Source organism: Phyllobates terribilis, unplaced genomic scaffold, assembly GCF_046119375.1.
Source record: "Phyllobates terribilis strain yellow unplaced genomic scaffold, ASM4611937v1 Scaffold_126__1_contigs__length_5098115, whole genome shotgun sequence".
NCBI classification, from domain to species: Eukaryota; Metazoa; Chordata; class Amphibia; order Anura; family Dendrobatidae; genus Phyllobates; species Phyllobates terribilis.
The window spans coordinates 584,470-650,601 of NW_027362886.1; positions in this window are offsets into that span (position 1 = coordinate 584,470).

A 66,132-nucleotide genomic window follows, 5' to 3' on the forward strand; every position below is an offset into this window, starting at 1 on the left:
TGTGTGTGAGTGTGTGCGAGTGAGTGTGTGCGAGTGTGTATGAGTGAGTGTGTGTGAGTGTGTGGTAGTGTGCGTGAGTGTGTGCGAGTGTGTGTGAGTTTGTGCGAGTGTGTGCGTGCGAGTGCGTGCGAATGAGTGCGAGTGCGTGCAAATGTGTGCGAGAGTGTGCGAGTGTGGGCGTGCGAGTGTGTGCGAGTGTGCGCAAGTGTGTGTGAGTCTGTGCGAGTGTGCACGAGTGTGTGCGTGTGAGTCAGTGTGTGTGTGAGTGTGAGTGTGTGCTTGCGAGTGTGTGCTAGTGTGCATGAGTGTGTGAGTGTGTGCGAGTGTGTGTGAGTGTGTGCGTGTTAGTGAGTGAATGTGTGTGAGTGTGTGCGAGTGTGTGTGTGAATGTGTGCGATTGTGCGTAGGGCTGTGTGTTTGAGTGTGTGCGAGTGTGTATGAGGGTGTGTGCGAGTGTGTGCAAGTGTGTGCAAGTGTGTGTGTGCGAGTGTGTGCAAGTGTGTGCGAGTGAGTGTGTGCGAGAGTGTGCGAGTGTGTGTGAGTTTGTGCGAGAGTGTGTGAGTGTGGTCGTGCCAGTGTGTGCTAGTGTGCTCAAGTGTGTGAGTGTGTGCAAGTGTGCGCGAGTGTGTGCGTGTGAGTGTGAGCGAGTGAGTGCGAGTGTGTGCAAATGTGTGCGAGAGTGTGCGAGTGTGTGCGTGTGTGCGCAAGTGTGTGTGAGTGTGTGCGAGTGTGCGCGATTGTGTGCGTGTTACTGAGTGTGTGTGCGTGTGAGTTTGTGCTTGTGAGTGTGTGCTAGTGTGCATGAGTGTGTGAGTGTGTGTGAGTGTGCAAGAGTGTGTGCGTGTTAGTGAGTGAGTGTGTGTGAGTGTGTGTGAGTGTGTGCGAGTGTTTGCGAGTGTGTGTGTGAGTGTGTAGGACTGTGTGTGCGAGTGTGTGTGCGAGTGTCTGCGAATGTGTATGAGTGTATGTGCGGGTGTGTGTGCGGGTGTCTGTGCGAGTGTGTGTACGAGTGTGTGCAGGAGTGTGTGCGAGTGTGTGCGATTGTGTGTGTGAGTGTGTAGGACTGTATGTGCAAGTGTGTGACAGTATGTTCGAGTGTGTGTGTGAGTGTGTACGACTGTGTGTGCGAGTGTGTATGAGTGAGTGTGTGTAAGTGTGTGCGAGTTTGTGTGCAAGTGTGTGAGAGTGAGTGTGTGCGAATGAGTGTGTGCGAGTGTTTGCGAGAGTGTGCGAGTGTGTGTGAGTGTGTGCGATTGTGTATGAGTGTGTGTGAGTTTGTACGAGTGTGTGCGTGTGTGCGTGCGAGTGCGTGCGAGTGAGTTAGTGTGTGCGAGTGTATGCGAATGTGTATGAGTGTATGTGCGGGTGTGTGTGCGAGTGTGTACGAGTGTGTGTAGGAGTGTGTGCGAGTGTGTGAGTGTGTGAGTGTGTGCAAGTGTGTGTGTGCGAGTGTGTGTGTGCGAGTGTGTGTGAGTGTGTGCAAGTGTGTTCGAGTGTGTATGAGTGAGTGTGTTTGAGTGTGTGCATGTGTGCGAGTTTGTGTGCAAGTGAGTGTGTGCAAATGTGTGCGAGTGTGTGTGTGCGAGTGTGTGTGAGTGTGTGCGTGCGAGTGTGTGCGAGTGTGTGTGTGCAAGTGTTTGTGAGTGTGTGCATGAGTGAGTGTGTGCGAGTGTCTGCGAGTGTGTGTGTGATTGTGTGCAAGTGTGTGCGAGTGAGTGTGTGCGAGTGTGTGAGTGTGTGCGAGTGTGTGTGTGTGAGTGTGTGCGAGTGTGTGCGTGTGAGTGTGTGTGACTGTGTGCGAGTCTGTGTGTGTGAGTGTGTGCAAGTGTGTGCGAGCGAGTGAGTGCGAGTGTGCGCGAGTGTGTGCGTACGAGTGTGTGCGAGTGTGCTCAAGTGACTGGGTGTGAGTGTGTGCGAGTGTGTGTGAGTGTGTGCGAGTGAGTGTGTGCGAGTGTGTATGATTGAGTGTGTGTGCATGTGTGCGAGTTTGTGTGCGAGTCAGTGTGTGCAAATGTGTGCGAGTGTGTGTGTGCGAGTGTATGCGTGCGCGTGTGTGCGTGCGAGTGTGTGCGAGTGTGTGTGTGCGAGTGTGTATGAGTGTATGTGCGAGTGTGTGCAAGTGTGTGCGAGTGAGTGTGAGTGAGTGAGTGCAAGTGTGTGCTAGTGTGTGCGAATGTGTGCGAGTGTGTGTGTGCGAGTGTGTGTGTGAGTGTGTGCGAGTGTGTGCGAGTGTGTGCATGCGAGTGCGTGCGAGTGAGTGTGAGTGTGTGCAAATGTGTGCGGAAGTGTGCAAGTGTGGGCGTGTGAGTGTATGCGAGTGTGTGCGAGTGTGTGCGAGTATGCGTGAGGGTGTGTGTGTGAGTGTGAGTGTGTGTGAGTGTGTGCGTGTGAGTGAGTGAGTGTGTGTGTGAGTGTGTGTGAGTGTTTGCGAGTGTGTGTGTAGGACTGTGTGTGCGAGTGTGTGTGCGAATGTGTATGAGTGTATGTGCGAGTGTGTGTGCGAGTGTGTGCGAGTGTGTGCGAGTGTGTGTGAGTGTGTGCGAGTGTGTGTAGGAGTGTGTGCGAGTGTGTGCGATTGTGTGTGTGAGTGCATAGGACTGTATGTGCGAGTGTGTGCGAGTCTGTTCGAGTGTGTGTGTGTGAGTGTGTGTGAGTGTGTGCAAGTGTGTGTGCGAGTGTGTGTGTGCGAGTGTGTGTGTGATTGTGTATGAGTGCGAGTGTGTGTGAGTGTGTGCAAGTGTGTTCGAGTGTGTGTGTGCGAGTGTGTGTGTGTGCATGAGTGAGTGTGTGCGAGTGTGTGTGTGTGTGTGCGAGTGTGTGTGAGTGTGTGCGTGCGAGTGTGTGCGTGCGTGTGCAAGTGTGTGTGCGTGTGTGTGCAAGTGTGTACGAGTGTGTGTGTGTGTGTGTGCAAGTGTGTGCGAGTGTGTGCGGGTGTGTGTGCGATTGTGTGTGCGAGTGTGTGCGAGTGTGTGTGTGCGAGTGTGTGCGAGTGTATGCGTGCGAGTGTGTGCGTGCGAGTGTGTGCGAGTGTGTGTGTGCGTGTGTGCGAGTGTGTATGAGTGTATGTGCGAGTATGTGCAAGTGTGTGCCAGTGAGTGTGAGTGAGTGAGTGCAAGTGTGTGCGAGTGTGTGCGAATGTGTGCGAGTGTGTGTGTGCGAGTGTGTGTGTGAGTGTGTGCGACTGTGTGCGAGTGTGTGCGTGCGAGTGCATGCGAGTGAGTGTGAGTGTGTGCAAATGTGTGCGAAAGTGTGGAAATGTGGGCGTGTGAGTGTATGCGAGTGTGTGTGAGTGTGTGTGAGTGTGTGCAAGTGTGTGTGCGAGTGTGTGTGTGCGAGTGTGTGTGTGATTGTGTATGAGTGCGAGTGTGTGTGAGTGTGTGCAAGTGTGTTCGAGTGTGTGTGTGCGAGTGTGTGTGTGTGTGCATGAGTGAGTGTGTGCGAGTGTGTGCGAGTGTGTGTGTGTGTGTGCGAGTGTGTGTGAGTGTGTGCGTGCGAGTGTGTGCGTGCGTGTGCAAGTGTGTGTGCGTGTGTGTGCAAGTGTGTACGAGTGTGTGTGTGTGTGTGCAAGTGTGTGCGAGTGCGTGCGGGTGTGTGTGCGATTGTGTGTGCGAGTGTGTGCGAGTGTGTGTGTGAGCGATTTTGTATGAGTGAGTGTGTGCGAGTGTGTGTCAAAGTGTGTGCGAGTGTGTGCGAGTGTGTGTGTGCGATTGTGTATGAGTGAGTGTGTGCGAGTGTGTGTGAAAGTGTGTGCGAGTGTGTGTGAGTGTGCACAGGTGTGTGCGTGCGAGTGCGTGCGAGTGAGTGCGAGTGTGTGCAAATTTGTGCGAGCATGTGCGAGTGTGTGCGAGTGTGTGTGCGAGTGCGAGTGTGCGCGAGTGTGTGCGTGTGTGTGCGAGTGTGTGTGCGTTTGTGTGCGAGTGTGTGCGAGTGTGTATGAGTGTGTGTGCAAGTGTGTGTGAGTGTGTGCGAGTGTGTGTGTGCGAGTGTATTCGAGTGTGTGCAAGTGTGTGCGAGTGTGTGTGTGTGTGAGTGTGCGTGAGTGTGTGCGAGTGTGTGCGTGTGAGTGTGTGCGAGTGTGTGCGAGTCTGTGTGTGTGAGTGTGTGCAAGTGTGTGCAAGCGAGTGAGTGCGAGTGTGCGCGAGTGTGTGCGTACGAGTGTGTGCGAGTGTGCTCAAGTGACTGGGTGTGAGTGTGTGCGAGTGTGTGTGAGTGTGTGCGAGTGAGTGTGTGCGAGTGTGTATGAGTGAGTGTGTGTGCATGTGTGCGAGTTTGTGTGTGAGTGTGTGCGAGTCAGTGTGTGCAAATGTGTGCGAGTGTTTGTGTGCGAGTGTGTGCGAGTGTATGCGTGCGAGTGTGTGCGTGCGAGTGTGTGCGAGTGTGTATGTGCGTGTGTGCGAGTGTGTATGAGTGTATGTGCGAGTATGTGCAAGTGTGTGCCAGTGAGTGTGAGTGAGTGAGTGCAAGTGTGTGCGAGTGTGTGCGAATGTGTGCGAGTGTGTGTGTGCGAGTGTGTGTGTGAGTGTGTGCGACTGTGTGCGAGTGTGTGCGTGCGAGTGCATGCGAGTGAGTGTGAGTGTGTGCAAATGTGTGCGAAAGTGTGGAAATGTGGGCGTGTGAGTGTATGCGAGTGTGCGCGAGTGTGTGCGAGTATGTGTGAGGGTGTGCGTGTGAGTGTGTGTGTGAGTGTGAGTGTGTGTGAGTGTGTGCATGTGAGTGAGTGAGTGTGTGTGTGAGTGTGTGTGAGTGTTTGCGAGTGTGTGTGTAGGACTGTGTGTGCGAGTGTGTGTGCGAATGTGTATGAGTGTATGTGCGAGTGTGGGTGCGAGTGTGTGTGTGAGTGTGTGCGAGTGTGTGCGAGTGTGTGTGAGTGTGTGCGAGTGTGTGCGAGTGTGTGCGATTGTGTGTGTGAGTGCGTAGGACTGTATGTGCGAGTGTGTGCGAGTCTGTTCGGGTGTGTGCGAGTGTGTGTGAGTGTGTGAGAGTGTGTGCAAGTGTGTGTGCGAGTGTGTGTGTGCGAGTGTGTGTGATTGTGTATGAGTGCGAGTATGTGTGTGAGTGTGTGCAAGTGTGTTCGAGTGTGTGTGCGAGTGTGTGTGTGCGAGTGTGTGTGAGTGTGTGCATGAGTGAGTGTGTGCGAGTGTGTGCGAGTGTGTGTGTGTGTGATTGTGTGCGAGTGTGTGTGAGTGTGTGCGTGCGTGTGCAAGTGTGTGTGCGTGTGTGTGCATGTGTGTACGAGTGTGTATGAGTGTGTGTGCGTGTGTGTGCAAGTGTGTGCGAGTGCATGCCGGTGTGTGTGCGATTGTGTGTGCGAGTGTGTGCGAGTGTGTGTGTGAGCGATTGTGTATGAGTGAGTGTGTGCGACTTTGTGCGAGTGTGTGTCAAAGTGTGTGCGAGTGTGTGCGAGTGTGTGCGAGTGTGTGCATGCAAGTGTGTGCGTGCGACTGTGTTCGAGTGTGTGCGAGTGTGTGCGTGTGCGAGTGTTTGTGCGTGTGGGTGCGAGTGTGTATGAGTGTGTGTGCGATTGTGTGCAAGTGTGTGCGAGTGTGTATGAGTGTGTGTGCGAGTGTGTGCAAGTGTGTGCGAGTGTGTGGGTGCGAGTGTGTGCAAGTTTGTGCGAGCGTGTGCGAGTGTGTGCGAGTGTGTGTGCGAGTGCGAGTGTGCGCGAGTGTGTGCGTGTGTGTGCGAGTGTGTGTGCGTGTGTGTGCGAGTGTGTGCGAGTGTGTATGAGTGTGTGTGCAAGTGTGTGTGAGTGTGTGCGAGTGTGTGTGTGCGAGTGTGTTTGAGTGTGTGCGTGCGAGTGTGTGAATGTGAGTGTTTGTGTGTGAGTGAGTGTGAGTGTGTGCATGAGTGAGTGTGTGCGAGTGTCTGCGAGTGTGTGTTTGATTGCGTGCAAGTGTGTGTGAGTGAGTGTGTGCGAGTGTGTGAGTGTGTGCGAGTGTGTGTGTGTGCGAGTGTGTGCGAGTGTGTGCAAGTCTGTGTGTGTGAGTGTGTGCAAGTGTGTGCGAGTGAGTGAGTGCGAGTGTGTGCCAGTGTGTGCGTACGAGTGTGTGCAAGTGAGTGCGAGTGTGTGCGAGTTTGTGCGTGTGAGTGTGCACGAGTGTGTGCGTGCGAGTGTGTGCAAGTGTGCTCGAGTGACTGGGTGTGAGTGTGTGCTTGTGTGTGTGAGTGTGTGCGAGTGAGTGTGTGCGAGTGTGTATGAGTGAGTGTGTGTGTGTGCGAGTTTGTGTGCGAGTGTGTGTGAGTCAGTGTGTGCAAATGTGTGCGAGTGTGTGCGAGTGTATGCGTGCGAGTGTGTGCATGCGAGTGTGTGCGAGTGTGTGTGTGCGTGTGTGAGAGTGTGTATGAGTGTATGTGCGAGTGTGTGCAAGTGTGAGCGAGTGAGTGTGAGTGAGTGAGTGCAAGTGTGTGCGAATGTGTGCGAATGTGTGCGAGTGTGTGTGTGCGAGTGTGTGTGTGAGCGAATGTGTATGAGTGAGTGTGTGCGAGTTTGTGCGAGTGTGTGTCAAAGTGTGTGCGAGTGTGTGCGAGTATGTGCGAGTGTGTGTGTGCGATTGTGTATGAGTGAGTGTGTGCGAGTGTGTGTGGACATGTGTGCGAGTGTGTGTGAGTGTGCACAGGTGTGTGTGTGCGAGTGCGTGCGAGTGAGTGCGAGTGTGTGCAAATGTGTGTGAGCGTGTGCGAGTGTGTGCGAGTGTGTGTGCGAGTGCGAGTGTGCGTGAGTGTGTGCGTGTGTGTGCGAGTGTGTATGAGTGTGTGTGCAAGTGTGTGTGAGTGTGTGCGAGTGTGTGTGTGTGAGTGTGTTCGAGTGTGTGCAAGTGTGTGCGAGTGTGTGTGTGCGTGAGTTTGTGCGAGTGTGTGTGTGAGTGTGTAGGACTGTATGTGCGAGTGTTTGCGAGTGTGTTCGAGTGTGTGTGAGTGTGTGAGTGTGTGTGAGTGTGTGTGCGAGTGTGTGCGAGAGTGTGCGAGTGTGTGCAAATGTGTGCGAGAGTGTGCGAGTGTGGGCGTGCAAGTGTGCGAGTGTGGGCGTGCGAGTATGTGCGAGTGTGCGCAAGTGTGTGTGAGTGTGAGTGTGTGTGAGTGTGTGTGTGTTAGTGAGTGTGTGTGAGTGTGTGCTTGTGAGTGTGTGCTAGTGTGCATGAGTGTGTGACTGTGTGTGAGTGTGCGCGAGTCTGTGCGTGTTAGTGAGTGAGTGTGTGTGAGTGTGTGCGAGTGTTTGCGAGTGTGTGTGTGAGTGTGTAGGACTGTGTGTGCGAGTGTGTGTGCGAGTGTCTGCGAATGTGTATGAGTGTATGTGCGGGTGTGTGTGCGGGTGTCTGTGCGAGTGTGTGAGTGTGTACGAGTGTGTGTAGGAGTGTGTGTGAGTGTGTGCGATTGTGTGTGTGAGTGTGTAGGACTGTATGTGCAAGTGTGTGCGAGTGTGTTCGAGTGTGTGTGTGTGATTGTGTGCGAGAATGTGTGTGCGAGTGTGTATGAGTGAGTGTGTGTGAGTGTGTGCGAGTTTGTGTGCGAGTGTGTGAGAGTGAGTGTGTGCGAATGTGTGCGAGTGAGTGTGTGCGAGTGTTTGCGAGTGTGTGCGAGTGTGTGCGATTGTGTATGAGTGTGTGCGAGTCTGTGTGAGTTTGTGCGAGTGTGTGCGTGCGAGTGAGTGCGAGTGCGTGCAAATGTGTGTGAGAGTGTGCGAGTGTGGGCTTGCGAGTGTGTGCTAGTGTGCGCGAGTGTGTGAGTGTGTGCGAGTGTGTGCGAGTGTGTGCGTGCGAGTGCGTGCGAGTGAGTGCGAGAGTGTGCGAGTGTGGGTGTGCGAGTGTGCTAGTGTGGGCGTGCGAGTGTGTGCGAGTGTGCGCAAGTGGGTGCGTTTTAATGAGTGTGAGTGTGTGCTTGTGAGTGTGTGCTAGTGTGCATGAGTGTGTAAGTGTGGGCAAGTGTGCGCGAGTGTGTGCGTGTTAGTGAATGAGTGTGTGTGAGTGTTTGCGAGTGTGTGTTTGAGTGTGTAGGACTGTGTGTGCGAGTGTGTGTGCGAGTGTGTGCGAATGTGTATGAGTGTATGTGCGGGTGTGTGTGCGAGTGTGTGCGAGTGTGTACGAGTGTGTGTAGGAGTGTGTGCGAGTGTGTGTGATTGTGTGTGTGAGTGTGTAGGACTGTATGTGCAAGTGTGTGCGAGTGTGTTCGAGTGTGTGTGAGTGTGTGCAAGTGTGTGAGTGTGTGTGAGTGTGTGCAAGTGTGTGTGTGCGAGTGTGTGTGTGCGAGTGTGTGTGAGTTTGTGCAAGTGTGTTCGAGTGTGTATGAGTGAGTGTATTTGAGTGTGTGCGTGTGTGCGAGCTTGTGTGCGAGTGAGTGTGTGCAAATGTGTGCGAGTGTGTGTGTGCGAGTGTGTGCGAGTGTGTGCGTGCGAGTGTGTGCGTGCGAGTGTGTGAATGCGAGTGTTTGTGTGTGAGTGTGTGTGAGTGTGTGTGAGTGTGTGCATGAGTGAGTGTGTGCGAGTGTCTGCGAGTGTGTGTTTGATTGCGTGCAAGTGTGTGTGAGTGAGTGTGTGCGAGTGTGTGAGTGTGTGCGAGTGTGTGTGTGTGCGAGTGTGTGCGAGTGTGTGCGCACGAGTGTGTGCGAGTGTGTGCGAGTCTGTGTGTGTGAGTGTGTGCAAGTGTGTGCGAGTGAGTGAGTGCGAGTGTGTGCGTACGAGTGTGCAAGTGAGTGCGAGTGTGTGCGAGTTTGTGCGTGTGAGTGTGCACGAGTGTGTGCGTGCGAGTGTGTGCGAGTGTGCTCGAGTGAGTGGGTGTTAGTGTGTGCGAGTGTGTGTGAGTGTGTGCGAGTGAGTGTGTGCGAGTGTGTATGAGTGAGTGTGTGTGTGTGTGTGCGAGTTTGTGTGCGAGTGTGTGCGAGTCAGTGTGTGCAAATGTGTGCGAGTGTGTGTGTGCGAGTGTGTGCGAGTGTATGCGTGCGAGTGTGTGCATGCGAGTGTGTGCGAGTGTGTGTGTGCGTGTGTGAGAGTTTGTATGAGTGTATGTGCGAGTGTGTGCAAGTGTGAGCGAGTGAGTGTGAGTGAGTGAGTGCGAGTGTGTGCGAGTGTGTGTGAATGTGTGTGAGTGTGTGTGCGAGTGTGTGCGAGTGTGTGCGTGCGAGTGCGTGCGAGTGAGTGTGAGTGTGTGCAAATGTGTGCGAGAGTGTGCAAGTGTGGGCGTGTGAGTGTATGCGAGTGTGCGCGAGTGTGTGCGAGTATGCACGAGGGTGTGCGTGTGAGTGTGTGTGTGAGTGTGAGTGTGTGTGAGTGTGTGCGTGTGAGTGAGTGAGTGTGTGTGTGAGTGTGTGTGAGTGTTTGCGAGTGTGTGTGTAGGACTTTGTGTGCGAGTGTGTGTGCGAATGTGTATGAGTGTATGTGTGAGTGTGTGTACGAGTGTGTGTGTGTGCTTGTGTATAAGTGTGTGCGAGTGTGTTTGTGAGTGTGTGTGAGTGTGTGTGCGAGTGTGTGTGTGCGAGTGTGCTCGATTGTGTGTGAGTGTGAGTGAGTGTGTACGAGTGTGTGCGAGTGTGTGTGTGAGTGTGTGCGAGTGTGTGCGATTGTGTGTGAGTGTGTGAGAGTGAGTGTGTGCGAATGTGTGCGAGTGAGTGTGTGCGAGTGTTTGCGAGCGTGTGCGAGTGTGTGCGAGTTTGTGCGATTGTGTATGAGTTTGTGCGAGTGTGTGTGAGTGTGTGCGAGTGAGTGTGTGCGAGTGTGTATGAGTGAGTGTGTGTGCGTGTGTGCGAGTTTGTGTGCGAGTGTGTGCGAGTCAGTGTGTGCAAATGTGTGCGAGTGTGTGTGTGCGAGTGTGTGCGAGTGTATGCGTGCGAGTGTGTGCGTGCGAGTGTGTGTGAGTGTGTGTGTGCGTGTGTGCGAGTGTGTATGAGTGTATGTGCGGGTGTGTGTGCGGGTGTCTGTGCGAGTGTGTGAGTGTGTACGAGTGTGTGTAGGAGTGTGTGTGAGTGTGTGCGATTGTGTGTGTGAGTGTGTAGGACTGTATGTGCAAGTGTGTGCGAGTGTGTTCGAGTGTGTGTGTATGATTGTGTGCGAGAATGTGTGTGCGAGTGTGTATGAGTGAGTGTGTGTGAGTGTGTGCGAGTTTGTGTGCGAGTGTGTGAGAGTGAGTGTGTGCGAATGTGTGCGAGTGAGTGTGTGCGAGTGTTTGCGAGTGTGTGCGAGTGTGTGCGATTGTGTATGAGTGTGTGCGAGTCTGTGTGAGTTTGTGCGAGTGTGTGCGTGCGAGTGAGTGCGAGTGCGTGCAAATGTGTGTGAGAGTGTGCGAGTGTGGGCTTGCGAGTGTGTGCTAGTGTGCGCGAGTGTGTGAGTGTGTGCGAGTGTGTGCGAGTGTGTGCGTGCGAGTGCGTGCGAGTGAGTGCGAGAGTGTGCAAATGTGTGCGAGAGTGTGCGAGTGTGGGTGTGCGAGTGTGCTAGTGTGGGCGTGCGAGTGTGTGCGAGTGTGCGCAAGTGGGTGCGTTTTAATGAGTGTGAGTGTGTGCTTGTGAGTGTGTGCTAGTGTGCATGAGTGTGTGAGTGTGGGCAAGTGTGCGCGAGTGTGTGCGTGTTAGTGAATGAGTGTGTGTGAGTGTGTGCGAGTGTTTGCGAGTGTGTGTTTGAGTGTGTAGGACTGTGTGTGCGAGTGTGTGTGCGAGTGTGTGCGAATGTGTATGAGTGTATGTGCGGGTGTGTGTGCGAGTGTGTGCGAGTGTGTACGAGTGTGTGTAGGAGTGTGTGCGAGTGTGTGTGATTGTGTGTGTGAGTGTGTAGGACTGTATGTGCAAGTGTGTGCGAGTGTGTTCGAGTGTGTGTGAGTGTGTGCAAGTGTGTGAGTGTGTGTGAGTGTGTGCAAGTGTGTGTGTGCGAGTGTGTGTGTGCGAGTGTGTGTGAGTTTGTGCAAGTGTGTTCGAGTGTGTATGAGTGAGTGTATTTGAGTGTGTGCGTGTGTGCGAGCTTGTGTGCGAGTGAGTGTGTGCAAATGTGTGCGAGTGTGTGTGTGCGAGTGTGTGCGAGTGTGTGCGTGCGAGTGTGTGCGTGCGAGTGTGTGAATGCGAGTGTTTGTGTGTGAGTGTGTGTGAGTGTGTGTGAGTGTGTGCATGAGTGAGTGTGTGCGAGTGTCTGCGAGTGTGTGTTTGATTGCGTGCAAGTGTGTGTGAGTGAGTGTGTGCGAGTGTGTGAGTGTGTGCGAGTGTGTGTGTGTGCGAGTGTGTGCGAGTGTGTGCGCGCGAGTGTGTGCGAGTGTGTGCGAGTCTGTGTGTGTGAGTGTGTGCAAGTGTGTGCGAGTGAGTGAGTGCGAGTGTGTGCGTACGAGTGTGCAAGTGAGTGCGAGTGTGTGCGAGTTTGTGCGTGTGAGTGTGCACGAGTGTGTGCGTGCGAGTGTGTGCGAGTGTGCTCGAGTGAGTGGGTGTTAGTGTGTGCGAGTGTGTGTGAGTGTGTGCGAGTGAGTGTGTGCGAGTGTGTATGAGTGAGTGTGTGTGTGTGTGTGCGAGTTTGTGTGCGAGTGTGTGCGAGTCAGTGTGTGCAAATGTGTGCGAGTGTGTGTGTGCGAGTGTGTGCGAGTGTATGCGTGCGAGTGTGTGCATGCGAGTGTGTGCGAGTGTGTGTGTGCGTGTGTGAGAGTTTGTATGAGTGTATGTGCGAGTGTGTGCAAGTGTGAGCGAGTGAGTGTGAGTGAGTGAGTGCGAGTGTGTGCGAGTGTGTGCGAATGTGTGTGAGTGTGTGTGCGAGTGTGTGCGAGTGTGTGCGTGCGAGTGCGTGCGAGTGAGTGTGAGTGTGTGCAAATGTGTGCGAGAGTGTGCAAGTGTGGGCGTGTGAGTGTATGCGAGTGTGCGCGAGTGTGTGCGAGTATGCACGAGGGTGTGCGTGTGAGTGTGTGTGTGAGTGTGAGTGTGTGTGAGTGTGTGCGTGTGAGTGAGTGAGTGTGTGTGTGAGTGTGTGTGAGTGTTTGCGAGTGTGTGTGTAGGACTTTGTGTGCGAGTGTGTGTGCGAATGTGTATGAGTGTATGTGTGAGTGTGTGTACGAGTGTGTGTGTGTGATTGTGTATAAGTGTGTGCGAGTGTGTTTGTGAGTGTGTGTGAGTGTGTGTGCGAGTGTGTGTGTGCGAGTGTGCTCGATTGTGTGTGAGTGTGAGTGAGTGTGTACGAGTGTGTGCGAGTGTGTGTGTGAGTGTGTGCGAGTGTGTGCGATTGTGTGTGAGTGTGTGAGAGTGAGTGTGTGCGAATGTGTGCGAGTGAGTGTGTGCGAGTGTTTGCGAGCGTGTGCGAGTGTGTGCGAGTTTGTGCGATTGTGTATGAGTTTGTGCGAGTGTGTGTGAGTGTGTGCGAGTGAGTGTGTGCGAGTGTGTATGAGTGAGTGTGTGTGCGTGTGTGCGAGTTTGTGTGCGAGTGTGTGCGAGTCAGTGTGTGCAAATGTGTGCGAGTGTGTGTGTGCGAGTGTGTGCGAGTGTATGCGTGCGAGTGTGTGCGTGCGAGTGTGTGTGAGTGTGTGTGTGCGTGTGTGCGAGTGTGTATGAGTGTATGTGCGAGTGTGTGCAAGTGTGTGCGAGTGAGTGTGAGTGAGTGAGTGCGAGTGTGTGCGAGTGTGTGCGAATGTGTGCGAGTGTGTGTGTGTGAGTGTGTGTGTGAGTGTGTGCGAGTGTGTGCGAGTGTGTGCGTAAGAGTGCGTGTGAGTGAGTGTGAGTGTGTGCAAATGTGTGCGTGAGTGTGCAAGTGTGGGCGTGTGAGTGTATGCGAGTGTGCGCGAGTGTGTGCGAGTATGCGCGAGGGTGTGCGTGTGAGTGTGTGTGTGAGTGTGAGTGTGTGTGTGTGAGTGAGTGAGTGTGTGTGTGAGTGTGTGTGAGTGTTTGCGAGTGTGTGTGTAGGACTGTGTGTGCGAGTGTGTGTGCGAATGTGTATGAGTGTATGTGCGAGTGTGTGTACGAGTGTGTGTGTGCGATTGTGTATAAGTGTGTGCGAGTTTGTTTGTGAGTGTGTGTGAGTGTGTGTGCGAGTGTGTGTGTGCGAGTGTGCTCGATTGTGAGTGAGTGTGTATGAGTGTGTGCGAGTGTGTGTGTGAGTGTGTGCGAGTGTGTGCGATTGTGTGTAGGGCTGTATGTGCGAGTGTGTGCGAGTGTGTATGAGTGTGTGTGCGAGTGTGTGCAAGTTTGTGCGAGTGTGTGCGAGTGTGTGTGTGTGCGAGTGTGTGCATGCGAGTGTGAGCGACTGTGTGCGACTGTGTGTGAGTGTGTGTGTTTGAGTGTGTGCAAGTGTGTGCCAGTGTGTGTGCGAGTGTGTGCCAGTGTGTGCGTACGAGTGCGAGTGTGTGCGAATGTGTGCGAGTGTGTGCGTGTGAGTGTGCGTGAGTGTGCACGAGTGTGTGTATGTGAGTGTGTGTGAGTGTGCTCGAGTGAATGGGTGCGAGTGTGTGCGAGTATGTGTGAGTGTGTGCGAGTGAGTGTGTGCGAGTGTGTGCGAGTGTGTGCGAGTGTGTGCGAGTGTGCGTGCAATTGTGTATGAGTGTGTGCGAGTGTGTGTGAGTTTGTGCGAGTGTGTGCGTGTGTGCATGCGAGTGCGTGAAAATGTGTGCGAGAGTGTGCGTGCGAGTGTGTGCTAGTGTGCGTGAGTGTGTGCGAGTGTGTGTGAGTTTGAGCAAGTGTGTGCGTGCGAGTGCGTGCGAGTGAGTGCGAGAGCGTGCAAATGTGTGCGAGAGTGTGCGAGTGTGGGCGTGCGAGTGCGTGTGAGTGAGTGCGAGTGTGTGACTGTGTGCGAGTGTGTGCGATTGTGTGCGTTCGAGTGCATATGAGTGAGTGCGAGTGTGTGCAAATGTGTGCGAGTGTGGGCGTGCGAGTGTGTGCGAGTGTGCGCAAGTGTGTGTGAGTGTGTGCGAGTGTGCACGAGTGTGTGCGTGTGAGTCAGTGTGTGTGTGAGTGTGAGCGTGTGCTTGCGAGTGTGTGCTAGTGTGCATGAGTGTGTGAGTGTGTGCGAGTGTGCGTGAGTGTGTGCGTGTTAGTGAGTGAGTGTGTGTGAGTGTGTGCGAGTGTGTATGTGAATGTGTGCGATTGTGTGTAGGGCTGTATGTGCGAGTGTGTGCGAGTGTGTATGAGGGTGTGTGCGAGTGTGTACAAGTGTGTGCGAGTGTGTGTGTGCGAGTGCGTGCAAGTGTGTGCGAGTGAGTGTGTGCGAGAGTGTGCGAGTGTGTGTGCGATTGTGTATGAGTGTGTGCGAGTGTGTGTGAGTTTGAGCGAGTGTGTGCGTGTGTGCGTGCGAGTGCGTGCGAGTGAGTGCGAGTGCATGCAAATGTGTGTGAGATTGTGCGAGTGTGGTCGTGCGAGTGTGTGCTAGTGTGCTCAAGTGTGTGAGTGTGTGCAAGTGTGTGCGAGTGTGTGCGTGCGAGTGCGTGCGAGTGTGTGTGCAATCGTGTATGAGTGTGTGCGAGTGTGTGAAAGTGTGTGCGAGTGTGTGCGAGTGAGTGTGTGCGAGTGTGTGTGATTGTGTGTGAGTGTGTGCGAGTGTGTGTGAGTGGGTGCGAGTGTGTGTGCATGTGTGTGTGCGAGTGTGTGCGAGTGTGTGTGCGAGTGTGTGAAAGTGTGTGTGAGTGTGTGTGAGTGTGTGTGTGCAAGTGTGTGCGAGTGTGTGTACGAGTGTGTGTGCGAGTGTGTTCAATTGTGTGCGAGTGTGTGTGTGAGTGTGAGTGAGTGTGTACGAGTGTGTGCGAGTGTGTGCGAGTGTGTGTGCGAGTGTGTGTGAGTGTGTGCGAGTGTGTGTGTGAGTGTGTGCGAGTGTGTGCGATTGTGTGTGTGAGTGTGTAGGACTGAATGTGCGAGTGTGTATGAGTGTGTGTGTGAGTGTGTGCGAGTGTGTGCAAGTGTGTGCGAGTGAGTGTGTGCGAGTGTGTGTGCGAGTTTGTGCGTACGAGTGTGTTTGGGTTTTTGCGTGTGAGTGAGTGCGAGTGTGTGCAAATGTGTGTGAGCGTGTGCGAGTGTGTGCGAGTGTGTGTGAGTGTGTGCGAGTGTGTGCGTGTGAGTGAGTGTGTGTGAGTCTGTGCGAGTGTGTGCTTGCGAGTGTTTGCTAGTGTGCGCGAGTGTGTGAGTGTGTGCGAGTGTGTGCGTGTGAGTAAGTGAGTGTGTGTGTGAGTGTGTGCGAGTGTTTGCGAGTGTGTGTGTGAGTGTGTGCGACTGTGTGTGCGAATGTGTGCGCGTGTGTGCGAGTGTGTATGAGTGTATTTGCGAGTGTGTGTGCGAGTGTGTGCGAGTGTGTGTGTTCGAGTGTGTGCAAGTGTGTGCAAGTGTGTGTGCAAGTGCATACAAGTGTGTGCGAGTGTGCATGAGTGTGTGCGTGTGAGTGTGTGCGAGTGTGTGCGTGCGAGTGTGTGCGAGTGTGCTCGAGTGAGTGTGTGTGAGTGTTTGCGAGTGTGTATGAGCGAGTGTGTGCATGTGTGCGAGTTTGTGTGCGAGTGAGTGTGTGCGAATGTGTGTGAGTGTGTGCGAGTGTGTGTGAGTTTGTGTGCGAGTGCGTGCGAGTGTGTGCGTTCGAGTGTGTGCAAGTGTGAGTGAGTGTGTGCGAGTTTGTGTGCGAGAGTGTGCAAGTGTGTGCGAGTGTGTGCAAATGTGCCTGAGTGTGCGGGAGTGTGCACGAGTGAGTGTGTGCGAGTGTGTGCGAGTGTGCATGAGCGAGTTTGTGTGAGTGTGTGCGTGTGTGCGAGTTTGTGTGCGAGTGAGTGTGTGCGAATGTGTGCGAGTGTGTGCGAGTGTGTCTGTGCGAGTGTGTGTGCGAGTGTGTGCATGCGAGTGTGTGCGTGCGATTGTGTGCGAGTGTGTGTGAGTGTTTGCGAGTGTGTGTGCGAGTGTGTGTGCGAGAGTGTGCGAGTGTGTGCGAGTGTGTGCAAATGTGCCCGACTGTGCGTGAGTGTGCACGAGTGAGTGGGTGCGAGTGTGTGCGAGTGTGTGTGAGTGTGTGAGAGTGTGTGCGATTGTGTGTGTGAGTGTGTAGGACTGTATGTGCGAGTGTGTATGAGTGTGTGTGTGAGTGTGTGCGAGTGTGTGCAAGTGTGTGCAAGTGTGTGCGAGTGAGTGTGTGCGAGTGTGTGTGCGAGTGTGTGCGTGCGAGTGTGTTTGGGTTTTTGCATGTGAGTGAGTGCGAGTGTGTGCAAATGTGTGTGAGCGTGTGCGAGTGTGTGCGAGTGTGTGTGAGTGTGTGCGAGTGTGTGCGTGTGAGTGAGTGTGTGTGTGAGTCTGTGCGAGTGTGGGCTTGCGAGTGTTTGCTAGTGTGCACGAGTGTGTGAGTGTGTGCGAGTGTGTGCGTGTGAGTAAGTGAGTGTGTGTGTGAGTGTGTGCGAGTGTTTGCGAGTGTGTGTGTGAGTGTGTGCGACTGTGTGTGCGAATGTGTGCGCGTGTGTGCGAGTGTGTATGAGTGTATTTGCGAGTGTGTGTGCAAGTGTGTGCGAGTGTGTGTGTTCGAGTGTGTGCAAGTGTGTGCAAGTGTGTGTGCGAGTGCGTACAAGTGTGTGCTAGTGTGCATGAGTGTGTGCGTGTGAGTGTGTGCGAGTGTGTGCGTGCGAGTGTGTGCGAGTGTGCTCGAGTGAGTGTGTGTGAGTGTTTGCGAGTGTGTATGAGCGAGTGTGTGCATGTGTGCGAGTTTGTGTGCGAGTGAGTGTGTGCGAATGTGTGTGAGTGTGTGCGAGTGTGTGTGAGTTTGTGTGCGAGTGCGTGCGAGTGTGTGCGTTCGAGTGTGTGCAAGTGTGAGTGAGTGTGTGCGAGTTTGTGTGCGAGAATGTGCAAGTGTGTGCGAGTGTGTGCATATGTGCCTGAGTGTGCGGGAGTGTGCACGAGTGAGTGTGTGCGAGTGTGTGCGAGTGTGCATGAGCGAGTTTGTGTGAGTGTGTGCGTGTGTGCGAGTTTGTGTGCGAGTGAGTGTGTGCGAATGTGTGCGAGTGTGTGCGAGTGTGTGCAAATGTGCCCGACTGTGCGTGAGTGTGCACGAGTGAGTGGGTGCGAGTGTGTCCGAGTGTGTGTGAGTGTGTGCATGTGAGTGTGTGCGAACGTGTGCGAGTGTGTGTGAGTGTGTGTGCGATTGTGTGTGCATGTGTGTGTGTGCGAGTGTGTATGAGTGTGTGTGCGAGTGTGTGCAAATGTGTTTGAGTGTGTGCGAGTGTGTGCGTGCGAGTGTGTGTGAGTGTGTGCGACTATGCGAGTGTGTGAGTGCGAGTGTGTCCGAATGTGTGCGAGTGTGTGCGTGCGAGTGTGCGCGAGTGTGCACGAGTGTGTGCATGTAAGTGTGTGCGTGCGAGTGTGTGCGAGTGTGCTCGAGTGAATTGGTGAGAGTGTGTGCGAGTGTGTGTGAGTGTGTGCGAGTAAGTGTGTGTGTATGAGTGAGTGTGTGTGAGTGTGTGTGCGAGTTTGTGTGCGAGTGTGTGCGAGTGAGTGTGTGCGAGTGTGTGCGAGTTTGTGTGCGAGTGTGTGTGCGAGTGTGTGCGTGCGAGTGTGTGTGTTCGAGTGTGTGCGCGTGAGTGTGTGCAAGTGTGTGAGTGCGAATGTGTGTGCGTGTGAGTGTGTGCGAGTGTGTATGAGTGTATGTGCGAGTGTGTGCAAGTGTGTGCGTGTGTTCGTGCGAGTGCGTGCGAGTGAATGCGGGTGTGTGTATGCGAGTGTGTGTGCGATTGTGTATGAGTGTGTGTGAGTTTGTGCAAGTGTGTGCGTGTGCGTGCGAGTGCGTGCGAGCACGCGCAAATGTGTGCGAGAGTGTGCGAGTGTGGGCGTGCGAGTGTGTGCTAGTGTGCGCGAGTGTGTGAGTGTGTGTGAGTGTGCGTGAGTAATTGTGTGTAAGTGCGTGCGAGTGTTTCCGAGTGTGTGTGTGTGTAGGACAGTGTGAGCGAGTGTGTGTGCGAGTGTGTGAGTACGAGTGTGTTCGAGTGTGTGCAATTGTGTGCGAGTGTGTGTGTGAGTGCGTATGAGTGAGTGTGTGCGAGTGTGTGCGAGTGTGTGTTTGCGAGTGTGTGTGCGAGTGTGTGCGAGTGTGTGCGAGTGTATGTGCGAGTGTGTTCATGTGAGTGTGTGTGTGTGTGCGAGTTTGTGTGCGAGTGAGTGTGTGCGAATGTGTGCGAGTGTGTCTGTTCGAGGGTGTGTGCGAGTGTGTGTGCGAGTGTTTGCGTGCGAGTGTGTGTGCGAGAGTGTGCGAGTGTGTGCAAATGTGCCCGAGTGTGCGCGAGTGTGCACGAGTGAGTGGGTGCGAGTGTGTGTGAGTGTGTGCATGTGAGTGGGTGCGAGTGTGTGCGAGTGTGTGTGAGTGTGTGCGAGTCTGTGTGCATGTGTGTGTGCGAGTGTGTGCGAGTGTGTATGAGTGTGTGTGCGAGTGTGTGAAAGTGTGTGTGAGTGTGTGCGAGTGTGTGTGTGCGAGTGTGTGCGAGTGTGAGCGAATGTGTATGAGTGTATGTGCGAGTGTGTGTGCGAGTGTGTGTGAGTGTGTGCGAGTGTGTGTAGGAGTGTGTGTGAGTGTGTGCGATTGTGTGTGTGAGTGTGTAGGACTGTATGTGCGAGTGTGTGCGAGTGTGTTCGAGTGTGAGTGCGAGTTTGTGTGCGAGTGTGTGCGTGCGACTGTGTGTGCGAGTGTGTGCGCGTGTGTGCGAGTGTGTATGAGTGTATGTGCGAGTGTGTGTGCGAGTGTGTGCGAGTGTGTGTGTTCGAGTGTGTGCAAGTGTGTGCAAGTGTGTGTGCGAGTGCGTACAAGTGTGTGCGAGTGTGCATGAGTGTGTGAGTGTGTGCGAGTGTGTGCGTGCGAGTGTGTGCGAGTGTGCTCGAGTGAGTGTGTGCGAGTGTGTATGAGCGAGTGTGTGTGTGTGTGCGAGTTTGTGTGCGAGTTAGTGTGTGCGAATGTGTGTGAGTGTGTGTGAGTGTGTGTGAGTGTGTGTGCGAGTGCTTGCGAGTGTGTGCGTTCGAGTGTGTGCAAGTGTGAGTGAGTGTGTGCGAGTGTGTGTGCGAGTGTGTGTGTGAGAGTGTGTGAGTGTGTGCGAGTGTGTGCAAATGTGCCTGAGTGTGCGGGAGTGTGCACGAGTGAATGGGTGCGAGTGTGCATAAGCGAGTGTGTGTGAGTGTGTGCGTGTGTGCGATTTTGTGTGCGAGTGAGTGTGTGCGAATGTGTGCGAGTGTGTGCGAGTGTGTCTGTGCGAGTGTGTGTGCGAGTGTGTGCGTGCGAGTGTGTGCATGCGAGTGTGTGCGTGTGATTGTGTGCGAGTGTGTGTGAGTGTGTGCGAGTGTGTGTTCAAGTGTGTGTGCGAGTGTGTGCGAGTGTGTGCAAATGTGCCCGAGTGTGCGTGAGTGTGCACGAGTGAGTGGGTGCGAGTGTGTTCGAGTGTGTGTGAGTGTGTGCATGTGAATGTGTGCGAACGTGTGCGAGTGTGTGTGAGTGTGTGTGCGAGTGTCTGTGCATGTGTGTGTGTGCGAGTGTGTGCGAGTGTGTATGAGTGTGTGTGCGAGTGTGTACAAGTGTGTGTGAGTGTGTGCGAGTGTGTGCGAGTGTGTGCGTGCGAGTGTGTGCGAGTGTGTGCGACTGTGCGAGTGTGTGCGAGTGTGTGAGTGCGAGTGTGTCCGAATGTGTGCGAGTGTGTGCATGCGAGTGTGCGCGAGTGTGCACGAGTGTGTGCATGTAAGTGTGTGCGTGTGAGTGTGTGCGAGTGTGCTCGAGTGAATTGGTGAGAGTGTGTGCGAGTGTGTGTGAGTGTGTGCGAGTAAGTGTGTGTGAGTGTGTATGAGTGAGTGTGTGTGAGTGTGTGTGTGCGAGTTTGTGTGCGAGTGTGTGCGAGTGAGTGTGTGCGAGTGAGTGCGTTCGAGTGTGTGCAAGTGTGAGTGAGTGTGTGCGAGTGTGTGTGCGAGTGTGTGCGAGAGTGTGCGAGTGTGTGCGAGTGTGTGCAAATGTGCCTGAGTGTGCGGGAGTGTGCACGAGTGAGTGGGTGCGAGTGTGTGCGAGTGTGCATGAGCGAGTGTGTGTGAGTGTGTGCGTGTGTGCGAGTTTGTGTGCGAGTGAGTGTGTTCGAATGTTTGCGAGTGTGTGCGAGTGTGTCTGTGCGAGTGTGTGTGCGAGTGTGTGCGTGCGAGTGTGTGCGTGCGATTGTGTGCGAGTGTGTGTGAGTGTGTGCGAGTGTGTGTGCGAGAGTGTGCGAGTGTGTGCGAGTGTGTGCAAATATGCCCAACTGTGCGTGAGTGTGCACGAGTGAGTGGGTGCGAATGTGTGTGAGTGTGTGTGAGTGTGTGCATGTGAGTGTGTGCGAACGTGTGCGAGTGTGTGTGAGAGTGTGTGCGAGTGTGTGCAAGTGTGTTTGAGTGTGTGCGAGTGTGTGCGTGCGAGTGTGTGCGAGTGTGTTCGACTGTGCGAGTGTGTGAGTGCGAGTGTGTCCGAATGTGTGCGAGTGTGTGCGTGCGAGTGTGCGCGAGTGTGCACGAGTGTGTGCATGTAAGTGTGAGCGTGCGAGTGTGTGCCAGTGTGCTCGAGTGAATTGGTGAGAGTGTGTGCGAGTGTGTGTGAGTGTGTGCGAGTAAGTGTGTGTGTATGAGTGGGTGTGTGTGAGTGTGTGTGTGAGTTTGGTTGCGAGTGTGTGCGAGTGAGTGTGTGTGAGTGTGTGCGAGTTTGTGTGCGAGTGTGTGTGCGAGTGTGTGCGTGCGAGTGTGTGTGTTCGAGTGTGTGCGCGCTAGTGTGTGCGAGTGTATGAGTGCGAATGTGTGTGCATGTGAGTGTGTGCGAGTGTGTATGAGTGTATGTGCGAGTGTGTGCCAGTGTGTGCGAGTGTGTGTGTGCGAGTGTGTGCGAGTGTGTGTGCAATCGTGTATGAGTGAGTGCGAGTGTGTGTGAGTTTGTGCAAGTGTGTGCGTGTGTTCGTGCGAGTGCGTGCGAGTGAATGCGGGTGTGTGTATGCGAGTGTGTGTGCGATTGTGTATGAGTGTGTGTGAGTTTGTGCAAGTGTGTGCGTGTGTGTGCGAGTGCGTGCGAGCACGCGCAAATGTGTGCGAGAGTGTGCGAGTGTGGGCGTGCGAGTGTGTGCTAGTGTGCGCGAGTGTGTGAGTGTGTGCGAGTGTGCGTGAGTAGGTGTGCGTAAGTGCGTGCGAGTGTTTCCGAGTGTGTGTGTGAGTGAGTAGGACTGTGTGTGCGAGTGTTTGTGCGAGTGTGTGAGTACGAGTGTGTTCGAGTGTGTGCAATTGTGTGCGAGTGTGTGTGTGAGTGCGTATGAGTGAGTGTGTGCGAGTGTGTGCGAGTGTGTGTTTGCGAGTGTGTGTGCGAATGTGTGCGAGTGTGTGCGAGTGTATGTGCGAGTGTGTGCGTGTGAGTGTGTGCGTGTGTGCGAGTTTGTGTGCGAGTGAGTGTGTGCGAATGTGTGCGAGTGTGTGCGAGTGTGTCTGTTTGAGTGTGTGTGCGAGTGTGTGCGTGCGAGTGTGTGTGCGAGAGTGTGCGAGTGTGTGCGAGTGTGTGCAAATGTGCCCGAGTGTGCGCGAGTGTGCACGAGTGAGTGGGTGCGAGTGTGTGTGAGTGTGTGCATGTGAGTGTGTGTGAGTGTGTGTGAGTGTGTGCGAGTGTGTGTGCATGTGTGTGTGCGAGTGTGTGAAAGTGTGTGTGAGTGTGTGCGAGTGTGTGTGTGCAAGTGTGTGCGAGTGTGTGTGTGCAAGTGTGTGCGAGTGTGTATGAGTGTATGTGCGAGTGTGTGTGCGAGTGTGTGTGAGTGTGTGCGAGTGTGTGTAAAAGTGTGTGTGAGTGTGTGCGATTGTGTGTGTGAGTGTGTAGGACTTTATGTGCGAGTGTGTGCGAGTGTGTTCGAGTGTGTGTGTGTGCGAGTGTGTGCGTGCGAGTGTGTGCGAGTGTGTGTGTGCGTGTGTGTTCGAGTGTGTACGAGTGTGTATGAGTGTGTGTGCGTGTGTGCAAGTGTGTGCGAGTGCTTGTGAGTGTGTGTGTGTGTGTGTGTGGGAGTGTGTGCGAGTGAGTGTGATTGAGTGTGTGCGAGTGTGTGCGAGTGTGTGTGTGCGATTGTGTATGAGTGAGTGTGTGAGTGTGTGCGAGTGTGTGTGAAAGTGCGTGCGAGTGTGTGTGTGAGTGTGTGCGAGTGTGTGTGAGTGTCTGCGGGTGTGTACGTGCGAGTGAGTGCGAGTGTGTGTGACTGTGCACGAGTGAGCAAGTGTGAGTGAATTTGTGTGTGAGTCTGTGCGAGTGTGTGCTTGTGAGTGTTTGCTAGTGTGCGTGAGTGCGTGAGTGTGTGAGTGTGTGCGAGTGTGCGCGAGTGTGCTCGAGTGAATTGGTGAGAGTGTGTGCGAGTGTGTGTGAGTGTGTGCGAGTAATTGTGTGTGAGTGTGTGTGAGTGAGTGTGTGTGAGTGTGTGTGTGCGAGTTTGTGTGCGAGTGTGTGCGAGTGAGTGTGTGCGAGTGTGTGCGAGTTTGTGTGCGAGTGTGTGTGCGAGTGTGTGTGCGAGAGTGTGTGAGTGTGTGCGAGTGTGTGCAAATGTGCCTGAGTGTGCGGGAGTGTGCACGAGTGAGTGGGTGCGAGTGTGTGCGAGTGTGCATGAGCGAGTGTGTGTGAGTGTGTGCGTGTGTGCGAGTTTGTGTGCGAGTGAGTGTGTGCAAATGTGTGCGAGTGTGTGCGCGTGTGTCTGTGCGAGTGTGTGTGCGAGTGTGTGCGTGCGATTGTGTGCGAGTGTGTGTGAGTGTGTGCGAGTGTGTGTGCGAGTGTGTGTGCAAGAGTGTGCGAGTGTGTGCGAGTGTGTGCAAATGTGCCCGACTGTGCGTGAGTGTGCACGAGTGAGTGGGTGCGAGTATGTGCGAGTGTGTGTGAGTGTGTGCATGTGAGTGTGTGCGAACGTGTGTGAGTGTGTGTGAGTGTGTGTGCGAGTGTGTGCATGTGTGTGTGTGCGAGTGTGCGTGAGTGTGCTCGAGTGAATTGGTGAGAGTGTGTGCAAGTGTGTGTGAGTGTGTGCGAGTAAGTGTGTGTGAGTGTGTATGAGTGAGTGTGTGTGAGTGTGTGTGTGCGAGTTTGTGTGCGAGTGTGTGCGAGTGAATGTGTGCGAGTGTGTGCGAGTTTGTGTGCGAGTGTGTGTGCGAGTGTGTGTGCGAGAGTGTGTGAGTGTGTGCGAGTGTGTGCAAATGTGCCTGAGTGTGCGGGAGTGTGCACGAGTGAGTGGGTGCGAGTGTGTGCGAGTGTGCATGAGCGAGTGTGTGTGAGTGTGTGCGTGTGTGCGAGTTTGTGTGCGAGTGAGTGTGTGTGAATGTGTGCGAGTGTGTGCGAGTGTGTCTGTGCGAGTGTGTGTGCGAGTGGGTGCGTGCGAGTGTGTGCGTGCGATTGTGTGCGAGTGTGTGTGAGTGAGTGCGAGTGTGTGTGCGAGAGTGTGCGAGAGTGTGCGAGTGTGTGCAAATGTGCCCGACTGTGCGTGAGTGTGCACGAGTGAGTGGGTGCAAGTGTGTGCGAGTGTGTGTGAATGTGTGCATGTGAGTGTGTGCGAGCGTGTGCGAGTGTGTGTGCGAGTGTGTGTGCATGTGTGTGTGTGCGAGTGTGTGCGAGTTTGTATGAGTGTGTGTGCGAGTGTGTGCAAGTGTGTTTGAGTGTGTGTGAGTGTGTGCGTGCGAGTGTGTGCGAGAGTGTGCGACTGTGCGAGTGTGTGAGTGCGAGTGTGTCCGAATGTGTGCGAGTGTGTGCGTGTGAGTGTGCGCGAGTGTGCACGAATGTGTGCATGTAAGTGTGTGCGTGCGAGTGTGTGCGAGTGTGCTCGAGTGAATTGGTGAGAGTGTGTGCGAGTGTGTGTGAGTGTGTGTGAGTAAGTGTGTGTGTATGAGTGAGTGTGTGTGAGTGTGTGTGCGAGTTTGTGTGCGAGTGTGTGCGAGTGAGTGTGTGCGAGTGTGTGCGAGTTTGTGTGCGAGTGTGTGTGCGAGTGTGTGCGTGCGAGTGTGTGTGTTCGAGTGTGTGCGCGTGAGTGTGTGTGAGTGTGTGAGTGCGAATGTGTGTGCGTGTGAGTGTGTGCGAGTGTGTATGAGTGTATGTGCGAGTGTGTGTGTGCGAGTGTGTGCGAGAGTGTGCGAGTGTGTGCGAGTGTGTGTGTGCGAGTGTGTGTGCAATTGTGTATGTGTGTGCGAGTGTGTGTGAGTTTGTGCAAGTGTGTGCGTGTGTTCGTGCGAGTGCGTGCGAGTGAATGCGGGTGTGTGTATGCGAGTGTGTGTGCGATTGTGTATGAGTGTGTGTGAGTTTGTGCAAGTGTGTGCGTGTGTGTGCGAGTGCGTGCGAGCACGCGCAAATGTGTGCGAGAGTGTGCGAGTGTGGGTGTGCGAGTGTGGGCGTGCGAGTATGTGCTAGTGTGCGCGAGTGTGTGAGTGTGTGCGAGTGTGCATGAGTAGGTGTGTGTGTAAGTGCGTGCGAGTGTTTCCGAGTGTGTGTGTGATTGTGTAGGACTGTGTGTGCGAGTGTGTGTGCGAGTGTGTGAGTATGAGTGTGTTCGAGTGTGTGCAATTGTGTGCGAGTGTGTGTGTGAGTGCGTATGAGTGAGTGTGTGCGAGTGTGTGCGAGTGTGTGTTTGCGAGTGTGTGTGCGAGTGTGTGCGAGTGTGTGCGAGTGTGTGCGAGTGTATGTGCGAGTGTGTGCGTGTGAGTGTGTGCGTGTGTGCGAGTTTGTGTGCGAGTGAGTGTGTGCGAATGTGTGCGTATGAGTGTGTTCGAGTGTGTGCAATTGTGTGCGAGTGTGTGTGTGAGTGCGTATGAGTGAGTGTGTGCGAGTGTGTGCGAGTGTGTGTTTGCGAGTGTGTGTGCGAGTGTGTGTGAGTGTGTGCGAGTGTGTGCGAGTGTATGTGCGAGTGTGTGCGTGTGAGTGTGTGCGTGTGTGCGAGTTTGTGTGCGAGTGAGTGTGTGCGAATGTGTGCGAGTGTGTCTGTTCGAGTGTGTGTGCGAGTGTGTGCGTGCGAGTGTGTGTGCGAGAGTGTGCGAGTGTGTGCGAGTGTGTGCAAATGTGCCCGAGTGTGCGCGAGTGTGCACGAGTGAGTGGGTGCGAGTGTGTGTGAGTGTGTGCATGTGAGTGTGTGCGAGTGTGTGCGAGTGTGTGTGAGTGTGTGCGAGTGTGTGTGCATTTGTGTGTGCGAGTGTGTATGAGTGTGTGTGCGAGTGTGTGAAAGTGTGTGTGAGTGTGTGCGAGTGTGTGTGTGTGCAAGTGTGTGCGAGTGTGTGCGAGTGTGTGCGAATGTGTATGAGTGTATGTGCGAGTGTGTGTGCGAGTGTGTGTGAGTGTGTGCGAGTGTGTGTAGGAGTGTGTGTGAGTGTGTGCAATTGTGTGTGTGAGTGTGTAGGACTGTATGTGCGAGTGTGTGCGAGTGTGTGTGTGCGAGTGTGTGCAAGTGTGTGTGTGCAAGTTTGTGTGTGAGAGTGTGCGACTGTGTGTGCACGTGTGTGTGCGAGTGTGTATGAGTGTATGTGCGAGTGTGTGTGCGAGTGTGTGCGAGTGTGGGTGCGAGTGTCTGTGTTTGAGTGTGTGCAAGTGTGTTCGAGTGGGTGTACGAGTGCGTACGAGTGTGTACGTGTGTGCGAGTGTGTGCTTGCGAGTGTGTGCGAGTGTGCTCGAGTGAGTGGGTGCGAGTGTGTGTGAGTGTGTGCGAGTGAGTGTGTGCTAGTGTGCGCAAGTGTGTGAGTTTGTGCGAGTGTGCGCGAGTGTGTGCGTGTGAGTGAGTGTGTGTGTGAGTGTGTGCAAGTGTGTTTGTGAGTGTGTGCAAGTGTGTGCGTGCGAGTGTGTGCGTGCGAGTGTGTGCGAGTGTGTGTGTGCGAGTGTGTACGAGTGTGTATGAGTGTGTGTGCGTGTGTGCAAGTGTGTGCGAGTGCGTGCGAGTGTGTGTGTGAGTGTGTGGGAGTGTGTGCGAGTGAGTGTGTGCGAGTGTGTGCGAGTGTGTGCGAGTGTGTGTGTGCGATTGTGTATGAGTGAGTGTGTGAGTGTGTGCGAGTGTGTGTGAAAGTGCGTGCGAGTGTGTGTGTGAGTGTGTGCGAGTGTGTGTGAGTGTGTGCGGGTGTGTGCGTGCAAGTGAGTGCGAGTATGTGCAAGCGTGTGCGAGTGTGTGCGAGTGTGTGTGACTGTGCACGAGTGTGCAAGTGTGAGTGAATTTGTGTGTGAGTCTGTGCGAGTGTGTGCTTGCGAGTGTTTGCTAGTGTGCGTGAGTGTGTGAGTGTGTGCGAGTGTGCGCGAGTGTGTGCGTGTGAGTAAGTGAGTGTGTGTGTGAGTGTGTGCGAGTGTTTGCGAGTTTGTGTGTGAATGTGTGCAACTGTGTGCGAGTGTGTGCGCGTGTGTGCGAGTGTGTATGAGTGTATGTGCGAGTGTGTATGAGTGTATGTGCGAGTGTGTGTGCGAGTGTGCATGAGTGTGTGCGTGTGAGTGTGTGCGTGCGAGTGTGTGCGAGTGTGTATGAGTGAGTGTGTGTGAGTGTGTGCGTGTGTGCGAGTTTGTGTGCGAATGAGTGTGTGCGAATTTGTGTGAGTGTGTGTGAGTGTGTGTGTGAGTGTGTGTGTGTGAGTATGTGCGTGCGAGTGTGTGCGTGCGAGTGCGTGCGAGTGTGTGCAAGTGTGAGTGAGTGTTTGCGAGTGTGTGTGCAAGTGTGTGTGCGAGAGTGTGCGAGTGTGTGCAAATGTGCCCGAGTGTGCGCGAGTGTGCACGAGTGAGTGCGTGCGAGTGTGTGCGAGTGTATGTGCGAGTGTGTGCGTGTGAGTGTGTGCGTGTGTGCGAGTTTGTGTGCGAGTGAGTGTGTGCGAATGTGTGTGAGTGTGTGCGAGTGTGTCTGTGCGAGTGTGTGTGCGAGTGTGTGTGCGAGTGTGTGCGTGCGAGTGTGTGTGCGAGAGTGTGCGAGTGTGTGCGAGTGTGTGCAAATGTGCCCGAATGTGCGTGAGTGTGCACGAGTGAGTGGGTGCGAGTGTGTGTGAGTGTGTGCATGTGAGTGTGTGCGAGTGTGTGCGAGTGTGTGTGAGTGTGTGCGAGTGTGTGTGAGTGTGTGCGAGTGTGTGTGCATGTGTGTGTGCGAGTGTGTGCGAGTGTGTGCGAGTGTGTGTGCGAGTGTGTGAAAGTGTGTGCAAGTGTGTGCGAGTGTGTGCGAGTGTGTGCGAGTGTGTGTGAGTGTGTGTGCGAGTGTGTGTGCGAGTGTGTTCAATTGTGTGCGAGTGTGTGTGTGAGTGTGAGTGAGTGTGTACAAGTGTGTGCGAGTGTGTGCGAGTGTGTGTGCGAGTGTGTGTGAGTGTGTGCGAGTGTGTGTGTGAGTGTGTGAGAGTGTGTGTGATTGTGTGTGTGAGTGTGTAGGACTGTATGTGCGAGTGTGTATGAGTGTGTGTGTGAGTGTGTGCGAGTGTGTGCAAGTGTGTGCAAGTGTGTGCGAGTGAGTGTGTGCGAGTGTGTGTGCGAGTGTGTGCGTGCGAGTGTGTTTGGGTTTTTGCGTGTGAGTGAGTGCGAGTGTGTGCAAATGTGTGTGAGCGTGTGCGAGTGTGTGCGAGTGTGTGTGAGTGTGTGCGAGTGTGTGCGTGTGAGTGAGTGTGTGTGTGAGTCTGTGCGAGTGTGTGCTTGCGAGTGTTTGCTAGTGTGCACGAGTGTGTGAGTGTGTGCGAGTGTGTGCGTGTGAGTAAGTGAGTGTGTGTGTGAGTGTGTGCGAGTGTTTGCGAGTGTGTGTGTGAGTGTGTGCGACTGTGTGTGCGAATGTGTGCGCGTGTGTGCGAGTGTGTATGAGTGTATTTGCGAGTGTGTGTGCAAGTGTGTGCGAGTGTGTGTGTTCGAGTGTGTGCAAGTGTGTGCAAGTGTGTGTGCGAGTGCGTACAAGTGTGTGCGAGTGTGCATGAGTGTGTGCGTGTGAGTGTGTGCGAGTGTGTGCGTGCGAGTGTGTGCGAGTGTGCTCGAGTGAGTGTGTGTGAGTGTTTGCGAGTGTGTATGAGCGAGTGTGTGCATGTGTGCGAGTTTGTGTGCGAGTGAGTGTGTGCGAATGTGTGTGAGTGTGTGCGAGTGTGTGTGAGTTTGTGTGCGAGTGCGTGCGAGTGTGTGCGTTCGAGTGTGTGCAAGTGTGAGTGAGTGTGTGCGAGTTTGTGTGCGAGAGTGTGCAAGTGTGTGCGAGTGTGTGCAAATGTGCCTGAGTGTGCGGGAGTGTGCACGAGTGAGTGTGTGCGAGTGTGCATGAGCAAGTTTGTGTGAGTGTGTGCGTGTGTGCGAGTTTGTGTGCGAGTGAGTGTGTGCGAATGTGTGCGAGTGTGTGCGAGTGTGTCTGTGCGAGTGTGTGTGCGAGTGTGTGCATGCGAGTGTGTGCGTGCGATTGTGTGCGAGTGTGTGTGAGTGTGTGCGAGTGTGTGTGCGAGTGTGTGTGCGAGAGTGTGCGAGTGTGTGCGAGTGTGTGCAAATGTGCCCGACTGTGCGTGAGTGTGCACGAGTGAGTGGGTGCGAGTGTGTGCGAGTGTGTGTGAGTGTGTGAGAGTGTGTGCGATTGTGTGTGTGAGTTTGTAGGACTGTATGTGCGAGTGTGTATGAGTGTGTGTGTGAGTGTGTGCGAGTGTGTGCAAGTGTGTGCAAGTGTGTGCGAGTGAGTGTGTGCGAGTGTGTGTTCGAGTGTGTGCAAGTGTGTGCAAGTGTGTGTGCGAGTGCGTACAAGTGTGTGCTAGTGTGCATGAGTGTGTGCGTGTGAGTGTGTGTGAGTGTGTGCGTGCGAGTGTGTGCGAGTGTGCTCGAGTGAGTGTGTGAGTGTTTGCGAGTGTGTATGAGCGAGTGTGTGCATGTGTGCGAGTTTGTGTGCGAGTGAGTGTGTGCGAATGTGTGTGAGTGTGTGCGAGTGTGTGTGCGAATATGTGTGCGAGAGTGTGTGAGTGTGTGCGAGTGTGTGCAAATGTGCCTGAGTGTGCGGGAGTGTGCACGAGTGAGTGTGTGCGAGTGTGTGCGAGTGTGCATGAGCGAGTTTGTGTGAGTGTGTGCGTGTGTGCGAGTTTGTGTGCGAGTGAGTGTGTGCGAATGTGTGCGAGTGTGTGCGAGTGTGTCTGTGCGAGTGTGTGTGCGAGTGTGTGCATGTGAGTGTGTGCGTGCGATTGTGTGCGAGTGTGTGTGAGTGTGTGCGAGTGTGTGTGCGAGTGTGTGTGCGAGAGTGTGCGAGTGTGTGCAAATGTGCCCGACTGTGCGTGATTGTGCACGAGTGAGTGGGTGCGAGTATGTGCGAGCGTGTGTGAGTGTGTGCATGTGAGTGTGTGCGAACGTGTGCGAGTGTGTGTGAGTGTGTGTGCGAGTGTGTGTGCATGTGTGTGTGTGCGAGTGTGTATGAGTGTGTGTGCGAGTGTGTGCAAATGTGTTTGAGTGTGTGCGAGTGTGTGCGTGCGAGTGTGTGCGAGTGTGTGCGACTATGCGAGTGTGTGAGTGCGAGTGTGTCCGAATGTGTGCGAGTGTGTGCGTGCGAGTGTGCGCGAGTGTGCACGAGTGTGTGCATGTAAGTGTGTGCGTGCGAGTGTGTGCGAGTGTGCTCGAGTGAATTGGTGAGAGTGTGTGCGAGTGTGTGTGAGTGTGTGCGAGTAAGTGTGTGTGCGAGTGAGTGTGTGCGAGTGTGTGCGAGTTTGTGTGCGAGTGTGTGTGCGAGTGTGTGCGTGCGAGTGTGTGTGTTCGAGTGTGTGCGCGTGAGTGTGTGCGAGTGTGTGAGTGCGAATGTGTGTGCGTGTGAGTGTGTGCGAGTGTGTATGAGTGTATGTGCGAGTGTGTGTGTGCGAGTGCGTGCGAGTGCGTACGAGCATGCGCAAATGTGTGCGAGAGTGTGCGAGTGTGGGCGTGCGAGTGTGTGCTAGTGTGCGCGAGTGTGTGAGTGTGTGCGAGTGTGCGTGAGTAATTGTGTGTAAGTGCGTGCGAGTGTTTCCGAGTGTGTGTGTGTGTGTAGGACAGTGTGAGCGAGTGTGTGTGCGAGTGTGTGAGTACGAGTGTGTTCGAGTGTGTGCAATTGTGTGCGAGTGTGTGAGTAAGTGCGTATGAGTGAGTGTGTGCGAGTGTGTGCGAGTGTGTGTTTGCGAGTGTGTGTGCGAGTGTGTGCGAGTGTGTGCGAGTGTGTGCGAGTGTATGTGCGAGTGTGTTCATGTGAGTGTGTGCGTGTGTGCGAGTTTGTGTGCGAGTGAGTGTGTGCGAATGTGTGCGAGTGTGTCTGTTCGAGTGTGTGTGCGAGTGTTTGCGTGCGAGTGTGTGTGCGAGAGTGTGCGAGTGTGTGCGAGTGTGTGCAAATGTGCCCGAGTGTGCGCGAGTGTGCACGAGTGAGTGGGTGCGAGTGTGTGTGAGTGTGTGCATGTGAGTGTGTGCGAGTGTGTGCGAGTGTGTGTGAGTGTGTGTGAGTGTGTGTGCATGTGTGTGTGCGAGTGTGTGAGAGTGTGTATGAGTGTGTGTGCGAGTGTGTGAAAGTGTGTGTGAGTGTGTGCGAGTGTGTTTGTGCAAGTGTGTGCGAGTGTGTGCGAATGTGTATGAGTGTATGTGCGAGTGTGTGTGCGAGTGTGTGTGAGTGTGTGCGAGTGTGTGTAGGAGTGTGTGTGAGTGTGTGTGAGTGTGTGCGAATGTGTGCGTGTGAGTGAGTGTGTGTGTGAGTCTGTGCGAGTGTGTGCTTGCGAGTGTTTGCTACTGTGCGCGAGTGTGTGAGTGTGTGCGAGTGTGTGCGTGTGAGTAAGTGAGTGTGTGTGAGTGTGTGCGAGTGTGTGCGAGTGTGTGCGAGTGTGTGCGCGTGTGTGCGAGTGTGTATGAGTGTGTGTGCGAGTGTGTGAAAGTGTGTGCGAGTGTGTGCGAGTGAGTGTGTGCGAGTGTGTGCGAGTTTGTGTGCGAGTGTGTGTGCGAGTGTGTGCGTGCGAGTGTGTGTGTTCAAGTGTGTGCGCGCTAGTGTGTGCGAGTGTATGAGTGCGAATGTGTGTGCATGTGAGTGTGTGCGAGTGTGTATGAGTGTATGTGCGAGTGTGTGCCAGTGTGTGCGAGTGTGTGTGTGCGAGTGTGTGCGAGTGTGTGCGAGTGTGTGTGTGGGAGTGTGTGTGCAATCGTGTATGAGTGTGTGCGAGTGTGTGTGAGTTTGTGCAAGTGTGTGCGTGTGTTCGTGCGAGTGCATGCGAGTGAATGCGGGTGTGTGTATGCGAGTGTGTGTGCGATTGTGTATGAGTGTGTGTGAGTTTGTGCAAGTGTGTGCGTGTGTGTGCGAGTGCGTGCGAGCACGCGCAAATGTGTGCGAGAGTGTGCGAGTGTGGGCGTGCGAGTGTGTGCTAGTGTGCGCGAGTGTGTGAGTGTGTGCGAGTGTGCGTGAGTAGGTGTGCGTAAGTGCGTGCGAGTGTTTCCGAGTGTGTGTGTGAGTGAGTAGGACTGTGTGTGTGAGTGTGTGTGCGAGTGTGTGAGTATGAGTGTGTTCGAGTGTGTGCAATTGTGTGCGAGTGTGTGTGTGAGTGCGTATGAGTGAGTGTGTGCGAGTGTGTGCGAGTGTGTGTTTGCGAGTGTGTGTGCGAGTGTGTGCGAGTGTGTGCGAGTGTATGTGCGAGTGTGTGCGTGTGAGTGTGTGCGTGTGTGCGAGTTTGTGTGCGAGTGAGTGTGTGCGAATGTGTGCGAGTGTGTGCGAGTGTGTCTGTTCGAGTGTGTGTGCGAGTGTGTGTGCGAGTGTGTGCGTGCGACTGTGTGTGCGAGTGTGTGCGCGTGTGTGCGAGTGTGTATGAGTGTATGTGCGAGTGTGTGCGAGTGTGTGTGTTCGAGTGTGTGCAAGTGTGTGCAAGTGTGTGTGCGAGTGCGTACAAGTGTGTGCGAGTGTGCATGAGTGTGTGAGTGTGTGTGAGTGTGTGCGTGCGAGTGTGTGCGAGTGTGCTCGAGTGAGTGTGTGCGAGTGTGTATGAGCGAGTGTGTGTGTGTGTGCGAGTTTGTGTGCGAGTTAGTGTGTGCGAATGTGTGTGAGTGTGTGTGAGTGTGTGTGAGTGTGTGTGCGAGTGCTTGCGAGTGTGTGGGTTCGAGTGTGTGCAAGTGTGAGTGAGTGTGTGCGAGTGTGTGTGCGAGTGTGTGTGTTAGAGTGTGTGAGTGTGTGCGAGTGTGTGCAAATGTGCCTGAGTGTGCGGGAGTGTGCACGAGTGAATGGGTGCGAGTGTGTGCGAGTGTGCATGAGCGAGTGTGTGTGAGTGTGTGCGTGTGTGCGATTTTGTGTGCGAGTGAGTGTGTGCGAATGTGTGCGAGTGTGTGCGAGTGTGTCTGTGCGAGTGTGTGTGCGAGTGTGTGCGTGCGAGTGTGTGCGTGCGAGTGTGTGCGTGTGATTGTGTGCGAGTGTGTGTGAGTGTGTGCGAGTGTGTGTGCGAGTGTGTGTGCAAGTGTGTGCGAGTGTGTGCAAATGTGCCCGAGTGTGCGTGAGTGTGCACGAGTGAGTGGGTGCGAGTGTGTGCGAGTGTGTGTGAGTGTGTGCATGTGAATGTGTGCGAACGTGTGCGAGTGTGTGTGAGTGTGTGTGCGAGTGTGTGTGCATGTGTGTGTGTGCGAGTGTGTGCGAGTGTGTATGAGTGTGTGTGCGAGTGTGTACAAGTGTGTGTGAGTGTGTGCGAGTGTGTGCGAGTGTGTGCGTGCGAGTGTGTGCGAGTGTGTGCGACTGTGCGAGTGTGTGCGAGTGTGTGAGTGCGAGTGTGTCCGAATGTGTGCGAGTGTGTGCATGCGAGTGTGCGTGAGTGTGCACGAGTGTGTGCATGTAAGTGTGTGCGTGTGAGTGTGTGCGAGTGTGCTCGAGTGAATTGGTGAGAGTGTGTGCGAGTGTGTGTGAGTGTGTGCGAGTAAGTGTGTGAGTGTGTATGAGTGAGTGTGTGTGAGTGTGTGTGTGCGAGTTTGTGTGCGAGTGTGTGCGATTGAGTGTGTGCGAGTGAGTGCGTTTGAGTGTGTGCAAGTGTGAGTGAGTGTGTGCGAGTGTGTGTGCGAGTGTGTGTGCGAGAGTGTGCGAGTGTGTGCGAGTGTGTGCAAATGTGCCTGAGTGTGCGGGAGTGTGCACGAGTGAGTGGGTGCGAGTGTGTGCGAGTGTGCATGAGTGAGTGTGTGTGAGTGTGTGCGTGTGTGCGAGTTTGTGTGCGAGTGAGTGTGTGCGAATGTGTGCGAGTGTGTGCGAGTGTGTCTGTGCGAGTGTGTGTGCGAGTGTGTGCGTGCGAGTGTGTGCGTGCGATTGTGTGCGAGTGTGTGTGAGTGTGTGCGAGTGTGTGTGCGAGTGTGTGTGCGAGAGTGTGCGAGTGTGTGCGAGTGTGTGCAAATATGCCCCACTGTGCGTGAGTGTGCACGAGTGAGTGGGTGCGAATGTGTGCGAGTGTGTGTGAGTGTGTGCATGTGAGTGTGTGCGAACGTGTGCGAGTGTGTGTGAGTGTGTGTGCGAGTGTGTGCAAGTGTGTTTGAGTGTGTGCGAGTGTGTGCGTGCGAGTGTGTGCGAGTGTGTTCGACTGTGCGAGTGTGTGAGTACGAGTGTGTCCGAATGTGTGCGAGTGTGTGCGTGCGAGTGTGCGCGAGTGTACACGAGTGTGTGCATGTAAGTGGGAGCGTGCGAGTGTGTGCGAGTGTGCTCGAGTGAATTGGTGAGAGTGTGTGCGAGTGTGTGTGAGTGTGTGCGAGTAAGTGTGTGTGTATGAGTGAGTGTGTGTGAGTGTGTGTGTGAGTTTGTGTCCGAGTGTGTGCGAGTGAGTGTGTGCGAGTGTGTGCGAGTTTGTGTGCGAGTGTGTGTGCGAGTGTGTGCGTGCGAGTGTGTGTGTTCGAGTGTGTGCGCGCTAGTGTGTGCGAGTGTATGAGTGCGAATGTGTGTGCATGTGAGTGTGTGCGAGTGTGTATGAGTGTATGTGCGAGTGTGTGCCAGTGTGTGCGAGTGTGTGCGAGTGTGTGCGAGTGTGTGTGTGCGAGTGTGTGTGCAATCGTGTATGAGTGTGTGCGAGTGTGTGAAAGTGTGTGCGAGTGTGTGCGAGTGAGTGTGTGCGAGTGTGTGCGAGTTTGTGTGCGAGTGTGTGTGCGAGTGTGTGCGTGCGAGTGTGTGTGTTCAAGTGTGTGCGCGCTAGTGTGTGCGAGTGTATGAGTGCGAATGTGTGTGCATGTGAGTGTGTGCGAGTGTGTATGAGTGTATGTGCGAGTGTGTGCCAGTGTGTGCGAGTGTGTGTGTGCGAGTGTGTGCGTGTGTGTGCGAGTGTGTGTGTGGGAGTGTGTGTGCAATCGTGTATGAGTGTGTGCGAGTGTGTGTGAGTTTGTGCAAGTGTGTGCGTGTGTTCGTGCGAGTGCATGCGAGTGAATGCGGGTGTGTGTATGCGAGTGTGTGTGCGATTGTGTATGAGTGTGTGTGAGTTTGTGCAAGTGTGTGCGTGTGTGTGCGAGTGCGTGCGAGCACGCGCAAATGTGTGCGAGAGTGTGCGAGTGTGGGCGTGCGAGTGTGTGCTAGTGTGCGCGAGTGTGTGAGTGTGTGCGAGTGTGCGTGAGTAGGTGTGCGTAAGTGCGTGCGAGTGTTTCCGAGTGTGTGTGTGAGTGAGTAGGACTGTGTGTGCGAGTGTGTGTGCGAGTGTGTGAGTATGAGTGTGTTCGAGTGTGTGCAATTGTGTGCGAGTGTGTGTGTGAGTGCGTATGAGTGAGTGTGTGCGAGTGTGTGCGAGTGTGTGTTTGCGAGTGTGTGTGCGAGTGTGTGCGAGTGTGTGCGAGTGTATGTGCGAGTGTGTGCGTGTGAGTGTGTGCGTGTGTGCGAGTTTGTGTGCGAGTGAGTGTGTGCGAATGTGTGCGAGTGTGTGCGAGTGTGTCTGTTCGAGTGTGTGTGCGAGTGTGTGTGCGAGTGTGTGCGTGCGACTGTGTGTGCGAGTGTGTGCGCGTGTGTGCGAGTGTGTATGAGTGTATGTGCGAGTGTGTGTGCGAGTGTGTGCGAGTGTGTGTGTTCGAGTGTGTGCAAGTGTGTGCAAGTGTGTGTGCGAGTGCGTACAAGTGTGTGCGAGTGTGCATGAGTGTGTGAGTGTGTGTGAGTGTGTGCGTGCGAGTGTGTGCGAGTGTGCTCGAGTGAGTGTGTGCGAGTGTGTATGAGCGAGTGTGTGTGTGTGTGCGAGTTTGTGTGCGAGTTAGTGTGTGCGAATGTGTGTGAGTGTGTGTGAGTGTGTGTGAGTGTGTGTGCGAGTGCTTGCGAGTGTGTGGGTTCGAGTGTGTGCAAGTGTGAGTGAGTGTGTGCGAGTGTGTGTGCGAGTGTGTGTGTTAGAGTGTGTGAGTGTGTGCGAGTATGTGCAAATGTGCCTGAGTGTGCGGGAGTGTGCACGAGTGAATGGGTGCGAGTGTGTGCGAGTGTGCATGAGCGAGTGTGTGTGAGTGTGTGCGTGTGTGCGATTTTGTGTGCGAGTGAGTGTGTGCGAATGTGTGCGAGTGTGTGCGAGTGTGTCTGTGCGAGTGTGTGTGCGAGTGTGTGCGTGCGAGTGTGTGCGTGCGAGTGTGTGCGTGTGATTGTGTGCGAGTGTGTGTGAGTGTGTGCGAGTGTGTGTGCGAGTGTGTGTGCGAGTGTGTGCGAGTGTGTGCAAATGTGCCCGAGTGTGCGTGAGTGTGCACGAGTGAGTGGGTGCGAGTGTGTGCGAGTGTGTGTGAGTGTGTGCATGTGAATGTGTGCGAACGTGTGCGAGTGTGTGTGAGTGTGTGTGCGAGTGTGTGTGCATGTGTGTGTGTGCGAGTGTGTGCGAGTGTGTATGAGTGTGTGTGCGAGTGTGTACAAGTGTGTGTGAGTGTGTGCGAGTGTGTGCGAGTGTGTGCGTGCGAGTGTGTGCGAGTGTGTGCGACTGTGCGAGTGTGTGCGAGTGTGTGAGTGCGAGTGTGTCCGAATGTGTGCGAGTGTGTGCATGCGAGTGTGCGTGAGTGTGCACGAGTGTGTGCATGTAAGTGTGTGCGTGTGAGTGTGTGCGAGTGTGCTCGAGTGAATTGGTGAGAGTGTGTGCGAGTGTGTGTGAGTGTGTGCGAGTAAGTGTGTGAGTGTGTATGAGTGAGTGTGTGTGAGTGTGTGTGTGCGAGTTTGTGTGCGAGTGTGTGCGATTGAGTGTGTGCGAGTGAGTGCGTTCGAGTGTGTGCAAGTGTGAGTGAGTGTGTGCGAGTGTGTGTGCGAGTGTGTGCGAGAGTGTGCGAGTGTGTGCGAGTGTGTGCAAATGTGCCTGAGTTTGCGGGAGTGTGCACGAGTGAGTGGGTGCGAGTGTGTGCGAGTGTGCATGAGTGAGTGTGTGTGAGTGTGTGCGTGTGTGCGAGTTTGTGTGCGAGTGAGTGTGTGCGAATGTGTGCGAGTGTGTGCGAGTGTGTCTGTGCGAGTGTGTGTGCGAGTGTGTGCGTGCGAGTGTGTGCGTGCGATTGTGTGCGAGTGTGTGTGAGTGTGTGCGAGTGTGTGTGCGAGTGTGTGTGCGAGAGTGTGCGAGTGTGTGCGAGTGTGTGCAAATATGCCCCACTGTGCGTGAGTGTGCACGAGTGAGTGGGTGCGAATGTGTGCGAGTGTGTGTGAGTGTGTGCATGTGAGTGTGTGCGAACGTGTGCGAGTGTGTGTGAGTGTGTGTGCGAGTGTGTGCAATTGTGTTTGAGTGTGTGCGAGTGTGTGCGTGCGAGTGTGTGCGAGTGTGTTCGACTGTGCGAGTGTGTGAGTACGAGTGTGTCCGAATGTGTGCGAGTGTGTGCGTGCGAGTGTGCGCGAGTGTGCACGAGTGTGTGCATGTAAGTGTGAGCGTGCGAGTGTGTGCGAGTGTGCTCGAGTGAATTGGTGAGAGTGTGTGCGAGTGTGTGTGAGTGTGTGCGAGTAAGTGTGTGTGTATGAGTGAGTGTGTGTGAGTGTGTGTGTGAGTTTGTGTGCGAGTGTGTGCGAGTGAGTGTGTGCGAGTGTGTGCGAGTTTGTGTGCGAGTGTGTGTGCGAGTGTGTGCGTGCGAGTGTGTGTGTTCGAGTGTGTGCGCGCTAGTGTGTGCGAGTGTATGAGTGCGAATGTGTGTGCATGTGAGTGTGTGCGAGTGTGTATGAGTGTATGTGCGAGTGTGTGCCAGTGTGTGCGAGTGTGTGTGTGCGAGTGTGTGCGAGTGTGTGCGAGTGTGTGTGTGCGAGTGTGTTTGCAATCGTGTATGAGTGAGTGCGAGTGTGTGTGAGTTTGTGCAAGTGTGTGCGTGTGTTCGTGCGAGTGCGTGCGAGTGAATGCGGGTGTGTGTATGCGAGTGTGTGTGCGATTGTGTATGAGTGTGTGTGAGTTTGTGCAAGTGTGTGCGTGTGTGTGCGAGTGCGTGCGAGCACGCGCAAATGTGTGCGAGTGTGGGCGTGCGAGTGTGTGCTAGTGTGCGCGAGTGTGTGAGTGTGTGCGAGTGTGCGTGAGTAGGTGTGCGTAAGTGCGTGCGAGTGTTTCCGAGTGTGTGTGTGAGTGAGTAGGACTGTGTGTGCGAGTGTTTGTGTGAGTGTGTGAGTACGAGTGTGTTCGAGTGTGTGCAATTGTGTGCGAGTGTGTGTGTGAGTGCGTATGAGTGAGTGTGTGCGAGTGTGTGCGAGTGTGTGTTTGCGAGTGTGTGTGCGAGTGTGTGCGAGTGTGTGCGAGTGTATGTGCGAGTGTGTGCGTGTGAGTGTGTGCGTGTGTGCGAGTTTGTGTGCGAGTGAGTGTGTGCGAATGTGTGCAAGTGTGTGCGAGTGTGTCTGTTCGAGTGTGTGTGCGAGTGTGTGTGCGAGTGTGTGCGTGCGAGTGTGTGTGCGAGAGTGTGCGATTGTGTGCGAGTGTGTGCAAATGTGCCCGAGTGTGCGCGAGTGTGCACGAGTGAGTGGGTGCGAGTGTGTGTGAGTGTGTGTGAGTGTGTGCGAGTGTGTGTGCATGTGTGTGTGCGAGTGTGTGCGAGTGTGTATGAGTGTGTGTGCGAGTGTGTGAAAGTGTGTGTGAGTGTGTGCGAGTGTGTGTGTGCAAGTGTGTGCGAGTGTGTGTGTGCAAGTGTGTGCGAGTGTGTATGAGTGTATGTGCGAGTGTGTGTGCGAGTGTGTGTGAGTGTGTGCGAGTGTGTGTAGGAGTGTGTGTGAGTGTGTGCGATTGTGTGTGTGCGTGTGTAGGACAGTATGTGCGAGTGTGTGCGAGTGTGTTCGAGTGTGTGTGTGTGCGAGTGTGTGAGTGCGAGTGTGTGTGTTCGAGTGTGTGCGCGCTAGTGTGTGCGAGTGTATGAGTGCGAATGTGTGTGCATGTGAGTGTGTGCGAGTGTGTATGAGTGTATGTGCGAGTGTGTGCCAGTGTGTGCGAGTGTGTGTGTGCGAGTGTGTGCGAGTGTGTGTGTGCGAGTGTGTGTGCAATCGTGTATGAGTGAGTGCGAGTGTGTGTGAGTTTGTGCAAGTGTGTGCGTGTGTTCGTGCGAGTGCGTGCGAGTGAATGCGGGTGTGTGTATGCGAGTGTGTGTGCGATTGTGTATGAGTGTGTGTGAGTTTGTGCAAGTGTGTGCGTGTGTGTGCGAGTGCGTGCGAGCACACGCAAATGTGTGCGAGAGTGTGCGAGTGTGGGCGTGCGAGTGTGTGCTAGTGTGCGCGAGTGTGTGAGTGTGTGCGAGTGTGCGTGAGTAGGTGTGCGTAAGTGCGTGCGAGTGTTTCCGAGTGTGTGTGTGAGTGAGTAGGACTGTGTGTGCGAGTGTTTGTGCGAGTGTGTGAGTACGAGTGTGTTCGAGTGTGTGCAATTGTGTGCGAGTGTGTGTGTGAGTGCGTATGAGTGAGTGTGTGCGAGTGTGTGTGAGTGTGTGTTTGCGAGTGTGTGTGCGAATGTGTGCGAGTGTGTGCGAGTGTATGTGCGAGTGTGTGCGTGTGAGTGTGTGCGTGTGTGCGAGTTTGTGTGCGAGTGAGTGTGTGCGAATGTGTGCGAGTGTGTGCGAGTGTGTCTGTTCGAGTGTGTGTGCGAGTGTGTGTGCGAGTGTGTGCGTGCGAGTGTGTGTGCGAGAGTGTGCGAGTGTGTGCGAGTGTGTGCAAATGTGCCCGAGTGTGCGCGAGTGTGCACGAGTGAGTGGGTGCGAGTGTGTGTGAGTGTGTGCATGTGAGTGTGTGCGAGTGTGTGTGAGTGTGTGCGAGTGTGTGTGCATGTGTGTGTGCGAGTGTGTGAAAGTGTGTGTGAGTGTGTGCGAGTGTGTGTGTGCAAGTGTGTGCGAGTGTGTGTGTGCAAGTGTGTGCGAGTGTGTATGAGTGTATGTGCGAGTGTGTGTGCGAGTGTGTGTGAGTGTGTGCGAGTGTGTGTAGAAGTGTGTGTGAGTGTGTGCGATTGTGTGTGTGAGTGTGTAGGACTTTATGTGCGAGTGTGTGCGAGGGTGTTCGAGTGTGTGTGTGTGCGAGTGTGTGCGTGCGAGTGTGTGCGAGTGTGTGTGTGCGTGTGTGTTCGAGTGTGTACGAGTGTGTATGAGTGTGTGTGCGTGTGTGCAAGTGTGTGCGAGTGCTTGCGAGTGTGTGTGTGTGTGTGTGTGTGGGAGTGTGTGCGAGTGAGTGTGATTGAGTGTGTGCGAGTGTGTGCGAGTGTGTGTGTGCGATTGTGTATGAGTGAGTGTGTGAGTGTGTGCGAGTGTGTGTGAAAGTGCGTGCGAGTGTGTGTGTGAGTGTGTGCGAGTGTGTGTGAGTGTCTGCGGGTGTGTACGTGCGAGTGAGTGCGAGTGTGTGTGACTGTGCACGAGTGAGCAAGTGTGAGTGAATTTGTGTGTGAGTCTGTGCGAGTGTGTGCTTGCGAGTGTTTGCTAGTGTGTGTGAGTGTGTGAGTGTGTGCGAGTGTGCGCGAGTGTGCTCGAGAGAATTGGTGAGAGTGTGTGCGAGTGTGTGTGAGTGTGTGCGAGTAATTGTGTGTGAGTGTGTATGAGTGAGTGTGTGTGAGTGTGTGTGTGCGAGTTTGTGTGCGAGTGTGTGCGAGTGAGTGTGTGCGAGTGTGTGCGAGTTTGTGTGCGAGTGTGTATGCGAGTGTGTGTGCGAGAGTGTGTGAGTGTGTGCGAGTGTGTGCAAATGTGCCTGAGTGTGCGGGAGTGTGCACGAGTGAGTGGGTGCGAGTGTGTGCGAGTGTGCATGAGCGAGTGTGTGTGAGTGTGTGCGTGTGTGCGAGTTTGTGTGCGAGTGAGTGTGTGCAAATGTGTGCGAGTGTGTGCGCGTGTGTCTGTGCGAGTGTGTGTGCGAGTGTGTGCGTGCGAGTGTGTGCGTGCGATTGTGTGCGAGTGTGTGTGAGTGTGTGCGAGTGTGTGTGCGAGTGTGTGTGCAAGAGTGTGCGAGTGTGTGCGAGTGTGTGCAAATGTGCCCGACTGTGCGTGAGTGTGCACGAGTGAGTGGGTGCGAGTGTGTGCGAGTGTGTGTGAGTGTGTGCATGTGAGTGTGTGCGAACGTGTGTGAGTGTGTGTGAGTGTGTGTGCGAGTGTGTGCATGTGTGTGTGTGCGAGTGTGCGCGAGTGTGCTCGAGTGAATTGGTGAGAGTGTGTGCGAGTGTGTGTGAGTGTGTGCGAGTAAGTGTGTGTGAGTGTGTATGAGTGAGTGTGTGTGAGTGTGTGTGTGCGAGTTTGTGTGCGAGTGTGTGCGAGTGAATGTGTGCGAGTGTGTGCGAGTTTGTGTGCGAGTGTGTGTGCGAGTGTGTGTGCGAGAGTGTGTGAGTGTGTGCGAGTGTGTGCAAATGTGCCTGAGTGTGCGGGAGTGTGCACGGGTGAGTGGGTGCGAGTGTGTGCGAGTGTGCATGAGCGAGTGTGTGTGAGTGTGTGCGTGTGTGCGAGTTTGTGTGCGAGTGAGTGTGTGCGAATGTGTGCGAGTGTGTGCGAGTGTGTCTGTGCGAGTGTGTGTGCGAGTGTGTGCGTGCGAGTGTGTGCGTGCTATTGTGTGCGAGTGTGTGTGAGTGAGTGCGAGTGTGTGTGCGAGAGTGTGCGAGAGTGTGCGAGTGTGTGCAAATGTGCCCGACTGTGCGTGAGTGTGCACGAGTGAGTGGGTGCAAGTGTGTGTGAGTGTGTGCATGTGAGTGTGTGCGAACGTGTGCGAGTGTGTGTGCGAGTGTGTGTGCATGTGTGTGTGTGCGAGTGTGTGCGAGTGTGTATGAGTGTGTGTGCGAGTGTGTGCAAGGGTGCTTGAGTGTGTGCGAGTGTGTGCGTGCGAGTGTGTGCGAGAGTGTGCGACTGTGCGAGTGTGTGAGTGCGAGTGTGTCCGAATGTGTGCGAGTGTGTGCGTGCGAGTGTGCGCGAGTGTGCACGAATGTGTGCATGTAAGTGTGTGCGTGCGAGTGTGTGCGAGTGTGCTCGAGTGAATTGGTGAGAGTGTGTGCGAGTGTGTGTGAGTGTGTGCGAGTAAGTGTGTGTGTATGAGTGAGTGTGTGTGAGTGTGTGTGCGAGTTTGTGTGCGAGTGTGTGCGAGTGAGTGTGTGTGAGTGTGTGCGAGTTTGTGTGCGAGTGTGTGCGTGCGAGTGTGTGTGCTCGAGTGTGTGCGCGTGAGTGTGTGTGAGTGTGTGAGTGCGAATGTGTGTGCGTGTGAGTGTGTGCGAGTGTGTATGAGTGTATGTGCGAGTGTGTGTGTGCGAGTGTGTGCGAGTGTGTGCGAGAGTGTGCGAGTGTGTGCGAGTGTGTGTGTGCGAGTGTGTGTGCAATTGTGTATGTGTGTGCGAGTGTGTGTGAGTTTGTGCAAGTGTGTGCGTGTGTTCGTGCGAGTGCGTGCGAGTGAATGCGGGTGTGTGTATGCGAGTGTGTGTGCGATTGTGTATGAGTGTGTGTGAGTTTGTGCAAGTGTGTGCGTGTGTGTGCGAGTGCGTGCGAGCACGCGCAAATGTGTGCGAGAGTGTGCGAGTGTGGGTGTGCGAGTGTGGGCGTGCGAGTATGTGCTAGTGTGCGCGAGTGTGTGAGTGTGGGCGAGTGTGCGTGAGTAGGTGTGTGTGTAAGTGCGTGCGAGTGTTTCCGAGTGTGTGTGTGAGTGTGTAGGACTGTGTGTGCGAGTGTGTGTGCGAGTGTGTGAGTATGAGTGTGTTCGAGTGTGTGCAATTGTGTGCGAGTGTGTGTGTGAGTGCGTATGAGTGAGTGTGTGCGAGTGTGTGCGAGTGTGTGTTTGCGAGTGTGTGTGGGAGTGTGTGCGAGTGTGTGCGAGTGTGTGCGAGTGTATGTGCGAGTGTGTGCGTGTGAGTGTGTGCGTGTGTGCGAGTTTGTGTGCCAGTGAGTGTGTGCGAATGTGTGCGAGTGTGTCTGTTCGAGTGTGTGTGCGAGTGTGTGTGCGAGTGTGTGCGTGCGAGTGTGTGTGCGAGAGTGTGCGAGTGTGTGCGAGTGTGTGCAAATGTGCCCGAGTGTGCGCGAGTGTGCACGAGTGAGTGGGTGCGAGTGTGTGTGAGTGTGTGCATGTGAGTGTGTGCGAGTGTGTGCGAGTGTGTGTGAGTGTGTGCGAGTGTGTGTGCATTTGTGTGTGCGAGTGTGTATGAGTGTGTGTGCGAGTGTGTGAAAGTGTGTGTGAGTGTGTGCGAGTGTGTGTGTGCAAGTGTGTGCGAGTGTGTGCGAGTGTGTGCGAATGTGTATGAGTGTATGTGCGAGTGTGTGTGCGAGTGTGTGTGAGTGTGTGCGAGTGTGTGTAGGAGTGTGTGTGAGTGTGTGCAATTGTGTGTGTGAGTGTGTAGGACTGTATGTGCGAGTGTGTGCGAGTGTGTTCGAGTGTGTGTGTGCGAGTGTGTGCAAGTGTGTGTGTGCAAGTGTGTGTGTGAGAGTGTGCGACTGTGTGTGCACGTGTGTGTGCGAGTGTGTATGAGTGTATGTGCGAGTGTGTGTGCGAGTGTGTGCGAGTGTGGGTGCGAGCGTGTGTGTTTGAGTGTGTGCAAGTGTGTGCGAGTGGGTGTACGAGTGCGTACGAGTGTGTACGTGTGTGCGAGTGTGTGCTTGCGAGTGTGTGCGAGTGTGCTCGAGTGAGTGGGTGCGAGTGTGTGTGAGTGTGTGCGAGTGAGTGTGTGCTAGTGTGCGCGAGTGTGTGAGTTTGTGCGAGTGTGTGCGAGTGTGTGCGTGTGAGTGAGTGTGTGTGTGAGTGTGTGCAAGTGTGTTTGTGAGTGTGTGCAAGTGTGTGCGTGCGAGTGTGTGCGTGCGAGTGTGTGCGAGTGTGTGTGTGCGAGTGTGTACGAGTGTGTATGAGTGTGTGTGCGTGTGTGCAAGTGTGTGCGAGTGCGTGCGAGTGTGTGTGTGAGTGTGGGTGCGAGTGCGTGCGAGCACGCGCAAATGTGTGCGAGAGTGTGCGAGTGTGGGTGTGCGAGTGTGGGCGTGCGAGTATGTGCTAGTGTGCGCGAGTGTGTGAGTGTGTGCGAGTGTGCGTGAGTAGGTGTGTGTGTAAGTGCGTGCGAGTGTTTCCGAGTGTGTGTGTGAGTGTGTAGGACTGTGTGTGCGAGTGTGTGTGCGAGTGTGTGAGTATGAGTGTGTTCGAGTGTGTGCAATTGTGTGCGAGTGTGTGTGTGAGTGCGTATGAGTGAGTGTGTGCGAGTGTGTGCGAGTGTGTGTTTGCGAGTGTGTGTGGGAGTGTGTGCGAGTGTGTGCGAGTGTGTGCGAGTGTATGTGCGAGTGTGTGCGTGTGAGTGTGTGCGTGTGTGCGAGTTTGTGTGCCAGTGAGTGTGTGCGAATGTGTGCGAGTGTGTCTGTTCGAGTGTGTGTGCGAGTGTGTGTGCGAGTGTGTGCGTGCGAGTGTGTGTGCGAGAGTGTGCGAGTGTGTGCGAGTGTGTGCAAATGTGCCCGAGTGTGCGCGAGTGTGCACGAGTGAGTGGGTGCGAGTGTGTGTGAGTGTGTGCATGTGAGTGTGTGCGAGTGTGTGCGAGTGTGTGTGAGTGTGTGCGAGTGTGTGTGCATTTGTGTGTGCGAGTGTGTATGAGTGTGTGTGCGAGTGTGTGAAAGTGTGTGTGAGTGTGTGCGAGTGTGTGTGTGCAAGTGTGTGCGAGTGTGTGCGAGTGTGTGCGAATGTGTATGAGTGTATGTGCGAGTGTGTGTGCGAGTGTGTGTGAGTGTGTGCGAGTGTGTGTAGGGGTGTGTGTGAGTGTGTGCAATTGTGTGTGTGAGTGTGTAGGACTGTATGTGCGAGTGTGTGCGAGTGTGTTCGAGTGTGTGTGTGCGAGTGTGTGCAAGTGTGTGTGTGCAAGTGTGTGTGTGAGAGTGTGCGACTGTGTGTGGACGTGTGTGTGCGAGTGTGTATGAGTGTATGTGCGAGTGTGTGTGCGAGTGTGTGCGAGTGTGGGTGCGAGCGTGTGTGTTTGAGTGTGTGCAAGTGTGTGCGAGTGGGTGTACGAGTGCGTACGAGTGTGTACGTGTGTGCGAGTGTGTGCTTGCGAGTGTGTGCGAGTGTGCTCGAGTGAGTGGGTGCGAGTGTGTGTGAGTGTGTGCGAGTGAGTGTGTGCTAGTGTGCGCGAGTGTGTGAGTTTGTGCGAGTGTGCGCGAGTGTGTGCGTGTGAGTGAGTGTGTGTGTGAGTGTGTGCAAGTGTGTTTGTGAGTGTGTGCAAGTGTGTGCGTGCGAGTGTGGGCGTGCGAGTGTGTGCAAGTGTGTGTGTGCGAGTGTGTACGAGTGTGTATGAGTGTGTGTGCGTGTGTGCAAGTGTGTGCGAGTGCGTGCGAGTGTGTGTGTGAGTGTGTGGGAGTGTGTGCGAGTGAGTGTGTGCGAGTGTGTGCGAGTGTGTGCGAGTGTGTGTGTGCGATTGTGTATGAGTGAGTGTGTGAGTGTGTGCGAGTGTGTGTGAAAGTGCGTGCGAGTGTGTGTGTGAGTGTGTGCGAGTGTGTGTGAGTGTGTGCGGGTGTGTGCGTGCAAGTGAGTGTGAGTATGTGCAAGCGTGTGCGAGTGTGTGCGAGTGTGTGTGACTGTGCACGAGTGTGCAAGTGTGAGTGAATTTGTGTGTGAGTCTGTGCGAGTGTGTGCTTGCGAGTGTTTGCTAGTGTGCGTGAGTGTGTGAGTGTGTGCGAGTGTGCGCGAGTGTGTGCGTGTGAGTAAGTGAGTGTGTGTGTGAGTGTGTGCGAGTGTTTGCGAGTTTGTGTGTGAATGTGTGCAAATGTGTGCGAGTGTGTGCGCGTGTGTGCGAGTGTGTATGAGTGTATGTGCGAGTGTGTATGAGTGTATGTGCGAGTGTGTGTGTGAGTGTGCATGAGTGTGTGCGTGTGAGTGTGTGCGTGCGAGTGTGTGCGAGTGTGTATGAGTGAGTGTGTGTGAGTGTGTGCGTGTGTGCGAGTTTGTGTGCGAATGAGTGTGTGCGAATTTGTGCGAGTGTGTGTGAGTGTGTGTGTGAGTGTGTGTTTGTGAGTATGTGCGTGCGAGTGTGTGCGTGCGAGTGCGTGCGAGTGTGTGCAAGTGTGAGTGAGTGTTTGCGAGTGTGTGTGCAAGTGTGTGTGCGAGAGTGTGCGAGTGTGTGCAAATGTGCCCGAGTGTGCGCGAGTGTGCACGAGTGAGTGCGTGCGAGTGTGTGCGAGTGTATGTGCGAGTGTGTGCGTGTGAGTGTGTGCGTGTGTGCGAGTTTGTGTGCGAGTGAGTGTGTGTGAATGTGTGTGAGTGTGTGCGAGTGTGTGCAAATGTGCCCGAGTGTCCGTGAGTGTGCACGAGTGAGTGGGTGCGAGTGTGTGTGAGTGTGTGCATGTGAGTGTGTGCGAGTGTGTGCGAGTGTGTGTGAGTGTGTGTGAGTGTGTGTGAGTGTGTGCGAGTGTGTGTGCATGTGTGTGTGCGAGTGTGTGCGAGTGTGTGCGAGTGTGTGTGCGAGTGTGTGAAAGTGTGTGTGAGTGTGTGTGCATGTGTGTGTGCGAGTGTGTGCGAGTGTGTGCGAGTGTGTGTGAGTGTGTGTGCGAGTGTGTGTGCGAGTGTGTTCAATTGTGTGCGAGTGTGTGTGTGAGTGTGAGTGAGTGTGTACGAGTGTGTGCGAGTGTGTGCGAGTGTGTGTGCGAGTGTGTGTGAGTGTGTGCGAGTAAGTGTGTGTGTATGAGTGAGTGTGTGTGAGTGTGTGTGCGAGTTTGTGTGCGAGTGTGTGCGAGTGAGTGTGTGCGAGTGTGTGCGAGTTTGTGTGCGAGTGTGTGTGCGAGTGTGTGCGTGCGAGTGTGTGTGTTCGAGTGTGTGCGCGTGAGTGTGTGTGAGTGCGAATGTGTGTGCGTGTGAGTGTGTGCGAGTGTGTATGAGTGTATGTGCGAGTGTGTGTGTGCGAGTGTGTGCGAGTGTGTGCGAGAGTGTGCGAGTGTGTGCGAGTGTGTGTGTGCGAGTGTGTGTGCAATTGTGTATGTGTGTGCGAGTGTGTGTGAGTTTGTGCAAGTGTGTGCGTGTGTTCGTGCGAGTGCGTTCGAGTGAATGCGGGTGTGTGTATGCGAGTGTGTGTGCGATTGTGTATGAGTGTGTGTGAGTTTGTGCAAGTGTGTGCGTGTGTGTGCGAGTGCGTGCGAGCACGCGCAAATGTGTGCGAGAGTGTGCGAGTGTGGGTGTGCGAGTGTGGGCGTGCGAGTATGTGCTAGTGTGCGCGAGTGTGTGAGTGTGTGCGAGTGTGCGTGAGTAGGTGTGTGTGTAAGTGCGTGCGAGTGTTTCCGAGTGTGTGTGTGAGTGTGTAGGACTGTGTGTGCGAGTGTGTGTGCGAGTGTGTGAGTATGAGTGTGTTCGAGTGTGTGCAATTGTGTGCGAGTGTGTGTGTGAGTGCGTATGAGTGAGTGTGTGCGAGTGTGTGCGAGTGTGTGTTTGCGAGTGTGTGTGCGAGTGTGTGCGAGTGTGTGCAAGTGTGTGCGAGTGTATGTGCGAGTGTGTGCGTGTGAGTGTGTGCGTGTGTGCGAGTTTGTGTGCCAGTGAGTGTGTGCGAATGTGTGCGTATGAGTGTGTTCGAATGTGTGCAATTGTGTGCGAGTGTGTGTGTGAGTGCGTATGAGTGAGTGTGTGCGAGTGTGTGCGAGTGTGTGTTTGCGAGTGTGTGTGCGAGTGTGTGCGAGTGTGTGCGAGTGTATGTGCGAGTGTGTGCGTGTGAGTGTGTGCGTGTGTGCGAGTTTGTGTGCCAGTGAGTAGTGTTGAGCCACCCCCGTAGTGTTCGGGTTCGGTTCGGTTCGTCGAACACCGGGATGTTCGAGGAACTGTTCGTCGAACTGTTCGTCGAACACCTTAGAACACCGTCGAACACCGTTAAAACCAATGGCAGGCAAACAAAAACACATAGAAACACATAGAAAACACCTGCAAAGGTGTCCAAAAGCTGACAAACTGCTCAGAAGACACTCTCTTTAAAAAAGCTGGCCGGCAAATTCAGCAGCGGCATACACCGGTACCCGACAATTTAGACAAGAAGGAATAGAGCATCACACATAGATTAGATAGATAGAAACATGTCAGTCACACATATAAGAAGCACAGTGACAGTGTTGGTTACTGCACTTGTCATTTAGTGTAAAGGATTTATTAAAAAAAATATTAGTGTTTTCATGCACCGTCTCTTTAAAAAAGCCGGCCGGCAATTCAGCATCTGTACCCGACAATTTAGAACAGAAAGAATAGAGCTTCACACATAGATTAGATAGATAGAAACATGTCAGTCACATATATAATAAGTACAGTGATAGTGTTGCTTACTGTACTTGTCATTTAGTGTAAAGGATTTATTTAAAAAAATAATAGTGTTTTCATGCACCGTCTCTTTAAAAAAGCCGGCCGGCAATTCAGCATCTGTACCCGACAATTTATAACAGACAGAATAGAGCTTCACACATAGATTAGATAGATAGAAACATGTCAGTCACATATATATGAAGTACAGTGATAGTGTTGGTTACTGTACTTGTCATTTAGTATTAAAATAAAGGATTTATTATTAAAAAAATTGGCGTGGGGTTCCCCTTAATTTTAGGCTCTAGCGGAGGTTAAGCAGACGGCTGGGGCAGATGTTTGAAGCCTGGGAAGGGGGTAATACCCACGGAGCTTCCCAGGCTACTAATATCAGCCCCCAGCTGAATACATAGCCTTTACTAGCTATTAAAATGGGGGACCCCCCAAAAAAAATGACGTGGGGTCCCCCCTAATTTAATAGCTAGCAAAGGCTAGGCAGACAGCTGGGGGCTGATATTAATAGCCCAGGAAGGGAGCCATGAATATTGGCCCCCTCCCAGGCTAGAAACACCAGCCGTCAGCCGCCCCAGAAATGGCGCATTCATAGGATGCGCCAATTCTGGCACTTAGCCTCGCTCTTCCACGCTGCCCTGGTGCGGTGGCAGGGGGTAATAGGGTTGGGGTTGATGTCAGCTTATAATGCCAGCTGACATCAAGCCCAGGTTAGTAATGGAGAGGCGTCTATAAGACACCCCCATTACTAACCCCATAGTCAAAGTTAAAAAAAACACAAACACCCAGAATAAAGTCCTTTAATTGAAATAAAGACACAATCCTTTATTGTTCTAAATTAAACCATACTTACCGTCACGCCCATTCCAGCTGAAGCCAACGATCTCCTGCAATAAAAGAAAAATAATAAAGCAACCTCATCCTTACCTTTCCATGGTTCCCACGACAGCTTCAGCTCTGCTACATCGAGATGACAGGCTGGACCGCAGCTGAACGCTGCCATCCAGCCTCTCATCCCGCAGACACTGAGAAGCGCAGGCTTGCTTGCGCTGCTCAGCGTCTCTCTGTGACGACATCCAGATGAGCCGAGTTCATGTCCAATGAACTCGGCTCACCTCATGCACGTCACTGACAGCGTGGGAAAATTCTCACGCTGAAGCGCTGATTGCAGGAGAATTTTCCCACGCTGTCAGTGACGTGCATGAGGTGAGCCGAGTTCATTGGACATGACCTCGGCTCATCTGGATGCCGTCACAGCGAGACAGTGAGGAGCGCAAGCATGCCTGCGCTTCTCAGTGTCTGCGGGATGACAGACTGGATGGCAGCGTTCTGCTGCGGTCCAGCCAGTCATCTCGATGTAGCAGAGCTGAAGCTGTCGTGGGAACAATGGAAAGGTAAGGATGAGGTTGCTTTATTATTTTTCTTTTATTGCAGGAGATCGTTGGCTTCAGCTGGAATGGGTGTGATGGTAAGTATGGTTTAATTTAGAACAATAAAGAATTGTGTCTTTATTTCAATTAAAGGACTTTATTCTGGGTGTTGTGTTTTTTTTAAATACTTTACTAGAAATTCATGGTGGTCATGTCTAATACTGGCGTGACCCCATGAATTTTGGGCTTGGGGCCAGCTGATAATACCAAGCTGGCCCTAACCCCTTTATTACCCAGTGAGCCACCGCACCAGGGCCCTGGATGAGTTGGGTACAGCGCCAGAAGATGGCGCTTCTATGAACGCGCCATTTTCCGGGGTGGCTGCGGACTGCAATTTGTAGCGGGGGGGGCCCAGAATGCTTGGGCCTCCCTGCGCTGCAGATTCCAGCCCCCAGCTGCCTAGTTGTACCTGGCTGGACACAAAAATAGGGCGAAGCCCCACGTACTTTTTTTTTAATTATTTCATGAAATTCATGAAATAATTAAGAAAAAAAGGCCTTCCCTATATTGTTGTGTCCGGCCAGGTACAAATAGGCAGCTGGTGGTTGGGGGCAGCCCGTTCCTGCCTGCTGTACCTGGCTGGACACAAATATAGTGCGAAGCCCCACTTCAATTTTTTTAAATTATTTCAGGAAATTCATGAAATAATTTAAAAAAAATTGACGTGGGGCTTCGCACTATATTTGTGTCCAGCCTGTTACAGCAGGCAGGAACGGGCTGCCCCCAACCACCAGCTGCCTATTTGTACCTGGCCGGACACAACAATATAGGGAAGCCCTTTTTTTCTTAATTATTTCATGAAATAATTTAAAGAAAATTGACGTGGGGCTTCGCCCTGTTTTTGTGTCCAGCCAGGTACAACTAGGCAGCTGGTGGCTGGAATCCGCAGCGCAGGGAGGCCCAAGCTTTCTGGGCCACCCCCGCTGCAAATTGCAGTCCGCAGCCACCCCGGAAAATGGCGCGTTCATAGAAGCGCCATCTTCTGGCGCTGTACCCAACTCATCCAGGGCCCTGATGCGGTGGCTCACTGGGTAATAAAGGGGTTAGGGCCAGCTTGGCATTATCAGCTGGCCCTAAGCCCGAAATTCATGGGGTCACGCCAATATTAGACATGACCACCATGAATTTCTAGTAAAGTATTTAAAAAAAACACAACACCCAGAAAAAAGTCCTTTAATTGAAATAAACACACAATTCTTTATTGTTCTAAATTAAACCATACTTACCATCACGCCCATTCCAGCTGAAGCCAACGATCTCCTGCAATAAAAGAAAAATAATAAAGCAACATCATCCTTACCTTTCCATGGTTCCCACGACAGCTTCAGTTCTGCTACATCGAGATGACAGGCTGGACCGCAGCAGAACGCTGCCATCCAGCCTCTCATCCCGCAGACACTGAGAAGCGCAGGCTTGCTTGCGCTCCACAGTGTCTCTCTGTGAGGGCATCCAGATGAGCCGAGTTAATGTCCAATGAACTCGGCTCACCTCATGCACGTCACTGACAGCGTGGGAAAATTCTCCTGCACTCAGCGCTTCAGCGGGAGAATTCTCACGCTGAAGCGCTGAGTGCAGGAGAATTCTCCCACGCTGTCAGTGACGTGCAGGAGGTGAGCTGAGTTCATTGGACATGAGCTCACCTTATGCACGTCACTGACAGCGTGGGAGAATTCTCCTGCACTCACCGCTTCAGCGTGAGAATTTTCCCACGCTGTCAGTGACGTGCATGAGGTGAGCCGAGTTCATTGGACATGAACTCGGCTCATCTGGATGTCGTCACAGAGAGACGCTGAGCAGCGCAAGCATGCCTGCGCTTCTCAGTGTCTGCGGGATGAGAGGCTGGATGGCAGCGTTCTGCTGCGGTCCAGCCTGTCATCTCGATGTAGCAGAGCTGAAGCTGTCGTGGGAACCATGGAAAGGTAAGGATGAGGTTGCTTTATTATTTTTCTTTTATTGCAGGAGATCGTTGGCTTCAGCTGGAATGGGCGTGACGGTAAGTATGGTTTAATTTAGAACAATAAAGAATTGTGTCTTTATTTCAATTAAAGGACTTTATTCTGGGTGTTTGTGTTTTTTTTAACTTTGACTATGGGGTTAGTAATGGGGGTGTCTTATAGACGCCTCTCCATTACTAACCTGGGCTTGATGTCAGCTGGCATTATAAGCTGACATCAACCCCAACCCTATTACCCCCTGCCACCGCACCAGGGCAGCGTGGAAGAGCGAGGCTAAGTGCCAGAATTGGCGCATCCTATGAATGCGCCATTTCTGGGGCGGCTGACGGCTGGTGTTTCTAGCCTGGGAGGGGGCCAATATTCATGGCTCCCTTCCTGGGCTATTAATATCAGCCCCCAGCTGTCTGCCTAGCCTTTGCTAGCTATTAAATTAGGGGGGACCCCACGTCATTTTTTTTGGGGGGTCCCCCATTTTGATAGCTAGTAAAGGCTATGTATTCAGCTGGGGGCTGATATTAGTAGCCTGGGAAGCTCCGTGGGTATTACCCCCTTCCCAGGCTTCAAACATTTGCCCCAGCTGTCTGCTTAACCTCCGCTAGAGCCTAAAATTAAGGGGAACCCCACGCCAATTTTTTTAATAATAAATCCTTTATTTTAATACTAAATGACAAGTACAGTAACCAACACTATCACTGTACTTCATATATATGTGACTGACATGTTTCTATCTATCTAATCTATGTGTGAAGCTCTATTCTGTCTGTTATAAATTGTCGGGTACCGCTGCTGAATTCCCGGCCGGCTTTTTTAAAGAGACGGTGCATGAAAACACTATTATTTTTTTTGATAAATCCTTTACACTAAATGACAAGTACAGTAAGCAACACTATCACTGTACTTATTATATATGTGACTGACATGTTTCTATCTATCTAATCTATGTGTGATTCTCTTTTCCTTCTATTATAAATTGTCGGGTACCGCAGCTGAATTGCCGGCCGGCTTTCTTAAAGAGACAGTGCATGAAAACACTATTATTTTTTTTGATAAATCCTTTACGCTAAATGACAAGTACAGTAAGCAGCACTTTCACTGTACTTCGTATATATGTGGCTGACATGTTTATATCTATCTAATCTATGTATGATGCTCTATTCTTTCGGTTCTAAATTGTCGGGTACAGGTGTATGCCGCTGCTGAATTGCCGGCTTTTCATGTTTCACTGTTGGCACTGTTCCCATCGATTTGGGCAATCACTGTAATGCCACAACGACCATGGCTGTGGCATTACAGTGAGTGGCAGGCAATCCCTGCATGATTGGTGCTCTAAATAGCGCCAGACATGCAGGACACGCTTTTGGTGCACGAACAGTTATCGAACATAACCTCGAACAGCCGAATTTTTTGCAAATCGTTCGGGTTCGTCGAACAACTCGAACACCGCCCAAAACAGCTCGAATTTGAGATTGGCGAACAGTTCTAGTAGAACAACGCTCATCTCTACCAGTGAGTGTGTGCGAATGTGTGCGTATGAGTGTGTTCGAGTGTGTGCAATTGTGTGCGAGTGTGTGTGTGAGTGCGTATGAGTGAGTGTGTGCGAGTGTGTGCGAGTGTGTGCGAGTGTGTGTTTGCGAGTGTGTGTGCGAGTGTGTGCGAGTGTGGGCGAGTGTGTGCGAGTGTATGTGCGAGTGTGTGCGTGTGAGTGTGTGCGTGTGTGCGAGTTTGTGTGCGAGTGAGTGTGTGTGAATGTGTGTGAGTGTGTGCGAGTGTGTGCAAATGTGCCCGAGTGTCCGTGAGTGTGCACGAGTGAGTGGGTGCGAGTGTGTGTGAGTGTGTGCATGTGAGTGTGTGCGAGTGTGTGCGAGTGTGTGAGTGTGTGTGAGTGTGTGTGAGTGTGTGCGAGTGTGTGTGCATGTGTGTGTGCGAGTGTGTGCGAGTGTGTGCGAGTGTGTGTGCGAGTGTGTGAAAGTGTGTGTGAGTGTGTGCGAGTGTGTGTGTGCAAGTGTGTGCGAGTGTGTGCGAGTGTGTGCGAGTGTGTGTGAGTGTGTGTGCGAGTGTGTGTGCGAGTGTGTTCAATTGTGTGCGAGTGTGTGTGTGAGTGTGAGTGAGTGTGTACGAGTGTGTGCGAGTGTGTGTGCGAGTGTGTGTGAGTGTGTGCGAGTAAGTGTGTGTGTATGAGTGAGTGTGTGTGAGTGTGTGTGCGAGTTTGTGTGCGAGTGTGTGCGAGTGAGTGTGTGCGAGTGTGTGCGAGTTTGTGTGCGAGTGTGTGTGCGAGTGTGTGCGTGCGAGTGTGTGTGTTCGAGTGTGTGCGCGTGAGTGTGTGTGAGTGCGAATGTGTGTGCGTGTGAGCGAGTGTGTATGAGTGTATGTGCGAGTTTGTGTGTGCGAGTGTGTGCGAGTGTGTGCGAGAGTGTGCGAGTGTGTGCGAGTGTGTGTGTGCGAGTGTGTGTGCAATTGTGTATGTGTGTGCGAGTGTGTGTGAGTTTGTGCAAGTGTGTGCGTGTGTTCGTGCGAGTGCGTTCGAGTGAATGCGGGTGTGTGTATGCGAGTGTGTGTGCGATTGTGTATGAGTGTGTGTGAGTTTGTGCAAGTGTGTGCGTGTGTGTGCGAGTGCGTGCGAGCACGCGCAAATGTGTGCGAGAGTGTGCGAGTGTGGGTGTGCGAGTGTGGGCATGCGAGTATGTGCTAGTGTGCGCGAGTGTGTGAGTGTGTGCGAGTGTGCGTGAGTAGGTGTGTGTGTAAGTGCGTGCGAGTGTTTCCGAGTGTGTGTGTGAGTGTGTAGGACTGTGTGTGCGAGTGTGTGTGCGAGTGTGTGAGTATGAGTGTGTTCGAGTGTGTGCAATTGTGTGCGAGTGTGTGTGTGAGTGCGTATGAGTGAGTGTGTGCGAGTGTGTGCGAGTGTGTGTTTGCGAGTGTGTGTGCGAGTGTGTGCGAGTGTGTGCGAGTGTGTGCGAGTGTATGTGCGAGTGTGTGCGTGTGAGTGTGTGCGTGTGTGCGAGTTTGTGTGCCAGTGAGTGTGTGCGAATGTGTGCGTATGAGTGAGTTCGAATGTGTGCAATTGTGTGCGAGTGTGTGTGTGAGTGCGTATGAGTGAGTGTGTGCGAGTGTGTGCGAGTGTGTGTTTGCGAGTGTGTGTGCGAGTGTGTGCGAGTGTGTGCGAGTGTATGTGCGAGTGTGTGCGTGTGAGTGTGTGCGTGTGTGCGAGTTTGTGTGCCAGTGAGTGTGTGCGAATGTGTGCGTATGAGTGTGTTCGAGTGTGTGCAATTGTGTGCGAGTGTGTGTGTGAGTGAGTGTGTGCGAGTGTGTGCGAGTGTGTGCGAGTGTGTGTTTGCGAGTGTGTGTGCGAGTGTGTGCGAGTGTGTGCGAGTGTATGTGCGAGTGTGTGCGTGTGAGTGTGTGCGTGTGTGCGAGTTTGTGTGCGAGTGAGTGTGTGCGAATGTGTGCGAGTGTGTCTGTTCGAGTGTGTGTGCGAGTGTGTGTGCGAGTGTGTGCGTGCAAGTGTGTGTGCGAGAGTGTGCGAGTGTGTGCGAGTGTGTGCAAATGTGCCCGAGTGTGCGCGAGTGTGCACGAGTGAGTGGGTGCGAGTGTGTGTGAGTGTGTGCATGTGAGTGTGTGCGAGTGTGTGCGAGTGTGTGTGAGTGTGTGCGAGTGTGTGTGCATTTGTGTGTGCGAGTGTGTATGAGTGTGTGTGCGAGTGTGTGAAAGTGTGTGTGAGTGTGTGCGAGTGTGTGTGTGCAAGTGTGTGCGAGTGTGTGCGAGTGTGTGCGAATGTGTATGAGTGTATGTGCGAGTGTGTGTGCGAGTGTGTGTGAGTGTGTGCGAGTGTGTGTAGGAGTGTGTGTGAGTGTGTGCAATTGTGTGTGTGAGTGTGTAGGACTGTATGTGCGAGTGTGTGCGAGTGTGTTCGAGTGTGTGTGTGCGAGTGTGTGCAAGTGTGTGTGTGCAAGTGTGTGTGTGAGAGTGTGCGACTGTGTGTGCACGTGTGTGTGCGAGTGTGTATGAGTGTATGTGCGAGTGTGTGTGCGAGTGTGTGTGAGTGTGTGCGAGTGTGTGTAGGAGTGTGTGTGAGTGTGTGCGATTGTGTGTGTGAGTGTGTAGGACTGTATGTGCGAGTGTGTGCGAGTGTGTTCGAGTGTGTGTGTGTGCGAGTGTGTGCGTGCGAGTGTGTGCGAGTGTGTGTGTGCGTGTGTGTGCGAGTGTGTACGAGTGTGTATGAGTGTGTGTGCGTGTGTGCAAGTGTGTGCGAGTGCGTGCGAGTGTGTGTGTGAGTGTGTGGGAGTGTGTGCGAGTGAGTGTGATTGAGTTTGTGAAAGTGTGTGTGTGCGATTGTGTATGAGTGAGTGTGTGAGTGTGTGCGAGTGTGTGTGAAAGTGCGTGCGAGTGTGTGTGTGAGTGTGTGCGAGTGTGTGTGTGTGTGTGCGGGTGTGTACGTGCGAGTGAGTGCGAGTGTGTGCAAGCGTGTGCGAGTGTGTGCGAGTGTGTGTGACTGTGCACGAGTGAGCAAGTGTGAGTGAATTTGTGTGTGAGTCTGTGCGAGTGTGTGCTTGCGAGTGTTTGCTAGTGTGCGTGAGTGTGTGAGTGTGTGCGAGTGTGCGCGAGTGTGCTCGAGAGAATTGGTGAGAGTGTGTGCGAGTGTGTGTGAGTGTGTGCGAGTAATTGTGTGTGAGTGTGTATGAGTGAGTGTGTGTGAGTGTGTGTGTGCGAGTTTGTGTGCGAGTGTGTGCGAGTGAGTGTGTGCGAGTGTGTGCGAGTTTGTGTGCGAGTGTGTGTGCGAGTGTGTGTGCGAGAGTGTGTGAGTGTGTGCGATTGTGTGCAAATGTGCCTGAGTGTGCGGGAGTGTGCACGAGTGAGTGGGTGCGAGTGTGTGCGAGTGTGCATGAGCGAGTGTGTGTGAGTGTGTGCGAGTGTGCGAGTTTGTGTGCGAGTGAGTGTGTGCAAATGTGTGCGAGTGTGTGCGCGTGTGTCTGTGCGAGTGTGTGTGCGAGTGTGTGCGTGCGAGTGTGTGCGTGCGATTGTGTGCGAGTGTGTGTGAGTGTGTGCGAGTGTGTGTGCGAGTGTGTGTGCAAGAGTGTGCGAGTGTGTGCGAGTGTGTGCAAATGTGCCCGACTGTGCGTGAGTGTGCACGAGTGAGTGGGTGCGAGTGTGTGCGAGTGTGTGTGAGTGTGTGCATGTGAGTGTGTGCGAACGTGTGTGAGTGTGTGTGAGTGTGTGTGCGAGTGTGTGCATGTGTGTGTGTGCGAGTGTGAATTGGTGAGAGTGTGTGCGAGTGTGTGTGAGTGTGTGCGAGTAAGTGTGTGTGAGTGTGTATGAGTGAGTGTGTGTGAGTGTGTGTGTGCGAGTTTGTGTGCGAGTGCGTGCGAGTGTGTGTGAGTGTGTGGGAGTGTGTGCGAGTGAGTGTGTGCGAGTGTGTGCGAGTGTGTGCGAGTGTGTGTGTGCGATTGTGTATGAGTGAGTGTGTGAGTGTGTGCGAGTGTGTGTGAAAGTGCGTGCAAGTGTGTGTGTGAGTGTGTGTGAGTGTGTGTGAGTGTGTGCGGGTGCGTGCGTGCAAGTGAGTGCGAGTATGTGCAAGCGTGTGCGAGTGTGTGCGAGTGTGTGTGACTGTGCACGAGTGTGCAAGTGTGAGTGAATTTGTGTGTGAGTCTGTGCGAGTGTGTGCTTGCGAGTGTTTGCTAGTGTGCGTGAGTGTGTGAGTGTGTGCGAGTGTGCGCGAGTGTGTGCGTGTGAGTAAGTGAGTGTGTGTGTGAGTGTGTGCGAGTGTTTGCGAGTTTGTGTGTGAATGTGTGCAAATGTGTGCGAGTGTGTGCGCGTGTGTGCGAGTGTGTATGAGTGTATGTGCGAGTGTGTATGAGTGTATGTGCGAGTGTGTGTGCGAGTGTGCATGAGTGTGTGCGTGTGAGTGTGTGCGTGCGAGTGTGTGCGAGTGTGTATGAGTGAGTGTGTGTGAGTGTGTGCGTGTGTGCGAGTTTGTGTGCGAATGAGTGTGTGCGAATTTGTGCGAGTGTGTGTGAGTGTGTGTGTGAGTGTGTGTTTGTGAGTATGTGCGTGCGAGTGTGTGCGTGCGAGTGCGTGCGAGTGTGTGCAAGTGTGAGTGAGTGTTTGCGAGTGTGTGTGCAAGTGTGTGTGCGAGAGTGTGCGAGTGTGTGCAAATGTGCCCGAGTGTGCGCGAGTGTGCACGAGTGAGTGCGTGCGAGTGTGTGCGAGTGTATGTGCGAGTGTGTGCGTGTGAGTGTGTGCGTGTGTGCGAGTTTGTGTGCGAGTGAGTGTGTGTGAATGTGTGTGAGTGTGTGCGAGTGTGTGCAAATGTGCCCGAGTGTTCGTGAGTGTGCACGAGTGAGTAAGTGCGAGTGTGTGTGAGTGTGTGCATGTGAGTGTGTGCGAGTGTGTGCGAGTGTGTGTGAGTGTGTGTGAGTGTGTGTGAGTGTGTGCGAGTGTGTGTGCATGTGTGTGTGCGAGTGTGTGCGAGTGTGTGCGAGTGTGTGTGCGAGTGTGTGAAAGTGTGTGTGAGTGTGTGCGAGTGTGTGTGTGCAAGTGTGTGCGAGTGTGTGCGAGTGTGTGCGAGTGTGTCTGAGTGTGTGTGCGAGTGTGTGTGCGAGTGTGTTCAATTGTGTGCGAGTGTGTGTGTGAGTGTGAGTGAGTGTGTACGAGTGTGTGCGAGTGTGTGCGAGTGTGTGTGCGAGTGTGTGTGAGTGTGTGCGAGTGTGTGTGTGAGTGTGTGAGAGTGTGTGCGATTGTGTGTGTGAGTGTGTAGGACTGTATGTGCGAGTGTGTATGAGTGTGTGTGTGAGTGTGTGCGAGTGTGTGCAAGTGTGTGCAAGTGTGTGCGAGTGAGTGTGTGCGAGTGTGTGTGCGAGTGTGTGCGTGCGAGTGTGTTTGGGTTTTTGCGTGTGAGTGAGTGCGAGTGTGTGCAAATGTGTGTGAGCGTGTGAGAGTGTGTGCGAGTGTGTGTGAGTGTGTGCGAGTGTGTGTGTGTGAGTGAGTGTGTGTGTGAGTCTGTGTGAGTGTGTGCTTGCGAGTGTTTGCTAGTGTGCACGAGTGTGTGAGTGTGTGCGAGTGTGTGCGTGTGAGTAAGTGAGTGTGTGTGAGTGTGTGCGAGTGTTTGCGAGTGTGTGTGTGAGTGTGTGCGACTGTGTGTGCGAATGTGTGCGCGTGTGTGCGAGTGTGTATGAGTGTATTTGCGAGTGTGTGTGCAAGTGTGTGCGAGTGTGTGTGTTCGAGTGTGTGCAAGTGTGTGCAAGTGTGTGTGCGAGTGCGTACAAGTGTGTGCGAGTGTGCATGAGTGTGTGCGTGTGAGTGTGTGCGAGTGTGTGCGTGTGAGAGTTTGCGAGTGTGTATGAGCGAGTGTGTGCATGTGTGCGAGTTTGTGTGCGAGTGAGTGTGTGCGAATGTGTGTGAGTGTGTGCGAGTGTGTGTGAGTTTGTGTGCGAGTGCGTGCGAGTGTGTGCGTTCGAGTGTGTGCAAGTGTGAGTGAGTGTGTGCGAGTTTGTGTGCGAGAGTGTGCAAGTGTGTGCGAGTGTGTGCAAATGTGCCTGAGTGTGCGGGAGTGTGCACGAGTGAGTGTGTGCGAGTGTGTGCGAGTGTGCATGAGCGAGTTTGTGTGTGTGTGCGAGTTTGTGTGCGAGTGAGTGTGTGCGAATGTGTGCGAGTGTGTGCGAGTGTGTCTGTGCGAGTGTGTGTGCGAGTGTGTGCATGCGAGTGTGTGCGTGCGATTGTGTGCGACTGTGTGTGAGTGTGTGCGAGTGTGTGTGCGAGTGTGTGTGCGAGAGTGTGCGAGTGTGTGCGAGTGTGTGCAAATGTGCCCGACTGTGCGTGAGTGTGCACGAGTGAGTGGGTGCGAGTGTGTGCGAGTGTGTGTGAGTGTGTGAGAGTGTGTGCGATTGTGTGTGTGAGTTTGTAGGACTGTATGTGCGAGTGTGTATGAGTGTGTCTGTGAGTGTGTGCGAGTGTGTGCAAGTGTGTGCAAGTGTGTGCGAGTGAGTGTGTGCGAGTGTGTGTTCGAGTGTGTGCAAGTGTGTGCAAGTGTGTGTGCGAGTGCGTACAAGTGTGTGCTAGTGTGCATGAGTGTGTGCGTGTGAGTGTATGCGAGTGTGTGCGTGCGAGTGTGTGCGAGTGTGCTCGAGTGAGTGTGTGTGAGTGTTTGCGAGTGTGTATGAGCGAGTGTGTGCATGTGTGCGAGTTTGTGTGCGAGTGAGTGTGTGCGAATGTGTGTGAGTGTGTGCGAGTGTGTGTGAGTTTGTGTGCGAGTGCATGCGAGTGTGTGCGTTCGAGTGTGTGCAAGTGTGAGTGAGTGTGTGCGAGTTTGTGTGCGAGAGTGTGCAAGTGTGTGCGAGTGTGTGCATATGTGCCTGAGTGTGCGAGAGTGTGCACGAGTGAGTGTGTGCGAGTGTGTGCGAGTGTGCATGAGCGAGTTTGTGTGAGTGTGTGCGTGTGTGCGAGTTTGTGTGCGAGTGAGTGTGTGCGAATGTGTGCGAGTGTGTGCGAGTGTGTCTGTGCGAGTGTGTGTGCGAGTGTGTGCATGCGAGTGTGTGCGTGCGATTGTGTGCGAGTGTGTGTGAGTGTGTGCGAGTGTGTGTGCGAGTGTGTGTGCGAGAGTGTGCGAGTGTGTGCGAGTGTGTGCAAATGTGCCCGACTGTGCGTGAGTGTGCACGAGTGAGTGGGTGCGAGTGTGTGCGAGCGTGTGTGAGTGTGTGCATGTGAGTGTGTGCGAACGTGTGCGAGTGTGTGTGAGTGTGTTTGCGAGTGTGTGTGCATGTGTGTGTGTGCGAGTGTGTATGAGTGTGTGTGCAAGTGTGTGCAAATGTGTTTGAGTGTGTGCGAGTGTGTGCGTGCGAGTGTGTGCGAGTGTGTGCGACTATGCGAGTGTGTGAGTGCGAGTGTGTCCGAATGTGTGCGAGTGTGTGCGTGCGAGTGTGCGCGAGTGTGCACGAGTGTGTGCATGTAAGTGTGTGCGTGCGAGTGTGTGCGAGTGTGCTCGAGTGAATTGGTGAGAGTGTGTGCGAGTGTGTGTGAGTGTGTGCGAGTGAGTGTGTGCGAGTGTGTGAGTGCGAATGTGTGTGCGTGTGAGTGTGTGCGAGTGTGTATGAGTGTATGTGCGAGTGTGTGCCAGTGTGTGCGAGTGTGTGTGTGCGAGTGTGTGCTAGTGTGCACGAGTGTTTGAGTGTGTGCGAGTGTGCCTGAGTAAGTTTGTTTGTGAGTGTGTGCGAGTGTTTCCGAGTGTGTGTGTCAGTGTGTAGGACTGTGTGTGCGAGTGTGTGTGCGAGTGTGTGAGTACGAGTGTGTTCGAGTGTGTGCAATTGTGTGCGAGTGTGTGTGTGAGTGCGTATGAGTGAGTGTGTGCGAGTGTGTGCGAGTGTGTGCGAGTGTGTGTTTGCGAGTGTGTGTGCGAGTGTGTGCGAGTGTGTGCGAGTGTATGTGCGAGTGTGTGCGTGTGAGTGTGTGCGTGTGTGCGAGTTTGTGTGCGAGTGAGTGTGTGCGAATGTGTGCGAGTGTGTGCGAGTGTGTCTGTTCGAGTGTGTGTGCGAGTGTGTGTGCGAGTGTGTGCGTGCGAGTGTGTGTGCGAGAGTGTGCAAGTGTGTGCGAGTGTGTGCAAATGTGCCCGAGTGTGCGCGAGTGTGCACGAGTGAGTGGGTGCGAGTGTGTGTGAGTGTGTGCATGTGAGTGTGTGCGAGTGTGTGCGAGTGTGTGTGAGTGTGTGCGAGTGTGTGTGCATGTGTGTGTGCGAGTGTGTATGAGTGTGTGTGCGAGTGTGTGAAAGTGTGTGTGAGTGTGTGCGAGTGTGTGTGTGCAAGTGTGTGCGAGTGTGTGTGTGCAAGTGTGTGCGAGTGTGTATGAGTGTATGTGCGAGTGTGTGTGCGAGTGTGTGTGAGTGTGTGCGAGTGTGTGTAGGAGTGTGTGTGAGTGTGTGCGATTGTGTGTGTGAGTGTGTAGGACTGTATGTGCGAGTGTGTGCGAGTGTGTTCGAGTGTGTGTGTGTGCGAGTGTGTGCGTGCGAGTGTGTGCGAGTGTGTGTGTGCGTGTGTGTGCGAGTGTGTACGAGTGTGTATGAGTGTGTGTGCGTGTGTGCAAGTGTGTGCGAGTGCGTGCGAGTGTGTGTGTGAGTGTGTGGGAGTGTGTGCGAGTGAGTGTGATTGAGTGTGTGCGAGTGTGTGCGAGTGTGTGTGTGCGATTGTGTATGAGTGAGTGTGTGAGTGTGTGCGAGTGTGTGTGAAAGTGCGTGCGAGTGTGTGTGTGAGTGTGTGCGAGTGTGTGTGAGTGTGTGCGGGTGTGTACGTGCGAGTGAGTGCGAGTGTGTGCAAGCGTGTGCGAGTGTGTGCGAGTGTGTGTGACTGTGCACGAGTGAGCAAGTGTGAGTGAATTTGTGTGTGAGTCTGTGCGAGTGTGTGCTTGCGAGTGTTTGCTAGTGTGCGTGAGTGTGTGAGTGTGTGCGAGTGTGCGCGAGTGTGCTCAAGTGTATTGGTGAGAGTGTGTGCGAGTGTGTGTGAGTGTGTGCGAGTAAGTGTGTGTGAGTGTGTATGAGTGAGTGTGTGTGTGCGAGTTTGTGTGCGAGTGTGTGCGAGTGAGTGTGTGCGAGTGTGTGCGAGTTTGTGTGCGAGTGTGTGTGCGAGTGTGTGTGTGAGAGTGTGTGAGTGTGTGAGAGTGTGTGCAAATGTGCCTGAGTGTGCGGGAGTGTGCACGAGTGAGTGGGTGCGAGTGTGTGCGAGTGTGCATAAGCGAGTGTGTGTGAGTGTGTGTGTGTGTGCGAGTTTGTGTGCGAGTGAGTGTGTGCGAATGTGTGCGAGTGTGTGCGCGTGTGTCTGTGCGAGTGTGTGTGCGAGTGTGTGTGTGCGAGTGTGTGCGTGTGATTGTGTGCGAGTGTGTGTGAGTGTGTGCGAGTGTGTGTGCAAGAGTGTGCGAGTGTGTGCAAATGTGCTCGACTGTGCGTGAGTGTGCACGAGTGAGTGGGTGCGAGTGTGTGCGAGTGTGTGTGAGTGTGTGCATGTGAGTGTGTGCGAACTTGTGCGAGTGTGTGTGAGTGTGTGTGCGAGTGTGTGCATGTGTGTGTCTGCGAGTGTGCGCGAGTGTGCTCGAGTGAATTGGTGAGAGTGTGTGCGAGTGTGTGTGAGTTTGTGCGAGTAAGTGTGTGTGAGTGTGTATGAGTGAGTGTGTGTGAGTTTGTGTGTGCGAGTTTGTGTGCGAGTGTGTGCGAGTGAATGTGTGCGAGTGTGTGCGAGTTTGTGTGCGAGTGTGTGTGCGAGTGTGTGTGCGAGAGTGTGTGAGTGTGTGCGAGTGTGTGCAAATGTGCCTGAGTGTGCGGGAGTGTGCACGAGTGAGTGGGTGCGAGTGTGTGCGAGTGTGCATGAGCGAGTGTGTGTGAGTGTGTGTGTGTGTGCGAGTTTGTGTGCGAGTGAGTGTGTGCGAATGTGTGCGAGTGTGTGCGAGTGTGTCTGTGCGAGTGTGTGTGCGAGTGTGTGCGTGCGAGTGTGTGCGTGCGATTGTGTGCGAGTGTGTGTGAGTGAGTGCGAGTGTGTGTGCGAGAGTGTGCGAGAGTGTGCGAGTGTGTGCAAATGTGCCCGACTGTGCGTGAGTGTGCACGAGTGAGTGGGTGTGAGTGTGTGCGAGTGTGTGTGAGTGTGTGCATGTGAGTGTGTGCGAATGTGTGCGAGTGTGTGTGAGTGTGTGTGCGAGTGTGTGTGCATGTGTGTGTGTGCGAGTGTGTGCGAGTGTGTATGAGTGTGTGTGCGAGTGTGTGCAAGTGTGTTTGAGTGTGTGCGAGTGTGTGCGTGCGAGTGTGTGCGAGAGTGTGCGACTGTGCGAGTGTGTGAGTGCGAGTGTGTCCGAATGTGTGCGAGTGTGTGCGTGCGAGTGTGCGCGACTGTGCATGAGTGTGTGCATGTAATTGTGTGCGTGCGAGTGTGTGCGAGTGTGCTCGAGTGAATTGGTGAGAGTGTGTGCGAGTGTGTGTGAGTGTGTGCGAGTAAGTGTGTGTGTATGAGTGAGTGTGTGTGAGTGTGTGTGCGAGTTTGTGTGCGAGTGTGTGCGAGTGAGTGTGTGCGAGTGTGTGCGAGTTTGTGTGCGAGTGTGTGTGCGAGTGTGTGCGTGCGAGTGTGTGTGTTCGAGTGTGTGCGCGTGAGTGTGTGTGAGTGTGTGAGTGCGAATGTGTGTGCGTGTGAGTGTGTGCGAGTGTGTATGAGTGTATGTGCGAGTGTGTGTGTGCGAGTGTGTGCGAGTGTGAGCGAGAGTGTGCGAGTGTGTGCGAGTGTGTGTGTGCGAGTGTGTGTGCAATTGTGTATGAGTGTGTGTGAGTTTGTGCAAGTGTGTGCGTGTGTTCGTGCGAGTGCGTGCGAGTGAATGCGGGTGTGTGTATGCGAGTGTGTGTGCGATTGTGTATGAGTGTGTGTGAGTTTGTGCAAGTGTGTGCGTGTGTGTGCTAGTGCGTGCGAGCACACGCAAATGTGTGCGAGAGTGTGCGAGTGTGGGTGTGCGAGTGTGGGCGTGCGAGTATGTGCTAGTGTGCGCGAGTGTGTGAGTGTGTGCGAGTGTGCGTGAGTAGGTGTGTGTGTAAGTGCGTGCGAGTGTTTCCGAGTGTGTGTGTGAGTGTGTAGGACTGTGTGTGCGAGTGTGTGAGTATGAGTGTGTTCGAGTGTGTGCAATTGTGTGCGAGTGTGTGTGTGAGTGCGTATGAGTGAGTGTGTGCGAGTGTGTGCGAGTGTGTGTTTGCGAGTGTGTGTGCGAGTGTGTGTGAGTGTGTGCGAGTGTATGTGCGAGTGTGTGCGTGTGAGTGTGTGCGAATGTGTGCGTATGAGTGTGTTCGAGTGTGTGCAATTGTGTGCGAGTGTGTGTGTGAGTGCGTATGAGTGAGTGTGTGCGAGTGTGTGCGAGTGTGTGTTTGCGAGTGTGTGTGCGAGTGTGTGTGAGTGTGTGCGAGTGTGTGCGAGTGTATGTGCGAGTGTGTGCGTGTGAGTGTGTGCGTGTGTGCGAGTGTGTGTGCGAGTGAGTGTGTGCGAATGTGTGCGAGTGTGTCTGTTCGAGTGTGTGTGCGAGTGTGTGCGTGCGAGTGTGTGTGCGAGAGTGTGCAAGTGTGTGCGAGTGTGTGCAAATGTGCCCGAGTGTGCGCGAGTGTGCACGAGTGAGTGGGTGCGAGTGTGTGTGAGTGTGTGCATGTGAGTGTGTGCGAGTGTGTGCGAGTGTGTGTGAGTGTGTGCGAGTGTGTGTGCATTTGTGTGTGCGAGTGTGTATGAGTGTGTGTGCGAGTGTGTGAAAGTGTGTGTGAGTGTGTGCGAGTGTGTGTGTGCAAGTGTGTGCGAGTGTGTGCGAGTGTGTGCGAATGTGTATGAGTGTATGTGCGAGTGTGTGTGCGAGTGTGTGTGAGTGTGTGCGAGTGTGTGTAGGAGTGTGTGTGAGTGTGTGCAATTGTGTGTGTGAGTGTGTAGGACTGTATGTGCGAGTGTGTGCGAGTGTGTTCGAGTGTGTGTGTGCGAGTGTGTGAGTGTGTGCAAGTGTGTGTGTGCAAGTGTGTGTGTGAGAGTGTGCGACTGTGTGTGCACGTGTGTGTGCGAGTGTGTATGAGTGTATGTGCGAGTGTGTGTGCGAGTGTGTGCGAGTTTGGGTGCGAGTGTTTGTGTTTGAGTGTGTGCAAGTGTGTGCGAGTGGGTGTACGAGTGCGCACGAGTGTGTACGTGTGTGCGAGTGTGTGCTTGCGAGTGTGTGTGAGTGTGCTCGAGTGAGTGGGTGCGAGTGTGTGTGAGTGTGTGCGAGTGAGTGTGTGCTAGTGTGCGCGAGTGTTTGAGTTTGTGCGAGTGTGCGCGAGTGTGTGCGTGTGAGTGAGTGTGTGTGTGAGTGTGTGCAAGTGTGTTTGTGAGTGTGTGCAAGTGTGTGCGTGCGAGTGTGTGCGTGCGAGTGTGTGCGAGTGTGTGTGTGCGTGTGTGTGCGAGTGTGTACGAGTGTGTATGAGTGTGTGTGCATGTGTGCAAGTGTGTGCGAGTGTGTGTGAGTGTGTGCGAGTGTGTGCGAGTGAGAGTGTGCTAGTGTGTGTGAGTGTGTGTGAGTGTGTGCGAGTGTGTGCGTGTGAGTGTGTGTGCGTGTGTGCAAGTGTGTGCGAGTGCGTGCGAGTGTGTGTGTGAGTGTGTGGGAGTGTGTGCGAGTGTGTGTGTGCGATTGTGTATGAGTGAGTGTGTGAGTGTGTGCGAGTGTGTGTGAAAGTGCGTGCGAGTGTGTGTGTGAGTGTGTGCGAGTGTGTGTGAGTGTGTGCGGGTGTGTGCGTGCAAGTGAGTGCGAGTATGTGCAAGCGTGTGCGAGTGTGTGCGAGTGTGTGTGACTGTGCATGAGTGTGCAAGTGTGAGTGAATTTGTGTGTGAGTCTGTGCGAGTGTGTGCTTGCGAGTGTTTGCTAGTGTGCGTGAGTGTGTGAGTGTGTGCGAGTGTGCGCGAGTGTGTGCGTGTGAGTAAGTGAGTGTGTGTGTGAGTGTGTGCGAGTGTTTGCGAGTTTGTGTGTGAATGTGTGCGACTGTGTGTGCGAGTGTGTGCGCGTGTGTGCGAGTGTGTATGAGTGTATGTGCGAGTGTGTATGAGTGTATGAGCGAGTGTGTGTGCGAGTGTGCATGAGTGTGTGCGTGTGAGTGTGTGCGTGCGAGTGTGTGTGAGTGTGTATGAGTGAGTGTGTGTGAGTGTGTGCGTGTGTGCGAGTTTGTGTGCGAATGAGTGTGTGCGAATTTGTGCGAGTGTGTGTGAGTGTGTGTGAGTGTGTGTGTGTGAGTATGTCTGTGCGAGTGTGTGCGTGCGAGTGCGTGCGAGTGTGTGCAAGTGTGAGTGAGTGTTTGCGAGTGTGTGTGCAAGTGTGTGTGCGAGAGTGTGCGAGTGTGTGCAAATGTGCCCGAGTGTGCGCGAGTGTGCACGAGTGAGTGCGTGCGAGTGTGTGCGAGTGTATGTGCGAGTGTGTGCGTGTGAGTGTGTGTGTGTGCGAGTTTGTGTGCGAGTGAGTGTGTGCGAATGTGTGTGAGTGTGTGCGAGTGTGTCTGTAAGAGTGTGTGTGCGAGTGTGTGTGCGAGTGTGTGCGTGCGAGTGTGTGTGCGAGAGTGTGCGAGTGTGTGCGAGTGTGTGCAAATGTGCCCGAGTGTGCGTGAGTGTGCACGAGTGAGTGGGTGCGAGTGTGTGTGAGTGTGTGCATGTGAGTGTGTGCGAGTGTGTGCGAGTGTATGTGAGTGTGTGCGAGTGTGTGTGAGTGTGTGCGAGTGTGTGTGCATGTGTGTGTGCGAGTGTGTGCGAGTGTGTGTGCGAGTGTGTGAAAGTGTGTGTGAGTGTGTGCAAGTGTGTGTGTGCAAGTGTGTGTGAGTGTGTGCGAGTGTGTGCGAGTGTGTGTGAGTGTGTGCGAGTGTGTGTGCGAGTGTGTTCAATTGTGTGCGAGTGTGTGTGTGAGTGTGAGTGAGTG